This window comes from Micromys minutus (assembly GCF_963924665.1).
Source record: "Micromys minutus genome assembly, chromosome: 17".
Lineage (NCBI taxonomy): Eukaryota > Metazoa > Chordata > Mammalia > Rodentia > Muridae > Micromys > Micromys minutus.
Genome location: NC_137952.1, coordinates 15,152,605 through 15,224,693, shown reverse-complemented (window position 1 = coordinate 15,224,693; position 72,089 = coordinate 15,152,605).

Sequence of the window (72,089 nt, the reverse complement as noted above, 5' to 3'; positions counted from 1 at the left end):
AATTTTACCCCTACAAATAATCACCACTAACATTTGGTGTCTGGCTTCTCTCGGTCTGTTAGTGCATATATGTATGAAGATTTTTAAATCAAATAGGAATTATATAATCCATTTTGAATTCTGCCTTTTCACACTTAGCATCATATAAGCAACACGTTCCACTGTCTATAATATTGTAATACTAAAAGTGTTTCAATATTTCTATGAAACTTGATTATAATAATATAATAAAACTCTGCTACATTGTTAGACATTCAGTACATTTAATATTTTATTATTGTATATTCGGGATTGATATAAAAAGAACGTGGCAAAAAGTTTTTTTTTTTTTTTTTTTTTTTTTTTAAATCAAGTGCCAGATGCACACAGACTTAAAACCTTCATGTTCTCACTCATATGTGGAAGTTTTGTCAGATGACTCAGTGGCTAAGAGTGCTTATCACTAAGCAGAAGGCTTGAGTTTTATTCCCGGGGTTACATGGTAGAAGGAAAGAACAGACTATTACAAGATGCCCTTTGATTTATATACACTGGTCACAGCATGATGCACGCGTACCACATAATTCAGTGTAGTAGAACATGTTTAAAAACTCAGTGTCCGAGAAGTGGTGTTATTAGAGACTAGGAGATGTAGAAAGTGAGAGGCAGAGATAGTTGAGAGATACAGAGATAGGAGAAATAACTTCCCTGCAGAGATGTCTCGAGATGTCAGTTGGTACCCTGAAGTTATGTGCAATTACTATGTTGCTTTAAAAGAAAGTATTGTTAAAAGACGCTAAATGCAGATCACTTGGTCTTTTGTGGTCTTGAAGGTTCCTTTTTACACTATTTCTCCTGTGCATAAGCATAGGCAGTACATAATGTGGCTCCCTTTCAATAAAATGTCATAAAAACGGGTAGCAGCCCAAATTTGCTAGGTTGAGGTTTGACTCCCTCGGAACTAGTCTAGACTGATGGCCGTAGATGTAGCACAGTGGTCAAGTGCTTGCCGGGCAGGGATGGGTCTTGGGTTTGATCTCAGCAATACAAAAATTACAAAAAAAAGAAAAAAAGAAAAAAAGAAAAAAAGAAAAGAAAAAAATCAGACAAAATTTAAAAGAAAACACCAAGATAAACATCCTTCTTGTAATAAGAATTCATACAAAAAAAATGTTGTGAGCAAAAAGCTGAGTGGTTTTTAATGACTTTGATAAACACTGATAAGAGCATCTCTAGACGTTACAAGTGTGCTCTGTTGAGCGGGTGTCAAAGTCCTCATTTTGCCATGTTAACCACCACAGGAACAGGATGAAATATATATATGTACATATTCCATGTATATGGAGAAAGGCCAACAATCTGGTCATTGTCAGTCCACCAAACTGCATGTTTCAGTCCAAATATGGTGCCGGAGTCCAGAGAATTCCTAGAAAGCCTCTGGTTTTCAGTTTATGTTAGAATCCGAAAGTCGGTTCTCATACTTGTCAAGGAACACCTCCCTGACAGAGCAGATGAACTTGGCAGTCAGAATGAGCCCAAGCAGGCAAACAGCAAGAGCTTTCTTCTTGCATGTTCTTTGCTGTGGGCTGCTACCAGAAGGCATGGCCCAGATTTAGGGTTCATCTTCTTACCTCAAAATGATTCAATCAAGAAAATCCCACAAAAGTCTATCCAGTTGCTTGAGTTGATTGCAAATGTTGTCAAGTCAACAACTAAGACATCACAAAACAACAAATCAGCCATCACAATGGAGTATGTATGACATTTTAAGATGACTTGGTAGAAACAAATTAGTGTCCTCTCACTATTTTGATAAGAAATTTGAGTTACTGTGCTTCTAGTATTTATTTGTAAATAACTAATTATCATCAATATTTATTTATTATTTCTGTTTTCTTGTTAAAAATGCTTCAGGGAATTTAGAAGCTTTTTACCTGAATGCCATTTCACTTTTCTTAAAGTTAGATATCAAACATCTGTAACACTAAATTAAAAGAAGACATATCCAGATGCTGATCATAAATGGGTGCTATTAATCTGGGTAATTAACTGTTAACAACAATTGAATATCAAGAGTTAAATACAAGAAAATTTATTTCTCAAACTCCATGTGCTGGCAGATACGTATAAACCCAGCACTTGGTGAGCTGATGTAGGAGAATAGCCTGATGTTGGATTAGCTGCTTGGGTTCTGTGATGTCATTCAAGGATCAAGGCTGGCAGAAGTTCTGTCAATCTCAGTGTGTTCTGTCCCTAAACATCACAATCCCACATGTACAGGGGTCCACAGCATAGAGAAGGTGCCACTCTGAGAGAGACAGCAACCCAGCATCTCTGCTCTTGTTCTTTTCATGACATCATGTGGCCTTAGCAGGAGGGACGCTGCAGGTTCACCCAAGCAAAGGAAGGGGTTCAGTAAGCATCTAGATGGTCCTGTTATGTAATTTAATTCGAAACACCAACCATCCTGATCTGTTTACATAAGATTTAAAGATATTTAAAAAATATGCCTTTACTGTTTATTGTGAAGAGTAATACATTTTAATTAGACAGTCTTCATTATGAACATTAATAGAATCATGTTTCTGTAAGAAGAAAATAAAACAGTAGTGACAAAAATTTATAAATGTGTTGGCTTTGGGTTACTATGTAACTAGATGAAAGTGTCTATGTAGATAAGCAGCTTCACACATCTATAGAAGCACCAACCTTTGTACAAGGCTTACCAAGTTTCTCCAGAATGAGAAGACTTAGACCACTGACTGAGTTTACCTAGTAAAGACAAAAAGGAATTCTACAGCTTAAAAAGTAAAAAAAAAAAAAAAAAAAAAAAAGCTAAGCATCCTGGAAGAGAATAGTCAAATACAGGTCAAAAAACAAAATCAAATACAATTTCCTTAACTAATCTTTCAGTAATTTTTTTTAAAGAACAACAGTACACTAAATGTTTTAATACAATTTTCCTAGCAGTGAAATTTTTTCCCCCTCAGATAAGCAGTGCTGCTCTTGGGGCTGGTATTGGTTTTTATTATGCTCACCCGTAGCATTCTCCTTAAGGGGCAGAGAGGGCTGGGGAAATGGCTCCATAAAGCATTTGCCACACAAACATGATGACTTAAGTTGGAGTTCTTCAGAACCCATGTAAAGTTAGGGTGGAGGTGTTCAGTAATGCACATCTTTAACCCCAGTTCTCTGAAGAGGAGATGGGTGGTGGGCACAAAACTATTCCTGGATGCTAGGACTCTCAGGCCAGCTTGGCTGGTAAGTAAGAGACCCTGCCTCAAACAAGGTCAAATGTCAGGACCTGGTATTGTCTGTGTGCTTACCTCAGTACACACAGTATGGCCCCCAATCAAAGATACATATGTATTTTCACTTTACTGAAGAAGCTGCAAGGGTTCATGGTCTTTCCACCCTTTCTCATTTTAGGATGTCTGTGCTAATCGATGCTAATGCAGATAACTGGGCCAGAAAGCCCAGACAAGAGAGGCGGGGGGCTGTTCAACAAACCAGTTTATCTTCCATCAGAAACTCCAAAAGAATAAGCTTTACTCCACCTTCACCCTCACTCTTCCCAAAAGACCACAGTTTCTTTCTAGTTCCCCCGGTTTTCCACGTATGGAATTCCTCAGCTCCCTGCGGAGCCCCCGGGAGACACAGCATGCTGTTTGACTTGGCAGCGCTCACCACCTTGGCAGCTGATCAAATAGGGGGCACAGAGGTGCAGGAAAGCTGTAAGAACTGTCTTTACTCTTGTCCTGACTGCCTTCACGAACTGAAATGTCAATGGTGAGCGCCAAGAAGCCAGGCACCCTCCACGTGGAGCACGCACAACTCCAATTTAGTTGTTTCACACAATCGGACTTAGAGAAAGCACAGGAGCACTTTGTAGGCCTCATTGAGAGTTGTATTTATCTCAGCTTTCTGATAAATGTTCTTTTATACTATAATCAAGTGATTTTTTGCTATAGGATTCTTGAATTCACTATGTAAGTGGAGCAGAGTGGATGAGTCTCAGTTTTGAACTCAAAAGATCCAGGTTCTAATTCTGTGACTAGCAGTTCTCTTAGCTCAGCTCTCAGCTGTTAAACCTTTTAAAGATGCTTAGGATCACTGGTCCTTAATTCATGCATCTATTTAATACATAGTGCCTGGCACATTTCTCTAATTCTTCTATCAGAAGTAAATGGAGACTCCTATTTGTGACCACACAAGAATGTACAGAGGATATTTGGTAAAAGTAAAACAGGCTGTTGTTATGAGAGGTTATCAGTACGATGGGTGTGCATTTCACAGCATGTCAGACAAAGGGCAGGCATTTTAAGCAATCTTGTTTGTGAGGAAAGAATGCGACCCTGAAGAGAATCGAATACACCCCTTTTCTGGCTTCCAGCTATCAATGCCAAGAATATGTATGCTTTTAAAAAAATGAACCAAAATGCACATAGAATAGAGAAGTTCTATAAGCTCAGTTAGATGTAGAATTTCTAAACCAGGGGACTGATAAATAGATTGTGTATTTGGGGGATACTGTTGGCATGGGCTTTATCCTATCTGGAAGGTTCCTTCCACTGTCTATGCATTCTTTAACTCAGAGAATGTAAACCATCTAGGCAGTATCCCCTAAGTCATTCTCCAGGCACCCAGTAGACACTCTGTGCATGCTTGGTACATAAGCTAATTGGAAACTGGTGAGATCTACACACAGGCGAGACCTACCCACAAGTGGTGATGGTTTCTATATTGACGCTAATCCTGTCCCCAACGAAGAGTGGGTCACACACTCAGGTGATTTCATATAAGTCTGCTCCCCACTTCAGCTGGTCAATAAAGGCTGGATTGTGTAGTGGAAGGAAAAGGTGGGGCTGGGAGTTTTAGAGACGGGAGGAGAGGGAGGAGGAGGGGAGACAAGGAGATGGAGAAGAGAAAGGAGGATGGAAAAAGAAGAGGTAGAAGAAAGATGGAGCCTGTAGCCTGGAGGAACTGGAAGTAGCAAGGGATTTCATCGTTGGGGAATAGTGTCGCAGTGTAGCTGCTCAAATGAGGCATGCCATTTATAAACGTTATAACTAAGTTGTGTGCTCTTTGCTTGGGTTTATTGGTGTTGGAGATTTACTGCAACAACAGTTTAGATATTTCCGGAGATCTTTGCAAGAATGTACATACGCATGCCCATGTGCATACATTCTCAGTACTGTTTTCCAGTGAGTATTAATTAAAACAATAGCATGGATGTGCTGTTCTGGAAATGTCTCTTAACAGTATGTTTTGGAAGTCTACCTCTGGTTTTCTCAATCTAGTTCTTTCTTTTATAAATGCTGCTACAGTGATCTCAGCACGGTCAGCCTTCACACAGGACACCTTATGAGGTCGAACAGTGATCAGCCTCCCAGATGCCCTGTTTGCCGGAGCTCATCTACCGGTCTCTGAGTTGGATAAGTTGGTTGGTTCTAGTTTTCCAGTATGACCCATAGGCTTCCTCTCTCTGTACAGACTGTAATAGCCAGCACGTCCATATAAGTTTGATGAAACCATCCAATTATTTTAAATCACAAACTTGAGATCAGAACTCACATCCTGAGGTTTTACATGATCAAAGTGTGTGCATTGTGTAGAACCAAAACCCAAACAGCCTGTTGAGAAATTGGAAAAGACAAATCACCCCCATTTACTCTTTAAACCCGGATTAAAGCCCCATCTACTCTGTTACACACAAGGAAGGCATTGAAATTAAACTTTCAGCCAGTCTTTGTTCCTTAGGTCCATTTTGATTTAGTTGTAGAAATTGAAGATACATATTGTCATCTAAAGCAACTCATGTCTCTGTGAATGGCAACATTCTTTCCCACAAAAGAAAGGCTTTGACATTGTATTCTTGTAGCTGATGCACTCCACAGAGATAGCTGCTTCCCCCAGAATGCCTTTGATCTTTTTGTTGTTGCAGACAGCTTTTGAATATTGAGGGCTGTTTGTCCAGAAGCACTGCCACAGCAAACATGCTGTCACTCCAGAGGTGCTATGTCATTCCTTAGGTGACAGTGTGGCGCTCAGGTCTGTCTGACATCAAAAATTGCATTAAGGACTACAGGTCTCTTAAGGAGACACTGACTAATGAGTCCTACTTAATGAAATTGCTAAGCATTAGAAACAGCATCTCCAAGAGTGGGTCGAGGGACAAAAGTCCTCTTATCCGGTTGGCAGTGATTTGTGGTATTGATTCTGGCCTTTGGCTGGAACTTGAACTACACACAGCAGAGGTCCAAGAGCCTTGACCTCAAGAGGAATGTCTACTCCATCAAGGAAGAAGTCAGCTTCCTGGACTTGAGGGAAGGACAGTGGAGGGGCTGGAATAAGGGAAACCCCCAATGTCTACAGCAGTATAAATATGTGGAATATATTGAGTATCACAAATAGAAAATTTGTGTTAAAGAAATAGCCAGTATTGAGGCAGCCTCACAAACTGTTATAGGCTGTCTTAGACTTTGGAGGCTCTATTCCCGCTTTTCTCCCAGAGACTGAGAAGAGGAGCTAAGACTATCATCTCACGACATTATTCTAGTTGTTCTTGAGGAGCAGTCAGGGGTCCACGGCACAGCCCTGGTCAGATGCCTCTTCACTCAGCAGAAGTGACTGGAGGGAGGAGCTTGCCTTTATAACCTGTCTATTCAGTGGTATAATTTAGGATGTACTCCAAGGGGCAGTGTTATGAAAGTCTACTGAAATACTCTGCCAGGGAACCTAACCCAGGCTGAGATGTTGCCCAACAGAATCAAAGCAGGGTTTAAAGTCAGCTGCTGCCTTTATCACACATTTAAAACTTGGCAAAGGAAGTTCTTTGGGTTGGGAGCACATGAAAGAAATCAAGGCAGGGGAAGGGTGGTTAAAGAGAACAGATGAACTCAAACATCTTAAACCATCCAAGTGATACTCCAACTTCCAAAGAAACCTGCTTGGATGCCCTGAAAGTAAGCATGGGCTTTGTATTCTTTTTTTCTGTAGCTACGGGTGTTCTATGTGAAAAAAAAAATAAAAGAAGAAGAAGAAGTAAAAGGAGAAGAAAAGAGACAAGAAAAAATTTTATATATCGAGGCCACATTTGTCAAACCTTGAATCCCACATAGATTTGGGAACTGTGTATCAAGCTGAGCTCCAAACTTTCAACTCTGAAAAGCACTACTTACCCCAAAGTAAAAGGCAATTTTCCAGCTCAAAGAAAGGCAGCGCTGCAAGGTTCAGGAAAAGAGGTCAGGAGACTCCTTGTACATCAATCAGCTTCTGGAAAACAACATGTCAATGAGTTAAGTGAACACGAATCAGACACATATGGATTGAATTTCCCTTGAAATACTCCTGGGGTCCAAGTTTTAAGGGGTGGAATGGAGGAGGGGGTGAAGAATCTTGGGAAAATCCGCAGCCACGGAATGTATGAAAATACTTCTAAACTGTCGACCAACAAGGCTGCAAATCCTGCCGACCTGGATCAATGCTAGGTCCAGCTGACCTTTACTTTCTTTAGATGAGACCAGATCTGACACCGGAGCGACAGCCAAGGACTTCCCACCCTTGATCTGAACTTCATTCCATGGCACCGAGGGTAGGAAGTCTGCTAGAAAGTGGCTTTGAAGCTCCAGGGAACGGAGCTGGGATTTATTTCAGTCAGAAAGCAAACTGTGAGAAGCATTCACAGTGACCAGCTCTGACGGCCAGTGTTGTATTCAGCAAGTCCATTTGTCCTTCTCCAATGGCTTTCTCCCTGGAACCACGAGGAACTGGAGTTATAAAGAGATGTGGAAAAAAGCAAGTGAGTTTCTTGGAACTGTCCTTAGAGCAAACACGCAGCACAGTGAAAATGTCCTCCCGGCCTATAGGCTCATAAAATATGAAGGTAGTATGCAAGGCAGGTCTGTGGTAGCATGGAACAGTATGTGTGAAACAAAGGAAACAGTCATGCTTCTCGTCCCATATACATTTCATGAACATTAGCACTATTTAAATCTAATCTGAGGTTGACGCTGCAAGAATTCTGAGCGGAGGACACGTTACTTCCGTTATATCTACACAGAATCTAAAACTGGTTAATAACAAGCGCTTTACCTAGAAAGCATCATGGGAAGTTTAAGATGAGAAAGGTGTGCTTTCAACTCTCTAAAGGGAAACCTGGTTAGGAACGAGATGCATTCCATTTGTTATTGTTTTGTGGGGCACTTTACAGTCAGGCCAACACTATTTCTCTTTAGGGATCAGTACCAAACTAGAACTTCTTGCTGCCCAGAAACTATTATTGTGGTCTTTTTCTCTCTATCCATTTAGTTATGTATTTATTTATTTACTATTTGTTTACTGACTGAGGTGAGAGGCAGTCAGAAATAAATGTTAATGAGATTATTATTTTTTTTAAACAAACGATTCCCTGTCAACAGAAAAAAAAAGTCACAATTGTTGAATTGTGTAGACGATGTTCAAATGGCTCATTCATCCCCAGCAATGCCACCAAGTTGAGAATGTACTTTTTTTCTGGTGTGCAGTTGATTGATGTACATTCCCATATCAGGCTAATGGCACTTTATTTTCCAACAGTAGCAAGTAATGAGTGACCTTGGGTGCATATTGTTTTCCTGAAAGGCTTTGTTGCTCAGCTTTCTTCATAAGCACCCCAAGGAAGCAAGGCCTCTGTATTGGTGTTTTGCAGCAAACCTCATTTCTTTCATGGCTTTCTGTAAAAGAATTTGATACAGGGATAGAAGCTAACGTCAGTGAGTAAATGAAATATTGATCCGTGCTACTCTGGCCTTGCCTTCACCTTGTCCCAGGGCGGTGAGTTACTGACTTTTCCGTTTTGGCTGTAATAGGAATTATTACAACAGGTCTGTGCAAGTAATTACTTGGTATGGTAAAAAAAGGAGGGTCCGTCATATATTTCTGTAGAGACGTTAGTTTCCACCAGACCAGCAGTCCACAGTTTTTGGCTCTGTCTTTCCCAGTCTTGATTCAATTCTTTAAACTCTCATTAATCACACTCCTTGTCAGCAGAAGTTTATCAAAAGTATTAAGTGAGCAAGGTTGCCTGGCCTCCTTTAAAAAAAAATCAGCCAACACGGGGCAGTAAATTTCAAAATATGGAAGGTTGGTTCCGTGATATACGCGAGTGTCTCTTCAGCTGGGATGGGCCGTTTGTTTTAGTGATAGATATTGTAGTCTGAGCTGTGGTGGAATCCTTCTCGAGTTTATATGTCGCAGGCTATCGTTTATGAGAGACCATGTGTTTCTAGATGGTGAAGGTCATGGCTGATGGCGAAAGTAAAAGCGGTGGTGATTCATTAAAAATAGTTGATAGGGCCTGTGGCTGACAGGGATAAATGGGAACATGTGCTTTGTCCAACCCACCAGCACCTACGTTGACATTGGGTTTCTTTGGCTTTAACTCTGACAAACTCCAATAGCCAGGCAGTCAGGAATCCGTAGGAGACAGGAGCAATGGCAGGTTCCCCTCTTTCTTTTTAGTAACAGAGTCCAGAAAAAAGGGAATACAGCAGTTTGGCTTCAATAATTATATCTTTAACATGGCTATTAATTTTTAAGAAACTGTAAGTATTTTTATTGCATAAAATTCAAATGTGATAGAAATATACATAAAATTTGACATATTTAATTTCTTTTTTTAAAAAATGACTTGATAAGGCTGGCGAGGAGGCGGCTCATCAGTTAAGAAAGAGCACTGGCTGCTCTTCCAAAGAACCAGGGTTTGATTCCCAGGATCCATATGATAGCTTACAACTGTCTGCAACTCCCAGTTCCAGGATCTAACATCCTTACACAGACATACATGCAGCCAAAACACAAGTGCACATAAAGAAAACAATTGGAAAAAAATTGCGTGAAGTCAAATGTGGCATAATGCTGGCTAGCTTAGATAATGCTGAGAGATGAGTCTGTATTTACTATATGAGGCTGTTAAAAGTGTTTGCACCCGAAGTGTTTCCCCAAATAAAATGAATCTCATCTTGCAGAACAAATTTTATAATGTTGGTTTGCTTTCTTTTTCATTATTATTATTTTTTTTTGCTGTACTTGCATAGCTACACCATAAATAAACATTGGTGTTATACATTGTAATGAAAAAGAATATGATCATAATTCAGTTATGTAACATATATTTAAATACTTGTTCTTGATATAACACTAATAACTTGCCTGAGAGCATTCCAGTGTTGATATGTGAGTATTTTGTTCTACTTACGAACTCATTCGCTTAAAAAGCAAAATCTAGACATGCTTGGAGGGAGTCAAGGGCCAGGCAGCCACTTACAGCTTGCATTTAGACTGCAGCCAATAAAAGCTGTGTTCTCAAGACCTCACCTACCTTGAAACCTTACTCAATGGTATGGAGATTGCTAAGATCTTAAAGCCAGGATGGGGTTTGCTGACTGAGATCAAGAGAATTTGATGCACCATTTAGGAGGTGCTAATCAACAAAGAGTATGTGCAATGTCCAAAAGACCAACTCTGGATTTTCTACACAGTGCTGCTAATGAAGAAGGCTGCAAAAAAAAAAAAAAAAAAAAAAACCCTTCTGAAGCTTCTTCATCTTCTGTTATCTTTGTGGTCTTTCTCCCTCTCATTTTAACTTGAGGGGTCAGTAAGAAACAGCATCACATTCGAATAACCACGTTCATCATATCACGAAGGGAGATAAGCCTCTCCCCGATCCACTCTGTATTGCCTCTTCTCCTTAGAAGAATGAGTTAGGTTCGGTATTTGGGTAGAACGTGGCTGCTGCCTCTGGACAGGAAAAGATAATAACCAAGATGCATGGTGGACTCAGCTACTTTAAGCAAGTTCCACAGCATCATAGCAAGACAAAATGCAGCAAAAATGCGCAAATGCTTATGTAAGGATGCAACATAGAGGAAAACGTAAGTAAGGAGGAAGTGGAAGAAGTAAGGGAAAAGAGAAAGAACAGGAGAAAGGGGAGGAGGAAGAGGCAGAAGTGGAAGAAGACAAAAAAAAAAAAAAAAACAGGAAGAGGAGGAGGGTGAGAAAATGGGAAAGAGGAGCAAGAAGAAGAGCAGCAGCAGAACTTCCTCACTTGCAACCTGCTGTGGAATCTGAGCTGGGGACCCTGGGCAGCTTCAAATACGGTCCCATACAGATGTCACCTATCCTGGCGCTCCCCCGTCTGACAGACAGAAGATCCTTTTCTGTCACCTGGCAAAAGAAATCCCATCATCTAAAGAGGTTCCAGATTATGTCCCCACCTTAAATTTGGGATTTTTCTCCTAGACAATTTCCCTCCCCCACCACCGGGGCAACCACTATTATGGTAAAACTGCTTGTACAGCTGCAGTGCATTCAGTTGAGAAACATTCAGAGAGAAGAGGTGGGAAAAGCCTAGCAAATTAACATGGTTGCAGGGAGAAGCACTTAGCCTCAGATCACCTAGAGAGAACAGGAGAAATGTGCTGTTTAATTCAAGGCCGAGCGACTGTGCTCTTGGAGGATGCTTTGGGATGCCATCACATTAAAGGTGCTCACCGTGGTTACTAACTGACTTTTTACTTTTTATGGAGAAAATAAGACAGTTCTAAAATATCATACTGATATTCTATTTATTTAATATTTTATGAAAGAAGAGTCCTCTTATTAGAGGTGGCAAATGGCTTTATAATTGTACTGTGCACGGAGCAGGCCACCTGCTCGCTTTATAGCGGAAGCACAAACATACAGCCACCATTCCCACTTCACTTCTTTGCAGAGTCCCTGGGGTGACTCCCACTCCCGTGACTTTTTACTTCACTTCAAATATTAGTTTAATTTGAATATAAAATCACATTACACATTTGGTATGTGTTAATAAAATAGTGATGTGGGATTTTTACAGAACTAGGCCCCAAGATACATCGGGCAGCAGTGGGAAGGCCTTGTGGACTGCTTCCTTCTACTCCTGCTGTTTCCTCAAACTCCGGTGCAAGTCCACTCCACTCAGCCTATGGGAGAGCCCATTCTGTGGGAGAGCCATTTTGTTGTGGTAACAATAGTGAGTTCCTGGGCCCAACATTATCAGGCTTTTATCGGACTTCACTAAATGGGAATGAACCCTGGGCTGTTTGCATTTTTCTCTTCTGCTTTTCTGCTTTTTCTATTCTTGAAGAATTAACAGAGCTACATCCCCAGCAAGCAAGAAGCACGTTGTGTTTCCTCCCCCATTGGAGCCTTCCACCATGCTCTGAAGGACAAAGGAGAGGAGGCTTGCAAGCCTTGAAAAACTCATGGAAATTGCAAGGTCAGAGTTATATAAGAAGTACAATATTTCTAGGAGAGACGGTGATGTCACCGCCTTGCAGCCATCCAGACTTCAGGTATGGAACTTTTGTGAGTTGTCACTCATGCTTGGGTGTCTATAAGTGACTCAACACACTCAGAGCTCCCACCTGGACTCAAATGATCTCGGTCTTTGGTTTCTTCTTGCCTGTTCCATCTGTGGTTAATAGAATTAGACTCTTCTGTCCCCAGTAGCATGACACATGCTTTAGTCATGTTTGGATGTAATGGAACTGAATCATATGGTTGACACAAAATAAACATGGCCAGGATAAAGCCTTCCACCGATTATGAAGAATAAATTCTTAGTGCCCTGACACATTCTTTCCTTCTCCCCACTCTGCTGAGCAGTCATGCAGTTGACCAAGGCACCTGCTACTTACTGCGGACACTTCCCTTGGCTCCTAGACCATGTTCCATTTGCTTTGAAGCACAGCTGAGATAGTCTTTGGAATGAACAACCAAGGATCAGCTTTTCCTGACTTGCACAACACAAAGGCATTTTGTTTTCTCCAGTGGGACTGATCTACATACCCTTTGGTTGGGAACATTCCTTGTCTTCATGTCTTTCCTTTTCTTGTCCTTTCTCTTCTTGTCTGACTTCTGAACATCTGCACCAGGATTTCCAGAACTCATGTCTTGCATGAATTAAAAGTTTCTAAATCCTTACCTCAGATTCAATTTCTAGGGTCCCCAACTGAAGGCATGCTGCTATCCCAAGACTGGAGGATTATCAGGAGTTAAAACTGGTGGAGAGTCTTCTGAGTTCTATGTACTATAGGAAAATTGATATTTACATTAACACCACTCAGAAATTCTGCATAAATTATCTTGAAAGTTTAAGACACACACGTCTAGACAATTATCAGACCAGACAGCACCACATGGGATCTATAATAAAGTCTTAGGTTTATATTACATATCATTGGGAACAAGATAACAGAGCAAGATTTTATCTTTGTCCGGTAGACAAAGTCAAGAAAGGAGTTGAGCAGGTGAGGCTAATGGAGCTGCTAGTGTGAGAGATTTAAAGAGGACGGTTTACTGTGCCTGAAACAGATAATAGCTAATGTTGCTTGGAAAACTGCAATCAACTGTGATTGTGAGTGGGTGTAAGGACATTCCAGGAAGAATTACATTCTGAGGACAAGTTTCCTTGAGTGTGCACATCACCTTCCAATAGCAGGAGATCCGAGGAATAGCCATGTTTGTTGCCTTGCCCAGGGGTTTTATTCCCCACAGGTAAGCACATCTGTTTTGTTGTAGACACTTCTGCTCCAATCCTTCATGGGCACCAGAACATCTCCTTTTTTACTTTCTTATGTGAACTAAAGACTCATGACTCTGGGAATCCTCCAGGCCTTGAGTGCCACACTGGGGCTGCTGAGACATCGGGCTTTGTGGCGTGAGCAACTTCCAGGCTCTCTCAGTACCTCCAGCCTGCAGATGGCCGCAGCTCTTGTTGAGGAAGCAAATCTATTAAGTCCCATTTAATAATATATATGTTCATCTTATTGGTTCTTTTTATCCAGAAGTCTCTGACTAATCCAGCTGGTATGTCTCTGAGCACAGCGTTCTGAATGCACGGGTGGAAGCGCATCAAATTCTCTGGTAGAAAAGTGAATTGGCAAATGAGTGACTTGTGAGGGCAAGGTTCAGTGGAGAGGCCATGTCCCAGTGAATATAATAGCAAACAGTGAATGAAGACTCCTGGTTTCAGCTTCTCATTTAATGTGCCTTTAGTCCTTTAAGTCATTTAGCTTCTTGGGCAGTTATACATTTCTGAATTCACTGCCTTTGACTGTAAACAGAGGCTTCTTTGATTCCAGGTGAGAGTGGCTCTCAGAGAGACTGAGCTAGAAGAATCTCATAAAATATACAGGTATATTTCTCTAGCTGTATATAAACAGAACTATACACTGTATAAAATATACAGGTATATTTCTCTAGCTGTATATAAACAGAACTATACACTATATGCTCTTTTGTGTCTGGCTTCCTTTGCTTGGCATGTTTTTTAATCCAGTTCATATTTTTGTATGTATCTGTGATTAATTTTTTGGTACTTAATGATAGGTCTTCTTTTGCCAATCTAGCAATAATATTCTTTCTTTTTAGGGGCCTTTGGAGGTTATCATATGTTTTCATATGTAACTGAAGATGGATGAATTATACACAGATGAACTTAAATGATACCAAAGAAATTTTTGTTTCAATACTAAACAATCTGTAACTATTAGATTTTAGTTCCTTAATCCAAAACACAGACAAGAGGATGGATTAGGAAAGCATAGTCTTTCAGTATAGTGCCTTTAAGAAATGTACCTCACCATTAAAGATTGTTTTGACTTAGAATGAAACTATAGAAAATGGAATTCCAAGAACATGGGTGCAGGTAGTTTTCTAATATTTGGCAAAGCAAAATAGACTTAAAATCAAAATTAGCCACCAATAATGAAAGTTACTTCATAGTGACTAAAGGACCAACATGCCAAAAGAACACTATAGTTTTAAACATATACATAACAGACACAGGCACCCCAATTTCATAAAACAAATGCCACTGGATGTAAAGGGACAGGTAAATTCCAAGATAATATTAGCAGATGATCTCTGCTTCCAACTTCACTAATACACATGTCATCCCTGATAAAAATTGAACGGAGAAATTAAATGACATCATCAACATCTACAGACAACTACAGAACAACCTACCCAATACTACAGAATATATAGTCTCTTCAGCAACTCATGGAACTTTCTCTTAGAAAATCATCTAATATGACATGGAGGTCAGATTTCCTTTCAGATCCTACAGAACCGTATTCTGTAAGAAAATAAGTAACAACAAGTGGTGGTGAGGAAGCATACTAAATGGAGCTCTTAAATACTAGTAGTAAGAGGGTGAAGTAGTTCAGCCACAATAGCACTAAGAAAGAAGGCTCCTCAAAAAACTAAAAATTGCTCTACCACCTGAGACCAAGCTATACTATTTCTGGTACTGACTCTAAGAATACTAAGTCAACACACAAGCAAGATACTGGAACATCAATTATTACTGCAACACTACTCAAGACAGCTGAGAATCAGAGCTGACTGCTGTGGTCAGAGTTGTTGCCAGGAGGTCTCAGTCCACATCGAACCATTGCAATGTCTTCTCAACATAACTTCCTGTAGGGAGCCTACATACAAACATACATACTGCTAATTATTCAAAAAACCTGAATAGGCTAATGCCACCTGGATTGCCGGTCGCTGGCCTATTTTCCAGCCAAAGAGTAATTTGTTTATTCCAGCCCAACCTAAGTGGTCACATTTTTGTACAAAAAGAAGAGATTCAGCCCTACATCCTTAGACTGGCTGTCAATCTCGGAGAGTACATTGGGCAGTTAAGGGCCTCTTTACCTTTTCTTCTAATATAAAAACTGTTTATAATAATACCTTAGAGAATTGATCTGGTTCAAAAATGGATGGATATATTGTGGCAGGTTGCCCAGCTGGGCTGCCAATGAAAGTTCTCAGGATTATGTGTGACCACTATTCAGTATAAAAATTTTACTAAATCTGCAAATTATTCTAAACCATTATATCAGTATCTTTTACATGTGTCCATTGATACTTGTTCAAGAGTTATTTTTGCTTCTCCTTTATCAGGAGAAAGGCTTCTCATGTTATTACTCATTGTCTTGAAGCATGGAGTGCATGGGGCATACCTAAAGTGTTAAAAACGGACAATGCTCCTGCATATACCTCAGCAAAATTCAAGCAATTTTGCCATCACATGGGAGTTTCACTCCTGACAGGATTGCCTTATAATCCTCAGGGTCAAGGCATCATTGAACGTGCTCATCGAACCCTAAAGGTTTATTTAAACAAACAAAAATGGGGAATTGAGGAAGTGCCCCCTATGCCTAAAATGGCCATTTCTACTATACTTCTTACTTTAAATTTTTAAAATTTGGACGCTCATGGCCACTCAGCTGCCAAGCGCCATAGACAATGGCCTGTGCCACCTAAAGAGCTAGTGAAATGGAAAGATGGCCTCACTGGTAATTGGAAAGGCCCGGATACTATTTTAATACGATCCAGGGGAGCTATTTGTGTTTTTCCACAGGGAAAAGAAAGTCCAATTTGGATCCCAGAACGTCTAACACGTCGAGTGCTACCAGAATAAGAAGCTGTTCCACCTGCTTCAGATGAGCCTGTCCTGCATAACGATTCAAGCGGAACTGAGTTGGAAGATTCTGTCGGTGTTCCCAAAACCGATGCCCATGTGCCTTAATGCAAAACTATTTTCTTGTTTGTTTGTCACCATTGTAACCTTTGATGTACTGTACTTGCCCTTAGACACAGAGATAGCAGGGTTATGGGGATTAGAACTCTTGCCTTATTAAGTAATTTTGGCATGCTTTTGTGTGGAGGGACTGTGTTTCTGCTCTAGATGGTGTGCAAACTCCGTACTCAACAATAACGTGACAAAGTGGTCATAGCACAAGCTCTTGCTGCACTCGAAATGGGCACCTCTCCCTCTGTTTGGCTTAGTATGCTTAGGAAAAGTGTTGGGTCTGTGTATGGATAGCCCCTGCACCCTGAGCCTTCGAGGCATTGCACCAGGATCGGGTGTCCTACACTAAGGCAGCCTTTGCACCCTGCAGGGATTGTTCCCATTGCACGCAGGAAGGTGCCTTACCCAAAATTATTGCTGATCATAGTCTTGAACCCTAAAGGTTCAACAAGAGCCTGATGGTTGATCGGCCATGTTTTTATTTAAGAAAGTAGGGGGAGATGTAGAGAGCAGTTTGTGCCACACCCAAACATGGCGCCGGCTTCCTGCCGAGAACTCAGCAAACAGAGCTGTTGCCCAGCCAAGAGACTTAATGCGCATGCGCCACATACGTCATAGCCTGCTCTCGGGGCATACTATTGAGTTACAGGAGGATGCACCAATCAGGTAGCAACACAAGTCTCTTAGGCATATATAGCAGTGCATTTCTCCCCCACGTGGAGAGGAAGATAGAGGAGAGATTGCAGGAGGTCCCGCGTGGAGAGAGACTGGGCAGAGAGGTCGCACGTGGGAGACTGCACGTGAGAGGTTGCCTAGACAGTAGACCCCGGTAGGGAGTCCCCGGCTCAGAGATAAGTTTCCTGCTCAAGAAGTCCCCTGCTCAGAGTGCTGTACAATAAAGGTTATCCGCAGAAGAATCTGTTTGTTTGTTGCACGCCTGTTCCTATCGGCGGGAAGCGTGGGTGCGTGACAACTTCCTTTCTCCCTGAGCAAGTGATCTGAAAAAAGGCAAGATAGGCACATAAACTCACCAATCACATGCCAGCATCCCCCAATATTCTCTTAGCTGCATTGGTTATGCTTATATAGTGTGGGAAGAGACAATGAGCATTGAATTTACCCTTGAAAAAATTGCCTTGAAATTCTAATGCCCATATCTAAATATAACCCACCTTATTTGGAAACAGACACAATATAGATACAACCCAAATCATATTATCAGTTAAAATTGAATCATACTAAGGTTGTGCCTTTATAAATGTTAGAAACATAAAGTCTCATCAACCCAACTGCTTAAACATGAGCCAAATAAGAGTAACAGTAGACATACTAACATGAATGTTAAAAGCCCATTAGACTTCAAGCAACTCCAGGCAACTAAGGCTGAGAGGAGGAGAAATAGTCTTTCTCTGGGACAAGCATAACAATTAGTTAACCAATATAAAACATTCAGCCCCCAAACATATATACAGACCAGGTTTAACTTATATAGCTAATAATTATTGTAGGTAACAATGACTAATGAAAAAAGTTATGAATTAAAAAGAGAACAAGAAGGAATGTAAGAGAAAGTTTGGAGGGAGGAAAGGGAAAGGGAAATTAATATAATTATAGTATACTCTCAAAAATAAAAAAATACTTTAAGAAAAGAGAGAGAGAGAGAGAATAGATTATTTGGAGACAGACAAATACTCCCAGATGAAAAAACTGCGTGAAAGAGCTGCAAAGATGCAGTGGTGAGGAGATGCAGTGGTGAGGAGATGCAGTGGTGAGGAGATGCAGTGGTGAGGAGATGCAGTGCTGAGGAGATGCAGTGCTGAGGAGATGCAGTGCTGAGGAGATGCAGTGGAGATGCAGTGGTGAGGAGATGCAGTGGTGCGGAGATGCAGTGGTGAGGAGATGCAGTGGTGAGGAGATGCACTGGTGAGGAGATGCAGTGGTGTGAAGATGCAGTGGTGTGAAGATGCAGTGGTGAGGAGATGCAGTGGTGAGGAGATGCAGTGGTGAGGAGATGCAGTGGTGAGGAGATGCAGTGGTGAGGAGATGCAGTGGCGAGGAGATGCAGTGGTGAGGAGATGCAGTGGTGCAGAGATGCAGTGGAGATGCAGTGGTGAGGAGATGCAGTGGTGAGGAGATGCAGTGGTGCGGAGATGCAGTGGTGCGGAGATGCACTGGTGAGGAGATGCAGTGGTGTGGAGATGCAGTGGTGTGCAGATGCAGTGGTGAAGTGGTACAGAGACAAAGAGATGTAGAGACACAGTGACAGAGACAGAGTGATGTGGACATGCCGTCATGCAGAGATACAGTGATGCATCTGTAACTCAGATGGTGTCCCAAATTGTGGACACCCCACAGAAGCTCGAGAAATAAAGGTGAGATCTTCCTTAGAGCTACAGTGAACTGCTTTCCACAAAACGATGGAGAAAGGGAAGGAGATTGCAAGTGGGAGGAATGTGAAGATCAGGAGCCCTGTGTCTTGCCTGGGTTTACAGAAGGATTTAGGATTATATCAGAAGGTAATGGAAGAATGCCTAAACCAAACAATTGGCATACTCTTTTTATGATTCTAGAAGATGAATCTAGATATTTATATGGTGATAGATTGAAGAAGAAATAAAACCTAATTGAAACATCAGCTAGAATTCTAACCAGAATGGTTTTTGCTTGGGATGAGGGTGAAGAGCAAGGGAGTGGAGATATCAGAGCAGGTAAGTGTTGGGTTTCCCATTTCAGAACAGTGTGTGTGGAATTCAAGCTACTCTTTTTCAAGCAACTGGAGCTTCAACTCGTTTTATATGAACTTAATACATTTTAGGATCTTTATACTTACAATTCCTTGCTAGTTTCTATTGTCAGTTGAAAGGCAATGTTACCAAATAGGACACAAAGCCAGTCCCCAAACTGCTTCTTACCTAAAGAGCTTTCTTCATTTCTTCCCTAACATCTAGTCTCACAGAGAACTTTCTGGGATCATGATTTATCTGTGAAACATACTCCCTTTCCCTCTGCCAGGCATGGCTTTCCAGCTTGTGTCCACACATCCTCTGTATCTTGATCTCTCTTAATTTTGCCCTATAGTTTCTTCCCTTCCTTTCTTCTTTTGTTCCATCCATCCATCCATCCATCCTTTCTTCCTTCCTTCCTTCCTTCCTTCCTTCTTTCCTACCTTCCTTCCTTCCTTCCTTTCTTCCTTCTCCTTATCCTATTGGGTGTTAAAGATGAATCCTCTCTTATACCATATGCTTGCTTATATCAACCCTCCTGCCTGAATCTTAAGCTTAAAGTCATCTTATAGAAAGGCAAACTAGGTTTATTCCTATTTATGATTGATCTCTGTTGCTCAAGGATTGGGCTATGCCCACCATGTAACCCTTATCTACAAATGGTACTGTCTGTTCCAGGAAATGGCAACCATGTCTTTGTCTCAAAAGTTGTTACAGCCATCTTGAAATCCTACCTTTGTTTCAAATAGTTATTATGATCTTGTTATGATTTGCTATGTTCAGTTTCTATAACCCTACCTATTTGGCAACCTACTAACCCCAAGCTCTAAAAACCTTATCTTCTCCATTTCCAGTGCTGACCTCTTGAATGCCACTTTAGGGGGAATCAACACATGTTCACAAATAAAACGGTTTTTTTTTTGTTGTTGCTTTTATTAGTTGCTTACTTTAATTAATTTGGCCATGATGAGTTGGGTAGGTGGCCTTTCTCCTCTTTGGGATAAACATCTTTGGAATACTCATCTTTAGGATAAACAGCTTCTAGAAAATAAACACCAAATCTAATTTTTAAAATACAACCATCTGGCACAGTCTATGACATGTTGTAGAAGTTTGATTAATGATTGCCAAGTGGACAAAGACAGTAGTAGATGGGGAGAACATTTGTTAACAGTTAATAATAGAATTATTTCTGATAAATATAGAGATACTCATATTATCTTCCCAGATCAGACTTAAAGAACTCCAAAGCCTCACCAGAAAAGACAGGAGTGATTCAGATGCGTGTTTACCACACAGTCCATTTACAGCACTGAGATGCTGAGGATTGTCGGGAGTGGCGGGCCTGTCTAAGCATCCCCTCCTCCAGTGTTGGCCTTAAAGTAAGCTGCTTTCTCTGTGCTCTGGTGCTGGGAATGCAAGCACAGATTTTGTTTTGTGTGTTAGTGTGGTAATCACTTTACTAACGGAGGCATTTCCTGGTCCCTATTTCTTTTTTTTTTTTTTTTTTTTTTGGCTTGATACCTTTCATTGTCATTGAGTTTGCTTAATGCAAAGTCATATTTCCATATGAATATAATATGGTTTATTTAACTAAACCTCTTTTTAAAATTAATTTACATTACTTTTAGTTTCTAATAAGAATATGAATGCCTACATTTTAATGCTAAAATATTTTTCAGAAGCCCCAGCCTGATAATAATATTATTTTTCAGTTTTCTGCATGAGATGATGTTTCAAAGTAAGTGTGTATGAATTCAGAAATGTTTGTAGTCCTTTTTTCCAGAGCTATCTCTCAATGTTTCTTCCATGGCCGCTCATATACAAATACATATACATGTTGTCTTTCCATCGCTGTGAATGGATGTCTCTTTTAAAATATTTATTTATTTAATATACATGAATGAATAGCACTGTTGCTGTCTTCAGACACACCAGAAGAAGTCATCAGATCTCATTACAGATGGTTGTGAGCCACCATGTGGTTGCTGAGAATTGTACTTAGGACTTCTGGAAGAGCAGACGGTGCTCTTAACCGCTGAGCCATCTCTCCAGACCTGTGAATGGAGTTATTACAATGAACTTTAAGCCAAATTCTTGCCCTGTCACCTTCTCTAGCAGTTGATAGAAATTAGAAATTACTAAACTTATAATTTCACTCGTAAGAAAACTAAAGTCTAACGCCAAGAGTTAGAAAGAAGCCACAACCGAAACTAATGTATCTGAGTTTTCCACTACAGCTCTGTGCTCTGTTGAGACATGGTCACACTGTCTCTTTCTGGGTGCAAGGGGACCTTGGACAAGGCTCTTTCCTAGCTCCAGTATCTTTATCCAGGAAGCGAGTAAATGTTCATGCTGATGCTTCCATAAAGGAGCAGAGCCAGACCCAGAGCAAGTGGCTGTCTGTCCTTTATTGTGTCATTCTTCCCACTCCCACATCTCCATTGCAGACCCTGTGACAGGCGAACAAGCCCTAAACCTTCTTTGCAAAGTCCCTGTCAGGACTCTGCTTAACAGTTCTAATCACCTGACAATAGGTTGCTGAGGTTGGGTGAGGGTGGGGCACTCACCTTGTCTCCTATTTGCATAAGAACTGGGATTTGTTTGTCAAAACCTGTGGGAATAAATTGCCTTTAACTTTTCCTACAATTCTATCCCGCAAGTTGGCATCATTTGTATTTATGTCTGCTGGGTGTTTCTGTTTTTCAAAAGTGGAACCTTGTGCATCTTGACTAATGGGATCGTGAACTCTGCAGGAAAAAAAATGCTATTATTTCTGTCACGAAACATGTCGTATTTGTTGGATTATTTCCATTTAAATGCATTGTTAAAGTAAAACAAATGAAACAAAACAGGACAAAAAGAGCAACTGCCATTTCTTTTCCAGCATGATGGGGATGTGGGGAGAAATCCCTGGGCTTCTCGCATGAAGCAGTGGAGATGTTACCAAGAGAAACCACAGAGAGAGCCCAAGTTTATCCTCTTCTGCAAAGGACTATCCTGTGTTGACTTCACGACACTTTTCAATGTGCAAAAAAAAAAAAAAAAAAAAAAAAAAAAAAAAAAAAAAGACAGTACATCTTACTGGATCAGTATACGTACCACAAATTAGCAGATACATTGGTTAAGTGCTCGCTCTAGACAAGAACAGGCCTGGGAGAGAAGTTCTTACCATCCCCTTAATGTAAAACTTAAACCAACCTGAGAGCCATCACAGTGGTTTAAAGCTCTGTGAATCCTTTGCAGTGAAGACCTTGTGGGGGATATTGTTGGGATTCTGTAAACCCCACCCCTCAATTACCTGGCAGTAACCATGTATGCTCCGCCCCAGTAACCTGACACTATAAAAGGGGCTGCTAGCCCCCTCCTCTCTCTCTTGCCTCCTGGCTCTCTTGCTCTCCCACCTCTACCCCTCCTCTTCCCTTTCCCCTCCCCCCTCTCTCCCCATGTGCTCATGGCTGGCCGGCCTCTCTCTCTCTCTCTCTCTCTCTCTCTCTCTCTCTCTCTCTCTCTCTCTCTCTCTCTCTCTCTCTGCCTCTACTGCCCTCTTAACTCTCCCATGACCTGAATAAACTTTATTCTGTACTGTACCGTTGTGTGGCTGGTCCCTCAGGGGGAAGGGATTCCCAACATGGGCCCCTCAGAGACATCTCCTTTGCCCCCAGGCCTCGCCGCACCTCCATGGGCCACGTGCCCCCCCCCCACTCTATTCATCCTTCCCCTAACAGATATAGAGCTTGAAGAGAGTCTTGGGGGTTGAGTCAAAAGCCTAGAAAAAGAAAGGAAAGGCTGTGAGGTTGTGGACCAAATGTCCTGGCTATGTGTGTCAAAGACAAAGTCAGCATCTTGGTTTAAAGAGGGATAATTTAATTTCGAACAACTCACTTCCGCTCTTGAAGCATGTTTTCCCAGCAGCTTATAAAGAGGGAACAATAGCCATCTTTCCCAATCCCACCAGGGACGAGATGAGGGCAACAGACCCAGGTGACGGACGTAAAAAGGATTTTGTGCATGATGCGTGTTCACAAAATGGTAGAAGTAAAATTGAGTTAAGGCCCTTTAAGTTTGTGTTTCCATCCCATGTACGAAGAGTCAGCATGTTGGCGTACAGGCGGTTCCACGGAACTCCTCCCGGCGTCGCTATGGCGTGTGTCCTCCGGCTCAGTCATCAACTGCTACCAGGTGCGGCGCTTCACAAGCTGCCTTATAAAAAGGATTCTTTGCCACCTCGGCTCTTTCTCACTCTTTCTCTCCCTCTGTGTTTCCATGTATTCCCAGCTGGCCTCTGTCCTTCTTTGACTCGACCCTGCTTGTCTCCCCACATGGCTCTGCTTCTGTCCGTCTGCCTCTACCCCTTCGACAAGGGCCTCATTATCCTTCCGTTCTCCAAATAGCCCGCCCCATCCCCGGTCAGTCTCATGGTGTGATTTCTCAGGGGGTACCTTGGCATGGCCCTCCAGGTCCCTCTACCTGTTTTTGTGCCCCATTATATGTCATATCCCAGTGTGACGTTATTTTCTGATTCTCATGCTTAACCAATTGCTTATTAAGAGGGGAACCAAACAATACTCTCAGTCTTACGTCATAGTTCAGGCTCACTTTCTCTGCTCACCTTAGCACACTGTCAGGTTGGCAGTATCCACCCACAGATAGCTTCCTGCTATTCACTGGATAATCCAGCTGAGACAGAGGTTGTGTCTGAAACACAATGGAGCAGCTAGTTTCCTCTTAGTAATAGTCACACAACGAATGTTTGCTTTGTTGCACACATCGTCAAGGGCTTTTAAAAGCTTAATTTCATGTACCTTTTTCATACAAACCTCCTAAATACTGTTATGAAATGCATATTATTTCTGAATTATTGAGCTAAAGGTATTTTTTTTTAACATCCCATAACTTTGGTCTCGCTGGGGGTGATCTGTGCTTCTTTCTAAAATGAAAGTGGTGGCAGAAGCAATTACGAATATTTTTTCCTGCAAATCTGAATTTCTTCATGTTTATACTCCTATCAGTTACGCTTATGCCAATTTCTGCCAGTGTCAAGTTACATTCTGAGCATCCTATATTCTGATCATCCTGTGAGAAGGCTCTCAGAGTCTGTAGATTCACCAGTAAGCACATAAAGAATTGCATAGTGAAATCCTGCAGACATGCTTCATAAGCCACAGGTGCATGCTGCTGACACAGTGGTCCACCCGTGACAGTTTTGCCGGCAGACACGACAGATAGTGTGTACCGGGCGGCAGCAACCCCATGCCACCATGCAGCGTGCATAGCTGAAATTGTCACCAGGTGACTTCACAGGAAGTCACGGTCCATTTGCTTCTTTTATGGACCGGTATGTCATAGTAGAGAAGCAAGGCTGGTGGTCAAGTTTAGCATCTTCTTCAGCCTTCTTCCATTTGGTGCTCAGGAGATACAGAAGAACACAAAGAGCTATTGTTCACATTCCCGGGACCTGACAGAGGCACATTTAAAGGACAGTGTCTGTACCAGGGAGGCAAAGATTTGATCCTTCTCTGTTCCTAAAGTAAATATTTGTCCTTAATTCAGTCTAAATGAATATTGGACTCTCCTATTATTTTTTTTTCTCCTGCTATTTTCTCATTAAAATCTCCGACGCTACTTCTTCACAGTTTCCACAGACAACAGGTTTCCTGCTCATTATACACCAGCTCCGAGATTTGGGACAAAGGTCACTTAAACAAGAGAAAATCATGTTAAAGAAAAACGTAGGGAGAAATTTGAATATAGCAACAAGTACGAATGTGTTAGAAATATAATGAGTTTTGAAGACTTTTTCTTTAGAAAAGAATTCAAGACAGGAAATGATTTGACTATCCAACTTTTATATCATACAACATTGTTAACATACCAATTTATCTTCTTTTGGAAATATGAATACTTAATAACATATTGGCTCCTGCTGAAGCCATAAGCCAATTATATATCTCTACAAATAGGTTCATTTTATGGAGAGATGGGAATGGGACTGCGTAGAGGAGATGCAAATTAAATCTAAATTCCTTTCGTAAGGCAGAGTAAGAGCTATTTAAACATGAAATCAATTATAAATGACAAGGTTAAGAAAAAAACCTAGGTTTTCTCTTTTTTTAGAATCAAATATAAAACTTGACTGGAATAATGAGAAAGACATGGTAAGGGATTGTAAAACTCTGCTCACTGAGTATTCCATGTGCCAGGCATGTGCTATGTAAGTCTGCCTAGCATATGTGAACCCACTGCATTGGTAATAACTTTGGAGGCTGTTTCATTTCATTGCCTTCCCCATGCATGTTACTTATCGTGACTGGCAGAGACTTTTGTAGGCCGCAGAGTACTAGGATTCAGGAGTGGGGCTCCAGAGACATCTTTACTATTCTAAAGGTGGACTTTGTCAAGATCTTTACAAGACAGAGTTTTGATTTAGAAACATCAAAACAGCATCTGGTAATGCTGTTCACTGGTCTCCACTAACTTTGTTGTCCCATGATTGTTTGTATACAGCTGTGTTTCATTCTATTACTTTAGCATTAAATTTATACAAATATGAAAGTTACAGAAGAGTTTAACTAGAAGCAAAATAGTGAAAATATAAAACACGTGATAAAGGTATTGCATTGCTACCTTGCATAGTCCTAATTGATATTAACTATAGGGAAAAAAAAGTCATTGTATATGAAATATAATGTCTTGACATAAATGGTTGGTAGGGTTGGAGTTTGGAAACCCATAAAAGTTCATTTAAAAATATTAGTAAGACTTTAAACCATTTTAGTCCCAAGAATCTGCGAGATAAATGTAACTGCCCTCATTTTACCATAAAATAACTATAAAAATAAGACAAATTTATAAATAAGACAAATTATATTCATAGCTAGTGATGGAGTTGTGATATAAACCTAATTCTGTCATAGTCCAAAGTGGATGCTTTGTGGGCTTGATCACTGAGGCTATCCTGTCAAATAAATATATTTCTTAGCAGGGAAGAGCTTATAAACATCCTCCGGTAACGGCGGCACTGTTCAGAAAAGCTTTATAATTTGCCATCTACTCCATGATATTTCTGAAGCTCACAAAATAATGCTCCAATCGGTAGATCCTTTGTCCCCACGCAGCTAACAAGAGTCTTCGGGTCTATTAGCTGTATCACATCTTGATAAAGACCAAGACTAGCCCCATTGCTATTTCTTTTCTTAATGATGTAGAACTATGGTGTTCTGTCGCCTCCCAACTAAAAGGCCATCCACCTGCGCTGGAGATGTTTGAGTTCAGTACATTGGGTACAAGTACATCAACTGTAGGCTTAGAGAGACTTCCGGACATGGTGATTTGAGAGCAATAGCACAGGATGGTAAAAGTTATGGTTTGCCTGGAGCTTTTTCATTAGGGTATATTCTACAAGAGACCAAAAAATATTATGAATATATTCAAGGGGCTAAGGGGAAACAGCTGCCACCTAGAATGCTGTCCCTAGTTCACTTATGGTTTCCTTAGATCCAGGGCCTCAATTGTTTTTGGGAGGCTCTGGGAGGTAGATACAGGGATAAAAGTTGGGAATAGCAAGGTGCAAATGAGAAATGACTGAGTGCTGCATCCATCAGAGGAACCGAGCACAGCTTGGACACAGATTTGTGAGGGAGCCCCTGACATCGTGGCAGTCACAAATCCTTCCTGTCGCTGTGATGACTTCTTTGGGGACACTTCTCAGCACAGGACTCACAGTATTATTCAAAAAGCCTCACACCAACAACTCCTTAAATAAAAAAAAAAAAAATCTCACATAATCAGCAATAACTTCCTGTACTAAAATGCCCGTTCTCGAGATCGTTTTAATAATAGTGCTGACTAATAGCACTGAGCCTTGCATGCAAAAAAATGTTTATTAACAAGTTTCTCATAATTTTATGGAATGTCAAATATTCTAGAACTAGAGCAGAGGGCTGCTCCCAGTTTCCCTCCAGTCCCTGGTTCCTCTTCCCAAGGTGCTATTTGTTTATTTCTTAATGTTCTTTTCAAGTAAAGTGTTGTGTTTTATGTTTTTAATATTTTTCCTATCATTTAAAAATATGAGTGTACAAATCTTAATAAATTTCCCATCTATCAAAATAAAATATTTAAGGTATAAAAAAGATGGATTTACAATAAAACTTTTTAATAACATGAATAAAGTACAGGCGGCATATGTAACAAGCAAAATAACCAATATTTCTAAGGAAAAATAATGTCATACATAAAACCTGTCAACACGGGCTGGAGGCTAGATGTCAGTAAAGTGATTGCAAGCAACGAGAAGGACCTGAGTTCAATTCCCCAAAACCTACTTTTTAAAAGTATACTTGTGCTTGAGAGTCCAGTGTTGCAGAAACAGAGCCAGACAAATTCCAAGGCTCACTGGCCAACCAGTTAAACTTTCTCTGCAAATATGTAGCTAGTGAGAAATCCTATGTTTAAAAGAAAAGATAGACGACTTCAAAGAAACTTTACCCAAGGTGTCTTCTGGCTCACCTCTCTCTCTCTCTCTCTCTCTCTCTCTCTCTCTCTCTCTCTCTCACACACACACACACACACACACACAAGCGTATACACCAACAAACAAATTTTTAATCCCAGTCTGTAGTTTCTACCACACCTTGATCATCCAGTTCCCAAATAAAAGAGACACAAAATTCTTATATATACATTAAGCCTTAAACAGTCCCAAAAGGAAATTGGGAAAATGGTTAAGTTAAAAAAATGTGGAAGGCAGGGGACAACATTGAATGTTTGTCCTTGCATTCCATCCAGTTCTTACTGCTTCCTACATCTGGCAAACTGGCCTATGAGTGTCCAGAGATTCTCCTGTCTTTACCTCCCATTTTCCCCATATTGGCCCTGAGATTACAGGCAACTATTGGTACCACTGATTCATACCATAATTATGAAGAAAGCTCAGATCATCAGGCTTGGGTTTATCTATATTCCCAGCCCTATGTTCATTCTATTTATCAGTAGAGATCTATTCACCTTGATCCTGAGTGCCTCCAAATACACTTTCAAAGTATGTAAAGAAAACAAGGCAGATTATATACTAGCTTTGTAACTTTAATTTATTTTAAATTCTATTTTTTAATGATGGTTCTTAAACATTTTAAGCCCCCTTTTAGCCCACCGCCTACCAGAGGTAGTGGAAAAGAAAGAACATGGGGGATTAGGGGTATAGTGGACCTGCTTAGTAATGGTTCTATGGAGCAATTCCAGTCAATGTAGTCTGGAAATGTATAGGTCAGCAAGAGCAGTTCCATCTACTTGCAAACACTTAATGGATATACCAGCTGTCTAGTTCAGTAGAGTTAGTATAGCTAACATGAATCCGCAGTGGTGGCATTACCAAGCGGAGACAGCCAGGCCTCAGCCTCAGCACAACTCAGCAGGAAGTACCAGGGCTAACAGAAACTCCCTCCTGGAGAAGTTCTCAGCTGTACCTCTTTCAGCAAAGTGAAGATCAGTGAAGATGTGAGGCCAACAAGCATTGCATAGCTTACTTTATAAGCAAGCCAAGCTCAGTCACTGTCTATTGAGTGGACTTTATACTTTCTCCAAATATCATGTTTCCTCCATGGGTCTTGCCTGAGATATGTCTTCCCTCATCACATGAATCTGTCTTAGCTGACATCATTCTGTCAATCAGCCTGAGTGTGAGGAGGCAACAAGAAACTTCAGCACACCAGCAGAAGTGTTTGGGTGTGTTTCTCTCTATGAAGTCCTGACAAATGAAACTCAACTATGCAATGTAAGGTGGACCTATGCATTCATGTCATTATCAAAGAATCCTTAATCACATGTCCTTTCACATGCTTGCTTTAGCTGAACATTCTTTCTCCCGTGTCTGCTTCAACAAATCATTCCTTCATGAGTCTGTCTTACCAAAACACCATCCAACACAACTAAGTTTCCAAAGACTTCTTAAGTTTCTACTTCATAGCATTGTGAATGTTCTTGAATTATGCTCCCTAAAAATTGGTAAGAAAAACAAAAACCAGTTGAGCATATAGGAAAATTAAACTTGGCCAAAAGCTTTGATCTGATTGACAAGTTATGTGTCTTCTCAAAGGCATTTGCATATGCAAAATTGTTTAGTCTTTGGCCAAGAAATTTCTTCAGCCCCTGAAGGAACAGCTATGGTCCGCAGGATGTATTACAAAATTAGAAATAAATTGAAAAGACAAGGAAAAGAAATCTCAGTGTAAAAAGCAAAAGAGGTATTTCAAAGTAACTTGTGGTTAATGCAAAACCTAGAAGAGATTTTGATGAATATTTGGAACCGGATGAGGGTGAAACCACGATTTAGCTGAAATGTCAGCATGAAGAGAAAGCTATAACAACAAGATTGTATGTTTAGATGTATAAATAGATAAAGTTTAACATGAGAAGAGTTATCAGTTTGAGACAAAAATAGCAGCATGTACTTGAAGTGAGTGGAACAAAATAGTAAGGGCAAAAAATACTATGGGCAAAGGGGAATGTTTCAAAGATCAATATAGCATATAGGCTGACAAGGCAGATGGGGAAAACCACACAAAATGTTAAGAGTGTAACAAGGGACAACTTCAGACACACTGAAGATAGGAAGACCCTAAGAAAATGTGACACAAAACTATTCCAGGATTGTTGAAACCCTTTAAATTTTATTATTATTATTATTATTATTATTATTATTATTATTATTATTAATGTTATATACTGTATGTATTTTAAATGTATATACATGGAAACACATGTGTGCACACAAAATTGTTTAAAAAAACTAAACTAACAATGAGGATTTATTCACCCAAAATGTCTTTGATATTGACTTGTAGGAATCCATTTCTATAAACTGTTCTGAAGATTAGACGGAGAGAGGGGATGTTACTCTTATGCAGGCCCTACCAAACACAACAAAAAAAAAATTCATTTAATGAGAAGACTATAGCTCTCTCACTAATGAATATAGGTACAAAATCCTTAAATCATTTATCAGCTGAGTACACAGAATACTGTATTTTCAATGCATGGTGATGGAGTAAGGCCCACTCAAGAACACATAGATTTATCATTGAAACTTCATTAGGCATGTGTTCATGCTTAAGCAACAGAAAAGTCGTTCACAATGGCTTAAGTCGTTGTTTATTTTGCTCAGACAAGAAACCCGGAGGCCGGATTGCTGTCATTGCCTACTGATTTGTCATCAGTAGTGATTTTCTTGTTCCTTTGAGATGGGATGTTCCAGTACAACTGATTTCAAACTCACAATGCTCTCATCTTATCCTTCTAAAGGCTGGGCTTACAGGTATGCACCACTGTGTGTAGTAAGGAATAATTTTTTTTTTACAAGCCTCTTTCTCATGTAAGTTTGCTTCCCAATTCAATATGGAGCCCAAGCTCAAGGAAGCAATTAGAAGTGAAGGGTTTTACCTGTTATGTAATTGTCTGGGTTCCCCCTCCATCTTCACAACTGACTTCATTGATTCAACAGGCCAGGATGCCACTCCTAGCTGTAGGGAAAGATGAAAAAATAATGTAATCATCTACCTCTCTTCAATGCTGCCACAGATGAAATCAGGATTTCATCTGCAAGAGCAATGAGTTACTATTATTTAACATGTAACTTCTGCCTCAAAACCCTAAGAAATTCACTACGGCACCAAACTGAGAGAACATTGAAACTGATCACCTCTTTAGATAGGAAAAAGTAATTAGTAAACAATAGAAGTTGCTACTAATCTAGAAATTTCAAATAGCCTTTCTTAGTACAATAAAGAGCACATGAAAAATTCTTCTAGAAAACATGGGACTTAATATCTTTTGAGTCTTTAAAGTGAGAAGAAAAAAACCCCAAGGTTTCGGGCTATCTCTGACAAATATAATAATCAACAACTGCACACTGTGTATTCATATAGAAATGAAAATGATTGTATGTCTGTTTGTTCACTCAGTGAGGTGCTACTTACCAATTAAAACGAATAGGTCATTATTAACATAGATGCATCTAAAGCATGTTGGAGAATACTAAGTGTGATGGACCCTTAATAAAAGCCTCACCTTTATACTGTCATGCATCCTTCATAGACATCTGCCTTGCACATCAATAGTGGATATCAAACCATCCTTTGATATCCATTTCTCCATCTCTGGAGAAAGGAAAAAGGAGAAAAAACTAATGAGATCATTTGGACTGATTAGATTTAAACTGATTAGAAATATTTTCTTTTTTACAAAGATGTACAGGTGATACATCAGAATGCACTGTGTCTGTCTGGGCACACACGTGGTTGTTTGCATTCTGGTCTGGATAGTTCCAAATATTTTCCCTTCTCATAAGGATTAAGGATTCTGAAGTTTCTCCTATGTCAAGCTTTACGATGCTGAATATCCAGCGGCTTTCCAAAAATTCCATGTTTATCAGTCAGAACTGGAAGCTGTGAATGGATTCTTCCATCTGCTTGTTGGCCCTTCTTTCCCATCTGACACCTCGAAGAGGCCCCTGAATTGGAAACTTGAAGTAGGTTCTGATCTACTCTGCTTTTACAAACCCTTGTCATCATTTTTCTCCATCACAGAAAGACACTCATCCCATGGATACATTCCCGGATGCACAACTTAGAGCAATCAAACCAAACCAAACCAAACCAAACCAAACCAAACCAAACCAAACCAAACCAAGCCAAGCCAAGCCAAGCCAAGCCAAGCCAAGCCAAGCCAAGCCAAACCAAACCAAATCAAAACACTGATTTGCTTCAGGCCCCGAGTGTTAGCACTTCGTACAAGGTAGCACACACCTTTGTCTACCTCCTTACCTGCCAACAGTCACAATGCAATTTTCTTCAAGATGGAATTACATATCCAAGGTGGTCAAAGCTAAGAAAGCTTAGTTACTTATGGTCTATGTCTGAAGCCAGCCATACCCTCCTACCTGCAATAACGCCAAAGCTCCTACTGTTGGTCTCAGTGAGGACTTACTATTCTACACATTGCCGGTTCCTTGAGGGTGGAGCTCCAATTATGCATTAACTATGCACTAGAACCAAAGCTTAAAATTTTGGTCATGCTAACTCATTTAACCTTTTAAAGAATATTATAGTTTATTCTTATGAAATGTAAAGTAATTGATATTATTCAGTTAACAAGTGTGTTTTCATAGTGTTCTTCTTTGTTTCCATTCTTGCATTCACCTTTCTTAATAAGAAATGAACCCCAAATAATCCATTTCCGCCAAACTCACAAGTCAGTGCTGTATAATTTTGGATAAAGATGAGGACTAGATACAGTGAAAGAGCCACAAGAACTAAGTACATTACAAAGCCTGTGGAGGACATGGAACTTCATCGTATTGGTATCAACAAACAATAGTATGGTGGTTAGGAATGTCCACAGAGTTTTCTTTCGTCTCCCACATTGCCTATGTACTGACTTTCCTCACTGTAGAATGCTGAAGAAGTTGTTTCACCCAATGGAATGTTAAGGAGTGATATGTGTCACTTGAGGAAAGGAGTGTTAAGAATCTACAACATTTATTCCTGTAAGCAAGCAACACTAATAGAATTCATTGGGTCTTCGAAAAAAAGATTGAGGGGGGGGGTTGGGCACTAGAGAGAAGAGAAACGAGACAGCTGGAGCAGGAAAGAGCAAGAGAGGGTAATGGCATGTGTAAATATGGCTGAACTTATTATGTATACGTAGGGAAATTTCAGAATGAAATCAACTATTATTTATAATTGATGTAAGAAAAGACTCTAGAGCTCTCCACTGGCTCATCTTGCACTCTGCCACAAAAAGCAACACTGCCCCAGATTCTGACTTTTCTGACATTTAGTATTTCAAAGTGAAAATAACCGCGTAGCTTAGACTCCCTAGGTGACCTTCCGTGGCCATATGGTGTTAATTAGATATGATAGTTTACTGGATGAGCATGCCAGGGTGTGGGGGTTGCTTGTTTATTGCAGTCGATCCTAAACCATCCTGATTAATATGAAAAGGACTTATGCTAAGTGTCATTTTGTCACTCACTGCTCTTAGTGTAGAAACAGAAAAACGTATTTGCAGCTCTGTTCATATTTTGCTTGTTTTTAATTGTTAACGTAATCATAGAAAATAACAATAATACATACCACACCATATGTAAGCTTACCATAAGTCACTGTTTGAAACCCTTTAAGTATCTTTACTACCTTTGTGTTCACAACAGCCCTGTAAAGTGGTGTTTTTATCTGCTTTGCAAAGTATGAATGCTAAACAGGGAGATCAAGGAGCTTGCTTAAGATCACATGCTAACAAGAGACATGAGCTGAGGTTTCATTCCTGAGGGTCTGATTCCAAAAACATACTTTAGACGATGAAGTTCTGTGTAATTCTATATTTAAGCCTATTCAGAGAGTCCGCAATCTGCTTCTGAATTATAGAGAATATAGCTCAGCTGACACCAGGTATTCATCTCTGCCTGCTTTGATTTAAACAATGGTTCCCTGGGTCTTCTGGGTAACCCATCTCTTCACATCCAGCCATCAAGGTTTGCATGAAAGTGAGCCAGTCCTCTAATGGTAGACCTGAATTGCATTGTTTTAGCTTTGGCTTGGTCAGTGTAAGAAGTTGGCTCAAGTTTCTGGGGAAAAAAAAAAACAGGTGTACTAGCTGGTTTTGTACATCAACTTGACACAAGCTAGAGTCATTAGGGAGAAAGGAGCCTCAGTCGAGGAAATGCCTCCGTGAGATGCAGCTGTAAAGCATTTTCTCAATTAGTTATCAATGGAGGAAGGCCCAGCCACTGAAGGTGGTATATCATCTCTGGGCTGATAGTTCTGGGTTCTATAAAAAGGCAAGCTGAGCAAACCAGTAAGCAGCAGGCTTCCATGGTCTCCACAATCAGCTCCAGATTCCTGCCCTCTGTGAGTTCCTGTCCTGACTTCCTTTGGTGTTGACCAGCAATCTGGAAGTACAAGATGAATAAACCTTTTCCTCCCCACCTTGCTTTTTGCACGTTTTCGTTGCTTTACTGCCTTTTGTGAGTTTCACCTCAGCTATAGAAACCCTAACTAATCCGGAAGGCGTCTTTCTCTTCTGCTGTCACTGAACGAGTTTCGGTTATGAGATAAGGTCTATGGTCACATCAAAGCTCTGAGAGACAAGAACAAATATCACACACCCTGAGATGGGCCCAACCATAGGTAGCAGGGCAAAGGGCCACAGGTTGCTTTATACATGTTGAATTCAGCCACTCTTGAAGGCAGCTGTGCAGACATATTCCTGAGTTCCAGGAGCCTACTAATTTCTCTTCCCTTTAACCACTGCCAAATGAAGAATGCATGAAGTAACAATTTTATGATAAAATGTGCCTGGTACTATGCTGTTTATATATATATATATATAGTTACTGAGGGCCTCACACTCTTGGAAAGACAAACACTTAGAGATGAAAATGGCTGGAGGGAAAGAGAAAATGTATATTTAGGTAGGTATGTGGCAGTGAGTAGAAAGACCCCAGTTTGTGGTTAGATTGACTTGATTTTGTCTTCTATGCTACCTTGACCAGACTTTGTCCCTTCTTAATATTTCCTCATTGAAAACAACAGAACACAAAATTATATGACAAGAATTATTATAATCACAACCAATATTAGTGATGGCTCTGAAATGTGAAAGTTTATTGGTAGGATCAGACAAAACCCGTCTCTCTAAAACATGGTACAAATTCATTAACTTTGAGTATCCCTTCTAATGAAGTAGATTGCTGAAGGTCATACACAGCACGGGGAAGAAAGTAGGATTTGCAATCCCACCTGACAAAATTCAAAGCTTTCCCACATGCATCAACTCCTACCTACAAATGCATGACAGCATATTCGGCTCATGCGTGGAAATTGCTTACCCATTAAAACATGAAGCTTGCAAAGCCAGTCTTGCTAGATGAGTCATCTCTGTTGGGACCTGGAGCCCTGGCACATATTTCTGGCAGTCAACATGATGTATCCAGCACAACCCATGGCTCACAGTGCGACAGGATACTCTGTCTTTCCTCTGCACACAGACTCAATGGGAAATACTCTTGACCCCTTAAGTCTAGGGCAGACTCTCTTGCTGCCAAATTCCAAAACAGCCATAAAATGTGACCTGTACTCTTAGCCTCTCAAAAACCTCCTTGTTGGAAACTGGCGTAGCCCCTTCACCAGCACTTTCTTGAGAGTCTGCTCAGATCAACAGTTCCTAACTTTGGCTCACAAAGTATCTTTGGTTATGTCAAGGACATTCACAAACAAGACACATTTAATTTATGGATGTGTGATCTGGATATGAGTGGAAAGGAAACTTGCTCCCATATGATCATATTGCAAAGGAGAAAACAGACCAGGAAAATAACCCACAAGCTCCAGTAACAAAGCCAGTCTTATTCAGCTCCATTCCTTGATCCAGTCCTCAGACCACCTATAATTTGAGGTGAGGAGTAGCAGAAGGAACCCTATATTTAAAAATAAGGGTTTATAGATTTAAGAAATGAAAACAGAATCACCAGTTAAAATTAAATCTTGAGTAAGTAATAATAAAAAAATTGCCATGTAACCTGTTTATATGAGCTAATTATTCTTTATCTGACTTTCAAATTGTACTCAATGAGCTAAATCTTGCAAACTTATCCTAAACCAAATAAATAATGCTGTTTTCTACTTTAAGGAAAAGAAAAGAAAAGAAAAAAAAAACATTTGAAAGTTAGATTCCGGCTTAATTGGCAAAAAACTTAAATAGACAGGGAGAACATAAAATCCTATTAATTAAAGCTGAAAGTAAGCAATGACTAGAAATGAAGTTATGCAGCGTGCCAAGGACTAAGGAAAAACAAAACCAGGAGGAAAATGGAAGAAAACAGTCCTCTGGAATGTGAAGTCTCTCTGCTATCAGCACAAACACCACAACACAGCACTCAGCTTTTCCTCCAGTGCTGACTTATATTTTTATAAGTCATTATAAAAATATAATCAAATGATTATATTTTTAGCCACTTCATGGTGCTCAGTTCTCCTCCCACCACACACTATTAAGCTACTAAGATAAAAATAGTAAGAATTAAAAAATTTTAAATTAAAGTTCTACACTTCAATAATTTCAAGCCCAGGGTATGCAAAAGCTTAGAAAGACGAACTCTAACCCCTTCCGCTCCTCTAGACTCACACCCTAAACTTGAGGGGTCACCATATTAATAAGGTGACAACTGTACCCTCCTCATTTGCCCAGAATAAGAAATTTGGGGGAATAAGGGACTTTGGGTTTTAGAACTGGGCACTGTAGACAAGCTAGGTTCATTCATTGGTAACCTTACATCTCCTATGTAAGGAAAGGGACTTCCTACGTCAGCGGTATTTTCTTCTCTATTAAACAATGACTTCCATTTGTCATTAAGTTATCGATTTGACTCCTGTGTTGATTTATATGAGAAGTGAGCAGCCTTTATGGCTATTTTCAAGCAGTTAGTTTGAAACTGCTTCCTTTTGTCACAAGCGAGGAGAACCTACAGGGTGAATGTGTTTTCCCCAATCAGAGAAAATAAGCATCTCATTATGTGGCAAGGTGCTATTTTATTTTCCCACTGAAATAATTTCCTGCACCTAGGAGTCCTTTTAAATATTCTTAACTTTAATTGCCTTTCCCCCTACAAAGAAGTCAATTTAAATTAAGCAGAATTCATCACTGATAATTTTTTAATGTGTTAAGATAATGTACTGTACAGAAATTGAAATGAGGAGCTCCTAGGATCATTTACACAGCCTCAAAAGGTCTTCGTACGAGTCAGCTGATATTAATGCACCACAGAGCTTGAAGATCACCAGCACCCTGTGACGGAGGACTGTGTTGGGTGAAAAAGAAAGGCACAATCGCAGTAGTACAATCTCCAATTTGAGCACTGAGCCCCTCTCATTCTGAAATCCTGAGGAGTTTCATAAGCATCAGTTAACCTTGCAGGTGTGACATTGTTAGAGCAAATTTAGGCATGGAGGACCCAGGACGTGTGCAAAACTCTATAACAGAACTGGATGGGAAAGGGGACTAAGGAACATCCCGGGGAGACTGCCACTCTGGGCTGGAGCACCTGTTTGGTGAAGGTCAGAGGAGATGTGTTCTCTAAAAAATAAACCCACAGAAACAGTGAAGGTGAATGTGCCTTTGGATATGAAGAGCCCTGAGCATAGATTCTATCCAGAGCTCCACTCATGATCATTGAACTCCAATCAGATTGTCATCACACTACACACCTCCTGCTGCTGGGCAGCTTGAATCACTAGAAGGACCTTCAGTGTCCTGGACCACTAACTTGTTTTCCTGTGACCACTGGCAAGCTAATCTTTGCTGTTCTATGAGGATTCATATACATATATCTGGACTATGTTTATCTTCCAGGCTAGGCTGGATTTTCTGTGCTGGGTGCCCTCCTTCTATACAGAAAAGGATCTATTATGGTCCTCTCAAGGACCTGTGATGCCAAAACCCATGGTGGCAGCAATTGGTCTTTTACCAGCTAATTTTTATTTAGGGTGTGGTCAACAAGAAGGACCAAGAGGAGCCTGGGGGTCATGAGGAAGAGGCTAGGGGGTTGGAATTTGCTCCTTCACAGTATCTGGAAGTATTGTTGTTATATCTTCTTGGGACTACCAGCCAGATAATTCCTTGACTCTGTTTATACTTCTGTGAGCAGACACTTTATTAAGGCCTTGTGAACCTGTGAAGAAGAATCTCTTTTCTGATGGTTCTTGTTGGTTAACAAGCAAAAGAAGCTCCTGTTTCCTTGAGTTCCCCTCAGTTGGCAAAGCCTGCTGTGCTTTTTGTATTTGGACAGATTTTATTAGGTCAAATACTTTGTGAAGTTTTACCTACAGCGGGGTCTAAGTTTTATAAATGACTGTCCTCTGTGCTGTTTCTTTTCATTTGTGTGTAGATATGTGATGCATGGTGTGTGTGTGTGTGTGTGTGTGTGTGTGTGTGTGTGTAAGATGTATAGGCAATACTTATGCAAAGATCAGAGGAGGATGCCAGAGAAGATATCAGTCCCTCTTGTCCAAGACTCCATGTGATCTCAGAGACAGCCTTGTCTGCCCTGCCTGTAACTGCCGTGCCTTGATTCTCCTGGCCATCCTTAGCTACTTTCCCTTTTCCTTTTTGTTAGCTCTACTGGAAGACCTTGGATGACCTCTCTGCCTACACTGTAATGTATTAATGAGATGAATCTGTGAGAGGCCTGATGTATGTGTGCGGATGACACACAGGCTTCCCAAGAGGACACAAAGCCATCTTCATCATTAGTACGGAGTGGCACTCTCTTGCATTTGTCTAAGTGCCTAAGTAAGTTATTAGGTACCAATTCTGTTTCTTATATTCTCTTAACTATTCTTCTAGATTTGTTAAGTATTGTAACTCTAAAAAAATTCTTACTGCTTTTTATTACACTAATATTTTGTTAAAGGAAGAATGTTACAGCAAAATTTGTAAGACTTATTGAAATATGCATTACTGGGGAGCATTAATCTTTAAAAGGGTTAATGTGTTAATTACTAAGAATATTAAGGCCCAGGAGCAAAGAATCCTGAGGCCCAGTACCACATTAGTAGGAACTAAAAGCAAATTAATTTTTATAGTAAATGCTTATGAGTGAGTAGAGTAATCTTATGTTTCAGTTGTCAATAACTGTCACTCATTGATTGGTTGAGTAGATCTTTATATAACAAGATAGAAATATAGTATTATATATTGCCCAATGTATAATACAAAAACTTCAAAATTTCAGCATTTCTTGAAGAGTAAATTTTTGCACAGGAATATAGCAAATGTGCACATGCATGTGTGAGCCTGAGTGCACATGCACACACATGAGCAGGTGCATGCCTGCACACAGGCACACACAATAAAACATGTTATGAAACCCCACACTGTAATTTATCAACTGGGAAGGAAATTGGCATGTCTTTTCCAGCTGATTTATTGGTTAATTCCAACAATTCACTGTAGAAAAGGCCAACAATGAATTACAATGTGGGGGGAAAATTAAGCAGAGCTTTTAGAAGGGTGTCTCGGTATACAGCCTGCAGAAACAACCTCCACTGGTATTTTATAGGTGGTCTCTAAGTGCGGTGCATGTGAAAAAGGCAATGCATGCTATTGAAAATGCCATCCATTTCTCTTCTCCCTTTTAGAATATGTCACACCACAGGAAGGTTAGGCTTGTCCTTGATCGTTAAGCGAGAGTCAGGTAACGGTGCCTACTTACCAATTGCTTTAGGAATCATGTTGAAAGGACGGTAAGAGCTACCGCAGAGGAGTCATGGTGGACGCTGTCCTTTAGTGGTGGAAACATTTGTATGTGATCCAAAGGCAAGGCATAACTGTAACGGGAGGTAGTGTGCTGGAAGCTGGTTTAATCAGACACTTGCATTGTTTTAAAAGGTGAGTCCTTTGGAGATGATTTTAGAAGGTTAATTTTACTTGTCCAATTGGCTGGGTCACTGTTCTCAGCTACATGTGTCCAAACACTATTCTGGATCTTCCTGGGATGGTTTGGCTGGTTTGAAGACCTTTGCTTTTACATTGGCATGTCTGAGTCAAACGGCAGCGTTGAATCAGGACTTATTTTGCCCTCCTGTGATGCTCTGCAAGTAGCGTGATAGATTGGTATTCTGAAGTTTTTAGTGAATGGATGTGACCACCCTTTCTAGGCTAATGTGCACAGACCGTCCTCTAACATAAGTGTGCCTCCCATTGGCCATTGAAAGCCCTAATAGAGCAACACATAGATTTGCATGAATAAGAGGAGCTCTGTGTTGGATGGTCTTTAGATTTGGGCTGCAACCTCAGACCTTCCTGGTGTCCACTATCACAGACTTTGGACTTGAACTGAAATATCAGGTCTCTCTGTGTCTCCAACTGGCTGCCTCCACTTTTTGGTTTTAGACTTGTCAGCTGCTGTCTCTAACCACAGAATAGCCCATATCCTAAAATGAACCTCCCTATACAGAAACATGTATTCCATACAATCCCATTCTCTGGAGAATCTGAGAAATCTTTTCTCACGTTCAGAGACACTAGTCAGTCTTCACAATGTGTCTGTGAAGACATATCTTTTATCTTCTGGTTCAGGTGGTTGAGCACTTTCTAGAAATTATATAACTAATGTGATCCTTCTGTGAAGCTGCTTGTCTCCAGAACCGAAACACATTATACTTACTTAAAGCATGATTTTTCTGCCCGTCTCTGGTGCTTTCTCAGTGGACACAATAGATTTTACTAGAAGTACATTTGTAGTCTGAAGTGCTCCTTCGTGAATGAAAGCTATGAGTTTTTGAAGCTTCCTATGCGGTGGGCACTCTGCATGAGGGTGAAGATGTTCTTCCTTTGCACATCCCACCTTCATTTTAACTATCTTGGATAGTGTAATGGTATGAATGAAAATATGGGAGTGGTATTATTAGGAGGTGTGGCCTTGTTAGATTAGGCGTAACCTTGTTGGAGGAAGCATGTCTCTTTAGGCTAGTTTCAAGGTCTCAGATGCTCATGTTCAATGTGGCTCTCTTCTTGCTTCCCTGGATCCAGATGTACAGCTCACAGCTCCTTCTCCAGCACTGTATCTACCTGCATGCCGCCATGCTTCCCACCATGACAATGGTGGACTAAAACCCCTGAAACCATAAGCCAGCTCCAATTAAATAGTTTCTTTTATAAGAGATTCTGTGGTCATCGTATCTCTTTGCAACAATAGAAGCCCTAACTCAGACAGGTAGGCACTAGTATTTTCATTTGACACTCAGGGAAACAGACTTACAGGATGAAAAATGGCTTTCTACACTGAGGCTGGCACCTACGCCCCCAATGATCTGAGTCTCTTTGATTTCCTCAATATACATTTCTTAGGAAATGAATGTCACGGTGTTGCCACAGATGGTCACTCGTAGTTTTCAGACACGAGGGCTTCCCTGCACCAGGTTTCCTTCTCACTAGCTCAGAAGGATGCAGAAGGATGTCAGCTCTTCTAGGGAGCACAAGGATGAAGAAAACGTATAGAATCACTGCTATGAACCCTGACAGGAGTCTGGAGTCACTTCCTCCCCGGTCTGCTTTATGTCATAGCTGCAGACATTCCATGGCCAAACTCCTTCTGTGGCCCTGTTTCCTTTCCACCACGTGATCTATCACCACCCACCCTCTCTCTCTTCCTCCCCTCTAGCTTGTGTTTGCCTGCTCTGAGGAACAAAGAAAGGAGGTATTCACCTGATGTGGGTTTTCCAACCTCTGCTATTCCTAACTATTTCAGGCCCCGCTCTTAAACGCCGTTTCCATGTACAAGAGGGAAAAAGAAACAATAAAATTCAAGAGAAAAAACTCAGAAAGGACACGGAGAGGAAGGTGAATCCTTGTGGGCGGGTGCCGTGTGGATCGGCGTCTCTCTTCCGAGGGCTTGTGAATGCGCATGCTTCTGAAGCCTGGGTACAGCAATGGACTTCTTGATGTATGTGTCTCTGTGGACTTCAGGAAGGTGAGCCCATTTGTTACTGAGGGAGAGTGACAGGAATCTATCAACCTGGCTTATCATCCCACAATTTCAGCAATTTATTGTGCGCTTCTTACAAGGTCACCCACACCCGCAACCAAACAAAACACCCTCCCGCCTTTGTTCTGAAGCTCCTTCTGCCTCTCACTGCCATGCAGGTTATCTGAGATATTTTTCAATTAATTTGTAGCCACTTAGGCCGAGCATCCCACGAGCGTCGCATATATCATGTTTTTCATTGGCTGGAAACACTGGAGTGTTAAAAACCCTCATGTTTCAGAAGAACTGACTTTCATTTTGCTATTAAACTCGCTTCATCCAGCTTTTTCTTTTCTCTTGAGATAAACTTGCAGCAAAAGGGGGGAAAGTCGCTCTCTGTTATTCCAACAGAGAGATTTCTATCCTGACAAAACCTCCAGTATTTTCTCTAACAGACTACAATAATCTAAGGCAATTAGAAAAGCTGCCTAATTCTTCAGGAGGGATGTGGATACCTCTGCATTCAGAAGGGAACCCCCAAATTCACTCGCGAGCACACACACACACACACACACACACATCGGACTTCACCGGATACCATGTTTGGCTCTTTACCATTCACAGGGGCTGTTTGTGGTGGGAATGCTCAGGGGCGAGTGCTGAGACTTTAACTAAAGCGTCAACTATTGACATCGATATTAAGGGGTTAGAATGTTCCACAGCCTGGCCTTTCTCTGTACTTCACAAATGTCTCTCCTATGAGGAGATGCAGCATCTTTCTGTTCTACCTGCCCAGGGTTCTGCAGCAGCTTCCATGTCTCTAGAGCCCCAAACTGGTTCTTCATTGTTTCACCTCATACTCAGACTCTTGGAGACTCTCAAACCCAACATTCTGGGGCCTTTCAGATTTTGGAGAAAGTCTTCAGATTTTATTTTTTAAAGATTTAGTTTTTTTTTTTTTTTTTTTTTTTTTTTTTTTTGGTATGTGAGCACACTGTAGCTGTCTTCAGACACACCAGAAGAGGGCATCAGATCCCATTACAGATGGTCGTGAGCTATCATCTAGTTGCTGGGATTTGAAGTCAGGACCTCTGGTAGGGCAGTCAGTGCTCTTAACCACTGAGCCATCTCTCCAGCCCAAAATTCTTCAGATTTAAGAAGAAATGCATTGTTCAAACTCTTCACTGAATGTTTCCCCCTAACTATTCCACCAGCTCTCTCTTCCAGGCTCCCTTACTGAATACGGCCCTCCACGCCTCTGATGCCCCCTTACCCCACATTTGTTTTCTCACTTGTTCACATGCCAAGTTCCCCGACATAGTCTCCGTGGACCTGAGAGAGTCACTATAGTTGAGCTGTTCCAATGTTGTCCCTGGTTTGAGGTCAGACCCACATGGATTTCACCTCTGCTCCTGCAGTAGTTAGTTGTCACCACTTCCTAGGATAGCAAATTCAGAAATTGATAGGTACAAGGCTTATTTGTGTGTGTGCGCGCGCACGTGTGTGTGTGTGTGTGTGTGTGCGTGTGTGTGTGAAGGTCTGCACACGAATGTGAATGCCAAAGCACAACCTTAGGAACACGTTTACCTTGAGACAGGAATTCTGATTGGCTCAGTGCTCACTTATGCTAGGCTGACTGGCCAGGAAGTTCCACAGACCTATTTAAATCACTGCCTTGTTTTTGTCAACTTAACCTTTTGCTTGCAGGAGGAGCACATTACTAACTGGGCCATCTCCGCATTCCCTCCACGTGTATGTTAGACACATATAACAGCAAAACCTTGTTTACCCAGAATATTTTTCTCTTCAAGCATCCTTTTCCCCCCCTCCTCTTCCTTCTTTTTTGATGAAATTACAGATTGTGTACCCTATGACTTGGACTAAAATCATTACATTGAGAGGAATAAGTATTAAAAACGTGAGAAATCATATACTGGTGTGATGAACAAATTTTATAACGCAGAAAACCGATGTCTACAGACAAAAGCCTGATGTCAAGACTAGATGGCTTCTCTTGAGACTCACAATCACTGCAGATGAAAGCAAAGGTCTTGGAAGGTCGGGGACAGTTAGGACAAATATCCCTGTGAAGTGTAGGTGGCCCTGCAAACGAGGGTGCGGTGAGTCAATCAGGTCTGGAGGCAGGACTGTGGAGTGCGCAGGGCACCAGGGAATACATGGGCGTAAGTAGGGCTGGGGATGCTGACTCTTGGCACAAAGCAGCTCTGTGTCTTCCCCATTTAGCTCCATATGTGATGACAACCACCAAAAATTTTACCTTCTACAGACACCCACAGAGTTACAATCTGAAAAGCTGAGTGCATGCCCTCATTGACTCTTCACTGTCTTTGTCACTAGGATCTAAAAAAAAAAAAAAAATCCATTTCATTCTTCTGTTAGTCTGTTATCAGTTTTAAAAAAAACTAATCAAATGATAGAAAACCGAGTAACATGCTTCCCAGGAAGAACTGCCTCTTTATTTTCATGAATATTTTCCACAGACAAAGGTCCCACAACACAGAAGTTCTTGTCTCTACTTATTCATGCAGTGGAACTATGGCTTTCACCTAGAGCTAGAAGATCTGCCTCCTGACTGATTGTCACCTTCACCATTGTCACCCCGGGCTCCCCTTCTGCCTCCACGTAAGCACACAAACAATAGGGCTACAGCCCTAGATCTGCCTACTTTTAACCCAGTAACTACATCCCTCACACTCTAATTACAAGCCCCCAAATCTTATAAATCATCTCTAATCTGCAAACTCTGCTTCCTACTATAAAAATATATAATTTTTTCCTTTAATTCTGGCTGAAACCAGTCCTTGAGTTTAGCCAGCAGAGATTCTTATTGTAGTATCAGGCATGACTTTCTCTCCTTCTTGATTGATTGATTAATTAGTTATGTGCACTTGGGTCCAGCAGGGAGCCTAGTGACAGCTGTGACATAAAAATTACTGGAAAGTTACAAAATTATGTCGCAGTGTTGACTTGCCGAAATGCAGCAGTGGGGACTGATTAGATACAGATGTGAGGAACGATTTCAACTTGAAATTACCTGTCACTGCCAGGGCCTTGAGAAGAATCCTTTTGATTAGCAGGAATTAATTCAGTTCCAGTCTAATCACCTGCAAGACAACTAGTGAATATTTTCTATCTGTACTTCAGTCAGGGGGTGGGGAGTGGTTGGAGGTAGGGACATCTGGAATCCTGGAGCCTAGAACAGCTCCTACAGAGATCAAATGAGTTTTTCAAAAGTCAAACCCAATCAAGTTATTATCTACTTGAAATTCTCAGACCATTTTCTCCACCCCCCCCTCCAGCTTCCTTCCAGCCCCATTCCCCTTGTCCTTCTGCGTTTTTCAAGTGTGGCTGATCCATAACTATCTCTAGTGTCCCTGCTCCTCCACTTAACAAATGGTCCCGGCACACAGTTCTGTCTCTTCTGAAATTTTTCTTCTCCATTTTTATTCATCTGGTCCTTTCAAAATCTTAGAGTTTTCCCTATCACAGACTTTTGGTACCATGTACCTTCTTTCAAAGTACACATTACAGTCACTATTTTACATTCTCTCTCTCTCTCTCTCTCTCTCTCTCTCTCTCTCTCTCTCTCTCTGTGTGTGTGTGTGTGTGTGTGTGAGGGGGGGGGGGAGATTGGTTCTCTCTCTGCATGTGTAATAAGAAAATCAAATTTAATTTCCCCCAAGTTAAGTTTTCTGAGAGTGGTGATGGATTTACCTCTTGCTAATAGTGTTCTTTTCTTCAAAAATATTTTCCTAATTTGGGGCAGAACTTCAGCTTCTCGTACATATCCAAATAAAGGAGTAGACAACTGACTGGTAAGTATAACTCTGTAGAAATTTAGTAACCTCAAGACAGGCATTTCTCATACATGCTTTGGACAGAGAAAATGTTCAAACAAACAAATGACCCACAGCAATGCACAGACTAGTATGGTTTCCAAGCAGCAGACACCTTCTTACACACATAAAACAGTAGCCAGACATCCCATCATTTCCATCCCACTACCATGATCCTTTGATGGCTTAGCAAACCTGGGGTATTCATAATTCAGAAGAACCTGAAAGCTGTCTGGTGCCTTGCATGCTCAATAAAATGATCACCTTTATGCTTGACAACCTCCTCTGACTGCAGTACTCTTATGAGCAGAAGGACACATATATTAATAATGTTCAGCTGTGTCAGCCAGGGTCCTGGCAGGAAGCACTTGGCTCACTCAAAAAGGATGAACTAAAACGCATTTAGTGAAGGAGCAATTTATAGAGGTGGGAGGCGAGAATCCTGGAACCAGGAAAGCGGAAAGCATAGTGTAGAGCCAGTGGTTATTAATGCTTGGAAGGTGGTACTATCTTCAGACCATATGGACCGTGAGGATCTGTTGCAGAATGATCTGCCTCTCAAGTGTTGTAGCTGTTCACTGTCACACTGGCTGCATGAGGAAAAACTCAGTCACAGCTGAATCTCTTGCAGGAGATAGATTCCAGGAGGAACAAAGCCTAATCGTATCCTAGGTCTCCTGGCAACCTGCCCGGGGCCAGTGGCTCAAACTTGTGGAAACATCCTTTAAGGGTATGTATGCCTCAGCGGACCCAGAACAAGGGGAAGAAGAATTGAGAACTGACGTCGGAGGGGTAGAGAATGCCTGTCAGCTTATTCTTTACAGAGCACATACGTTATGTGTCTAGTTCAAGGTCACCGGGTCTTAACTTCTGCCACCCTAGCAGCCCCATTATGTAAGTGCTAACACTTTCCCCACCACAGAAGAAAACAAAACATAGACAATCAGGTTAACATAGGTTAACTATTTTGCCCAAAGCCACTCAGCTTTGTATACTGGTCATGGAACTGAAATTCAAACCCAGGCATTGTGACCCTAGAGGCATTCGATTGCAGAGTCTTAGACGTAAGTAAACTTTTCAGTCTATGTTCTTGCTCAAAATGAACTCCCTGTACAAAAATAATACGAGGGGAGACAGACCAAAATATTCTGTAGACCCAGAAAAGTGCCACTTTGAGAATTACTGTCTTGACGAGTAGATATGTGGGCCTTGTTGAAGTAGGTTGATTAAAGACGGATATGAAGCTTAACTAAAGAAGGGAAACATTTGCCAGTTCCTTAGCACTATCTAGACAAATATTAACCTGTACATGCCATTAAGGATTCTCAAGGATGGGGTAAAAACGCATGCAGCATTTAAAAGATTCATATTTTATTCCCTTCCTGGGGACTTTTCATTTTCCCTAGAAACAACCGCTAATGTCTAATGGAAGCTGGAGATGAAGCCAAGTGTGAGTATAAAAGCAGCGTCCATCAGACGTGGTTTCTTTGTTAAGTAATTTACTGGTCTTAATGCTTCTTGTCATGATCCTTAGAAAACAGAGGCTTGCAAAGTCGCTTTCCTGGTCTTGTTTCTGTTTGTATCTGTGAATGATTTACAAAGCTGAGGATATATTGAATATTGTTTTAAACTATTTTTCTTAAAGTATATTACATGCAAGGTTTCATGGAATTTAGATCCCCCCACCTGCTCATTTTATTGGCTATTATAAGGTTGTGTTTTTAATTACTAAAGTTGGAAGAGAGCACACTTCATTTATGAATCTCCTGGTGCTGGGTGTTTAGATTGCGTTCAGTCTTTATTTTAAACAACTTACTCATAACTGAACTGTTGTACGAACATTTGTAGATAAAATGTGCATTGCATAATCCTTTCCCCCTATTTGAACACTCCAAATGTCACTAGCCAAGTTAGAGATTTGAAATAAAAAATTTCTTCAATTCTTTGCCATAGTTACGTTTGAAGAGTGATAGGTCTTTAAAAATTACTAAAATTGCCCCAGCTTACTAACATACATCTTAAAACATTAACATGTGTCTTAACACTCATTGAAGATGTGAAACCATTCATTTCATTATTGTTTAACTGAAGTTAGTACTAGAGAGCGTTTCAAAAGTCCCTATTTTAAGCACACACATAACCCAGTCTATTTATCTGTGTGTAAGTGTATTGGGGTCGGGTGTGCAGTCCAGGCTGCGCATGTGAAGGCTCAGAGGACAACTTTCAGGAATCTGTGTTTTCCTTCCACTAGCTGGGTCCCAGGGATTGGACTCAGCACCTTTGCTCACCGAATCATCCTGCCTGCGCAGAAGGGGCTAGACCCATGAAGTCTCACCAAACGGCTGTACAACCATGAACTGAACAAGTTAACTATGGACAAACCAAAGTGGATGGGGAAATGCCTCGAGGTTTTAACACCAGACAAGGAGCTATAGGTAGCCAAGAAAGATGGGAATGAGAGATGGTCTTCCCCAGAGTGTAGCACACTGACTGGTTGCCCAGGGCCAAGCAGTCAGCCCAGAAAACACACATACAAGTAATATTACAGGGACTGAAGAGGTTATATTCAGGGATATATGTATATTCATATATCCATGCAATAATAATCAGTGAGTAAAAGATACCATCAGTTTAAAGGAGAGCTGTGGGGGTGGGTGTGTATGAAAGGGTTTGGAGGGAGGAAAGAGAAGCAATATGATCATACTATAATCTCAAAAATAAATATATAATAAAATATATTCATAAATAAAATAATGATGAATACAGAAAAAAGGTGCCTAGATGTATAAATTTCTACTAGGATAAACAAAACAAAATAAAGGAAAAAACCTGTGCACTGTGGATGGAGTGAGCGTTTTAATTTAGGAAGGTAGTACGGCTTGATGAAAACATCATCTCTCTTTGTCCCATTTGCTTACCGTGCAGTAGCAAGCTGTATAATGTTGTCTTTCAAGACTTGCAGAACTGGAAAGCGATAGTGTCTTGTGGTGGCTTCTATTTAAAGTCCTTAAAGCGCTTCTAGCTGCCAGAGCAGTACAGTCTGAAGAAAAGGGGACTTTGGTCTTGTCTGCTAACTCAGCATGCAAAGAAGTTATAACATTAGTCCTTTATCATAAGACCATTCATTCTAAGCAAACACTACTTGTTTCAGAGTAAAAAAATTCAGAGGTACCCCATCATCCTAAAAGGAAGCAAAACGGGTAGGGTAGGAGTTTTTAGTGAGAGGAAAGCCATCTTGTCAGAATGATCTAAGATTCTCCCTTCCTCTACATACCTACTGAATAATCATCTCTCAATAACCTCTGGGGATTCCTGTATCTCACTGACCTCTGGGGCTTCCTGTTTGAGGAACGTGGTTCAAGCTCCAGGCTACTAATCGCTCCTTTTCATGCCCTTTGTTTATTTCAGACTCATTGTCAGAAGCTTCCAGAAAAGTCTAGCTGGGGTACAAACTGAGACACAGAGTGAGGGGCAATTCTGTTTCTCAAGAGAAGTAAACACATAAAACCCATTTTCAAGCCAGGTTTCACACGCATAGACCTGTCCTTAATCCCATATTAACAGGAGGACCTACCAGGCCCCACAGCCAGGAAGTGCCAAGGCCAGTTTGATCAGACTTTGAAGCTCCTGTATTTCAATGGACCACACACTAGCACTCCTGGATATGCCCCCTCCCCCAGATATGTTGTGATTCAATCCTCCTCTGCAGTTTCCTTTTGGGCGGAGTTCTCTTTGAATGTAGTTGATGGGGGGGTGGGGGGTAGTTCTCATTGTCTCCCACTGTGGAAGTCTAAGAGACCACAAAATCTCCTCTATAGAGCTGGAGACTGAACTCAGCAGGGAATTCTGGGATGCTTGGTCTCAGAAATGACACAGGCAGAGTTGATGTCAAGTGGGCGTGTCATCACCCTTGTAGGTGTGGCTTGAAGGTCAGATGTTTCCTGCAGTAGACATGGAGATTCCTTTTCAAGAGCCTGGAGTTTCCTTCAGGACTCCCTTCATTTTGGTCCTGTTTTCTAAGCTTGGTCATCCTGATTCCTTATTCTCAATGGGTCTGTGAACTTGCCCTTCTCACTTATAATTTCTTTTTGGGTGAAGTAGACAGCATTGATTTCTATGGTTTGCAACCAAAAATCTCAAGGGATATGAGATTTTTATGGTTATGGGCCAGAAAATAACCATGAGTCTTAACACGGTAGTAAAATCTATCACTGAGTTTCAAGGGACCCCTGGAATTATTTCTGGGATATTAACAGTAATATATCTCTTTAGATCAATAAGCAGTAGATAAATGATAAGGACCACTATGGTGTTACTGATTACCTTCACCTTTTACCCCATCACACTGGGCTGGTCTCCACTGACCACTTAAGAGTTTTACAACGGTAAGGGACCCCGGCAACCATCCAGGCCAAAACCATCAGTTGGTTCTCTTTTATGAGGCAGTGCCCGCATCATCTGCCAATAGGATGTCACATTCTCTTTACCCTTTGGACTTCAGTATGCACATTGTGACTCCGGGGCCTTCCATAGTCCCCTTGTGCATTAGCACAAAGTTATTAAGCTTAATACCCAGATGCTAAATGCACAAGCAGGTCACAGAGGGAAGTCTAGGCATTCCGTCTACTCTGTTTTGTGGGCTCTCACGTTTCAAGTGACCTTTCTTGCTAAGTCTGAGGAATTTTATTTAAAAATAATAAAAATAAGAGGGAAGGGCTTTCTCATCAAGGAAATCATCTGAAGGAAAAAAATTGCAAAGCATTTAAACGATTTGAAATATATATATATATATATATATATATATATATATATATATATATATATGTAAAACTAGCAAAACGTCCTAGGGAAGAACAGCGTTTCCTAATCAGTCAGCCTCACACGTGGGCTGGATAAGCTGCCCCAGGGTGAACATTCTTAGAGGTGCCTATTGGGAGTACACTGTGAAGTAATTATGTGCTCCAGGTAGACTGCCTTCATGTGTGTGCATACAGCCACAATGGGCACACACTCAGGAGTGAAGTATGCTGGGAGAATGACAATAGGGCCATGTTCTTCTAATAGACAGGACAGGATGGCCAGCATGACATTGTGTGTCACTTTCCAGTCTGAAGCACAGGAAGCAGAGGAGTTGTCATCTTACACATGAGAGGCAGCCAGAGTTGAGCATGTCACACATAAACTTGTAACTGCTGGTGAAGACAGAAGCCTTCCTTGGTTCTTGAGATTTCGGGGACTGTAGAAAGATGCCATTCCCAGCTGGCTGATGAAGGAAGGAATAAGTCAGTGGGGTGCCAGGAGCCCAGAAAGTCAGACAAAACCTAAGCTAGGAAGAGCAGTGCTGTGGCCTAGGTAACACCTCTGTGTCTAGCATTGGTTCAGATACTGGCCCCTGTACATCTTAACCCTTTCAGTGTCCCCATCTGTAAAGTGATAAAAACAATAATGCCTACATTATAGGACTGTGGCAACAATCAAATGAGGTGTCCTACCAGCCATAAGGGTGTTGATATGTTCAGTACATAGTGTTTAGGGAGAGGCAGTGGACGGGGAAGATCCCATAAAAGGCTGTAATTGTAGATGTCTAAGTCTGCACATTCGAGGCTTTGCGGATGTCTTGAGTTATCCCGGCTGTGACCTGGCTGATTACGCGATCTAATTCTAAAGCCTCCGGATGTGTATCCTTCCTGCCCTACTTCTAAATCACTCAGAGCTCAAACCCTCTGCCACTGCTCACGTTTGTCAGGGAAGCCTGACACGGGCAGTGTGACTGCAGGGACAGTGACGCAGAAGTATTCTGGGCCATGATCCTTTAGGCTATGGAGTTGATGTAGCTTTGCTCTCGTAGATAGCCCTTTCAATCCCACCTTTCCACGATTAGTTTAAATCTGTGGTTCTCAACCTGTGAGTAGCAACCCTTTGGGGGTATCAGATAACCTGTGTATCAGATACTTATGTTATGATTTGTAACAGTAGCAAAACTTACAGTTATGAAAAACTTTATGGTTGGGGGGTGACACAACAGGAGGAACTATATGAAAAGGTGCAGCATTAGGAAGGTTGGGCACCACTGGTGTAAATGTTTCTCCTTGTAGCTGGCATTGTTATCCTGTAATAGCAATAAATCTCTCCTGCCCACCCTTGGAATTTGATAGTCTCGGACTTAAAATTTCCTAACAGGTTTGTTGACCGAAGCAGGTGGATTTGACCAGGCTCTTTGTTAGGAGGTTAGAGATATAATCCAGAAGACTTAGGGGTTGCATATATCTTCTTTTTGTCTTTTCCCCATTCATAAATCTTTGATTATGAAGGGGATGAATGGATCTTTGAAAAGGAGACCCAGAAAGGGACTTCTGAGGCCCTGTGTCTCCATGCTTGGAGCTGGGCAGGAGGCAGAGATGTCAGATCGTGGGTCCTGATGTCTCTGTCAGTGAGAAGAGAGAAAAGCACTTAGAAGGATTTGCTCTGCCCTGGCACAGCTTCCCAAGAAGGCTTACTCTGAGCAGGAGAACCTTCAGAATTGGGAGTCAGTGAGAAACTAAGGGAGGGAGTGTTTCCACTTATAATGTTCATCAGAACTAGAGAATTTCCAGCAAAGCCCTTAGCCTTCAGGACCTGTCTCCCCGCTGAGCTTTGACATTAAGGACGGTGACATAAGATACGTTCTGGACTGTGGCATCTCATCCCTTTCAGACTGTTTTGTGACCAGATCTGCTTGATGTTTGGCCTGGATTCAAGGGCCAGCAGTGTCTACTCTAGCTGGGTTTTATTAAGTTTGGTCATTTTAAATTTTGAATTGGCATGCTTAAAGAGCATATAACTCTTGGGTGTATAATTCTTGTTTTCTGCTGATCTCGACTGAATAATTTTTTCCTTGACCTCTTTTGGATAAATTCAATAGTTAGAGTCTGTGCCACATTTTTCAACAGTTCTTTTAATAGCACACAATCTTGATTTATTACAATTTAAAATAAGTGAACATTTTTCAAACTTCACAGAAAACACCAGAACATTGGAATACTTTAACTACCTTTACTCACTTTTGGCTCTTCTGTTTATATCATCATCATCATCATCATCATCATCATCATCATCATCATCATCATCATCATTAGTGTCTAAGTTTTAGATCATGAGCCTGCCCCTTTAAGATACTATTGCTTTAAGAGACCAGATGTTTCAGCCTGGGAGAAAGCAGGCTACGCCCCTTTGCCGGCAATCTCTTGGAACAAAGAACTGAAGGGCTCTTGCTATAACTGGTTAGAACTCTCAGGCTTTGGATTAAAACAAGTCTAGCCCCTACTTAACAAGTGCCAAATAGTTTGCAGTCCTACCCTGTGCCAGATTCCAAGCCTCTTGGCAAGGAGGTTGGGCCAGATTAGGTCCAGTGGCATAGATCTCTCACCTGGAAAGCTGTGAGAGACACTCCCTTTATTCTGGATAACCTAGTGTATCTACCCCACCCATATACTATGCACAGCCTCCTCTTCTGATTTCTAATGCTATGCATTCTATTTTTATATATTTTGCTCTCTTTTCCCCAAATCACGCTTACAATCCTGTATTTCATCTTTTCATAGTTTGCTTTCTTGTTGATTTTTTTTTTTTTTTTTTTTTTTTTTTTTTTTTTTTTTGATCCTTCAAGACAGGGTCTTATCAGAGCCTGAAACTGCAATCCTCCTGCCTCAACTTGATAAATTGGGAGATGACACTCATGAGGCATCACTAGCTATTGTCCTCTGGCTCAGTACTCACATTCCTCTGCCTGTGCAGTTTTACTACTCTCTTCCCCTTCTCCCCTGTCCCCATCTGTTTTTTATTGTTTTAGAGTAGGTCGGTTACTGATAAACCTGCTTGGTTTGTTATTCAGGAATATTCTGGGTTTCAGTTCTTCTTCTATTTTTTTACATTGGATATATTTTATTTACATTTCAAATGTTATTCCCTTTCCCTATTTGCCCTCCATAAGCTCCCTTTCTCATCCCTCACCACCTGCTTCTATGAGGGTCCCTTACCCACTCAAACCCTCCCTCCTCCCCACCCTGACATTCCCCTACACTGAGGCATCAAGCCTTGGCAGGACCAATGGCATCTCTTCCCATTGATGCCCAACAAGGCCACCCTCTGCTACATGTGCAGCTGGAGCCACGGGTTCGTCCATTTCTACTGTCTGGATAGTGGTTTAATCCCTGGGAACTCTGGTTGGTTGGTATTGTTGTTCTTATGGGGTCACAAACCCCTTTAACTCCTTCAATTCTTTCTCCAAGTCCTCCATTGGGAACCCATTCTCAATTCAGTGGTTGGCTGTGAGCATTTGCCTGTGTATTTGTCAGGATCTGGCAGAGACTCTCAGGGGACAGCTATATCAGGTTCCTATCAGCATGTACTTCTTGAGATCAGCAATGTTGTCTAAGTTTGGTGGCTGAATACGGGATAGATCACCAGGTTGGTCAGTCTCTGGATGGCCTTTGCTTCAGTCTTTGCTTCAACCTTTGTCTCCATATATCCTCAAGTGGATATTTTTTGCTCCACTCTCTAAGAAGGACTGAAACAACTGTACTTTGGTTTTCTTTCCTCTTGAGCTTGATGTGGTCTGTGAATTGTATCTTCGTTAATCCAAGCTTTTGGGCTAATATCTACTTATCAGCGAATGCATATCATGTTTTTTTTCTTTCTTTTTGTTTGTGATTGGGTTACCTAACTCAGAATCATATTTGCTAGTTCTATCAATTTGCCTAAGAATTTAATGAAGTCATTGTTTTAAATAGCTGAGTAGTACTCCATTGTATAAATGTACAACATTTTCTATATTCATTCCTCTGTTGAAGAACATCTGGTTTGTTTCCAGCTTCTGGCTATTATAAATAAGGCTGCTATGAACATAGTGGAGCATGTATCTTTGTTATATGTTTGAGCATATTTGAGGTATATGCTCAGGAGTGGAATAGCTGGGTCCCCAGATCATACTATGTCCAATTTTCTGAGGAATCACCAGAGTAATTTCTAGAGTAGTTGTACCAGCTTGTAATCCCACCAACAATGGAGGAGTGTTCCTTTTTCTCCACATCCTCAACAATATCTGCAATCACTTGAGTTTTTGCTCTTAGCTATTTTGACTGGTATGAGGTAGAATCTCAGGGTTGTTTTGGTTTGCATTTTTCTGATGACTAAGGATGTTGAAAATTTGTTTAGGTGCTTCTCAGCCATTCAGTATTCCTCAGTTGAGAATTCCTTGTTTAGGTCTGTACCCCCTTTTTTAACAGATTTATTTTATTCTCTGGAACCTAACTTCTTGAGTTCTTTGAATATATTGAATATTAGCCCTCTATTTGATGTAGGATTAGCAAAGATCTTTTTCCACTCTGTTGGCTGTCATTTTGTCCTAATGACAGTATCTTTTGCCTTTCAGAAGCATTACAATTTTATGAGGTCCCATTTGTTTATTCCTGATCTTAGAGCACAAGCCATTGGTGTTCTGTTCAGGAAAATCTCCCCAGTGCCCATGTGTTTGAGTCTCTTCCTGCAAGTTCTATTCAATTAGTTTAAGTGTATATGGTTTTATGTGAAGGTCCTTGATCCACTTGGACTTTGTACAGGGTGATAAGAATAGAAAAATTTGCATTCTTCTGCATGCTGACCTTCAGTTGTACCAGCTCCATTTGTTGAAAATGCTGTCTTTTTTCCACGGATGGTTTTAGCTCCTTTGTCAAAGATCCAGTGACCGTAGGTGTGTGGGTTCATTTCTGACTCTTCAATTTCTATTCTATTGATCTACCTGCCTGTCTCTGTACCAATACCATACAGTTTTTATCACTATTGCTCTGTAATGCAGCTTGAGGTCAGAAATGATGGTTCCCCCAGAAATTATTTTATTTTTGAGGATGGTTTTTTCTATCCTGGGCTTTTTGTTATTCCAAATGAATTTTCAAATTGATCTTTCCAACTCTATGAAGAATTGAGTTGTAATTTTGATGGGCATTGCACTGAACCTGTAGATTGATTTTGGCATGATGGCCATTTTTACTATATTAATCTTGCCAATCTATGAGCATAAGAGATCTTTCCATTTTCTGAGATCTTTGATTTGTTTCTTCAGAGACTTTAAGTTTTTTATACAGATCTTTCACTTGCTTGGTTGAAGTCACACCAAGGTATGTTATATTATTTGGGACTAGTGTGAAGGGTGTTGCTTTTCTAAATTCTTTTCAGCCTGTTTATCCTTTGAGTAGAGGAATGTACTGATTTGTTTTGTTAATTTTATATCCAACCACTTTACTGAAGCTGTTCATCGGCTGTAAGAGTTCTCTGGTAGCATTTTTGTGGTCACATAAGTATACTATCATATTATCTGCAAATAGTGATATTTGGACTTCTTCCTTTCCAATTTGTATCCCTTTGACCTCTGCTTGTTGTTTAATTTCTCTGGCTAGGACTTCAATTACTGTATTGTCTAATCCCTGGTTTTAGTGGGATTGCTTCAAGTTTTTCTCCATTTAGCTTGATGTTGGCTACTGGTTTACTGTATATTGCTTTTACTATGTTTATGTATGGGCCTTGAATTCCTGACCTTTCAAAGACTTTTAACTTGAAGGGGTGTTGAATTCTGTCAAATGCTTTCTCAGCATCTAATGAGATGGTCATGTGGTTCTTTTCTTTGAGTTTGTTTATATAGTAGATTATGTTGATGGGTTTTCATATATGAAAACATCCTTGCATCCCTGGGATAAAGCCTACTTGATCATGGTGAATGATAGTTTTGATATGTTCTTGGATTTGGTTTGTGAGAATATTATTTGCATCAATATTCATAAGAAAAATTTGTCTGAACTTTTTTTGTTGGTTCTTGTGTGATTTAGGTATAAGCGTACTTGTGGCTTCATAGAAGGAATTGGGTAGTGTTCCTTCTGTTTCTATTTTGTGGAATAGTTAGGAGAGTATTGGTATTAAGGGGTTATGGGAGTGTTGAGATGGTTTATATGAGTCTGATTTAACTTTGGTATCTGATATCTGTCTAGAATCTTATCCATTTCCTCCAGATTTTTTAGTTTTTTTGAGTATAGGCTTTTGTAGTAGAATCTGGTAATTTTTTGATTTTCTTCAGATTCTGTTTTTATGCCTCTTTTTTTTTTATTTCTGATTTTGTTAATTTAAAAACTGTCTCTGTTTTCTCTTGTTAGTCTGGTCTGGTTAAGGGTTTATCTATTTTGTTGATTTTCTCAAAGAACCAGCTCCTGGTTTTGTTGATTCTTTATATAGTTCTTTTTGTTTCTACTTGGTTGATTTCAACCCTGATTTTGATTATTTCCTGCCATCTACTCCTCTTGCGTGTATTTGCTTCTTTTTGTTCTAAAGCTTTTAGGTGAGCTGTCAAGCTGCTAGTGTATGCTCTCTCCGGTTTCTTTTTGGAGGCACTCAGAGCTATGAGTTTTCCTCTTAGCACCACTTTCATTGTGTCCCATAAGTTTGGATATGTTGTACCATTATTTTCATTAAATTCTAAAAATTCTTTAATTTCTTTCTTTCTTTATTTCTTGACCAAGTTATCTTTGAGTATAGCATTGTTCAGCTTCCACGTTTATGTGGGCTTTCTGTTGTTTTTGTTGTTATTGAAGACCAATGTTAGTCTATGGTGATCTGATAGGATAGGATGCATGGGATTATTTCAGTCTTCTTGTATCTGTTGAGGCCTGTTTTGTGACCAGTTATATGGTCAATTTTGGATAAGGTACTATTAAGTGGTGAGAAGTTATATTCTTTTGTTTTAGGATGAAATGTTCCATAGGTATTTGTTAAATTCATTTGTTTCATAACTTCTGTTAGTTTCACCATGTCTTTGTTTAGTTTCTGTTTCCACGATCTGTCCATTGATGAGAGATGCATGTTGATGTTCCCCACAATTATTGTGTAAGTTGCAATGTGTACTTTGAGCTTTAGTAAGGTTTTTTTTTTTTTTTTTTTAAATGAATGTAGGTACCCTTGCATTTGGAGCAGAGATATTCAGAATTGAGAGTTCATCTTGGTAAATTTTTTTTTCTTGATGAATATGAAGTGTCCTTCTTTATCTTTTTTGATGACTTTTGGTTGTAAGTTGATTTTATTTGATAGTAGAATGGCTGCTCCCACTTGTTTCTTGGGACCATTTGCTTGGAAAATTGTTTTGCAGCCTTTTATTCTGAGGCAATGTCTGTCTTTATCACTGGGGTGTGCTTCCTGTATGCATAAAAATGTTGGGTCCTCTTTACATATCCTGTCTGTTAGTCTATGTCTTTTTATTGGAGAATTGAGTTTATTGATTTTGAAAGATATTAGGGACCACTGATTGCTTTTTCCTGTTATTTTTGTTGTTAGAGGTAGAATTATATTTGTGTGGCTGTCTTCTTTTGAGTTAGTTGGAAGATTATTATTATTATTATTATTGTTATTTTTATTATTGTTGTTGTTGTTATTATATATTTTGCTTTTTCTAGGGTCTAGTTTCCCTCCTTGTGTTGGACTTTTCCATCTATTATTCTTTTTAGGGCTGGATTTTTGGAAAAACACTGTGTAAATTTGGTTTTGTCATGGAATATCTTGCTTTTTCCATATATGTTGAGAATTTTGCTGGATATAGTAGCATGGGCTGGCATTTGTGTTCTTTTAGGGTGTGTATGACATCTTCTCAGGATCTTTTAGCTTTCATAGTCTCTGTTGAAAAATCTGGGATGATTTTGATAGGTCTGCCTTTATATGTTATTTGGCATTTTTCTCTTACTGTTTTTAATAAATTTTGTTTTGAATATTTTAAACATTTTGTTTTAAATATTACATGACTGGAGGAATTTCTTTTCTGGCCCAATCTATTTGGAGTTCTGTAGGCTTCTTGTATGTTTATGGGCATCTCTTTCTTTAGGTTAGAAAAGTTTTCTTCTATTATTTTTGTTGAAGATATTTACTGGACATTTGAGTTTTGAATCTTTGTTCTCTTTTTTACCTATTATCCTCAGGTTTAATCTTCTCATTGTGTCTTGGATTTCCTGGATATTTTAGGCTAGGAGCTTTGTGCATTTTGCATTTTCTTTGACTATTGTATCAATGTTTTCTATGGTATCTTCTGCTCTTGAGATTTTCTCTTCCATCACTTGTATTCTGTGGGTAATGCTTGAGTCTATGACTCCTAATTTCTTTCCTAGTTTTTTTTAATCTCCAGAGTGTTCTCTCTTTGTCATTTCTTCATTGTTTCTATTTCCATTTTTAGATCCTGGTTTGTTTTGCTCAATTTCTTCATCTGCTTGGTCATGTTTCCTGTAATTCTCTAAGGTGTGTGTGTGTGTGTGTGTGTGTGTGTGTGTGTGTCTGTGTGTGTGTGTGTGTGTGTGTGTGTGTGTTTCCTCTTTAAGGGCTTCTACCTGTTTACCTGTGTTTCTTTAAGGTAGTTATTTATGATCTTCTTAATGTTCTCTAACATTGAGGGACATCATAAGTTGTGACTTTAAATCAGAATCTTGCTTTTCCAGTGTTTTGGGGTATATAGGAATTTCTGTGATGGATGAACTTGGTTCTGATGATGGCAAGTGGCCTTGGTTTCTTGGTTGCTTAGGTTCTTGGATTTGAGTCTTGCCATCTGCTTATCTCTGGTGTTGCTGGTCTTTCGGATTCTGGCAGTGACTTGACCCTTTTCTGAGCCTGTGTATCAGCACTACTGGGAGATCAGCTCTCTCCCAGCAGGGTCTAGGTACAGAGAACTCTGGCGCTGGGTCAGCTCCAGGTGTAGGCAGAAACTGGAAATGGGTTTTGGTTCTTAAGAGTGATTTTATTACTACAGATTAGTAATATACTGTTGTTTCTTTCAGAACTTTAAAACATCTTTCCATTAATACTGTGGAGAAGTCTACCATAGGCTTTAACAAAACTTTAAATTTACAACGCACACATACATGGTGGGGGGGAGAGAGAGAGAGAGAGAGAGAGAGAGAGAGAGAGAGAGAGAGAGAGAGAGAGAGAGAGAGAGAGAGAGAGAGCGCTTTAGGTGTTCCCCGTATGTTTTCAGAAACCTTATAATTCTGAGGTTAAACATGTAATTTTTTTGTTTTGAATTAGAAAATTTTTAGAAAGTAAACCAGTCAAGCAAACGATGTCAGAAGAATGATAATGTTTAGCAAGAGCCAAATACCAGGAAATGAAGAACAAGATATAGTCATTCACTTCAAGAACATCATACCTTGTCAAGGATAAACATATAGCTAACTAGCCTGTATTCTGGGAGATGAAAATGTATTTTTAAAAAGAGCTATACACCAATGAAAAGGAATTTTAGCTGGATATGTAGTTGGGGTGGAAAAGGAGGATGTCTGGAAAATCTCACAGACAAAGTAATGTCTAGGTAGTTTGTTTCCTTTAGTTGAGGTTTTAAAATTCTTTCTACATTCTGACTTTAATCCCTCATCTGGACACTGTCCAGGTTTTTTGTCTCCTGTGAAACATAATTCTTTCAGTATTATTTAAATAGTCTACAGATGAAGAGACAGCCACATCCTCTGCGTAGAACAAGAGATTTGTATTTATGGGAACCAAAATTTCACCAGCATCTTCATCAGCCAGTAGACAGTGCTGGATGCGTCCACTCTGGAATTCCTGCAAAGCAGTGTCTTTCTTGTTGGTTGCATAACAGAATCACCTGTACAGTATCCTCTGCCTTTGGATAGTATATAAAAATATCTATACTTTTAAAGTGTTTTAAAATATCCGGGGTCATTTTTCTACATTGATTATTTGAAATCAGGCTCTTGTGCCTTTAAACAGTGAATCTACATTTGAGACATTTCACCACTTCTTTAATGTTTCTGCATCTTAAGGCTCTAGAGATGACAGTGGGGGAAAGATTGATCTGAGGTGCTAACAAATGAGCTATCTATTCCAGGTCTTCAGAGCAAGTTTTTCAGACAAGGAACCTCTTTCCCTGAGTGGAGGTTGCAAATGTTAATCAGGGCAGAATTTAATCTGGATAAGGACAGTGATATGGTGACATATTTGTCCTTGTAAGTAATTAGTTATAATTTATCAGTCTCTTCTGGAAAATTGGTCCCTATACTTAAAGATACAATACCTGCTACTGGGTATCTCAGGCACTGTTTGAAAGATGCTTCTTTTGTGAGGTTATTAGACATGGGGTCCTTTCTGTGATCTTTCAATGAGACTTTGGTCAGTCTATTTTAAAATCTTCCTCATTCTCAAACTTTCCTGCACTGTGGAAATACCTTAAAAACTTTAAGGTGTGTAGATCCTTAATGTTCTTTAAAGTCACATGGGATGGATTTGGGGAGATTGGGAGCTAGCCAGGTGATTCAAATGTGCAGCCAACAAGGAAGCCACTCCTTTACACAAACTCTAGGAAAAACAGAGGACTAAATGTTGAACTAAAATAGATTCTACTGATGCCCTGAGATAGTTTTGTGAGTTGGGCAAATGACTGAATCTGTGAGTGTCATCCATTTTATTTATAACCAGAGCTCATTGTCACCCAGAAACTGGGGTTTGGGAATGAATAAAAAAATCCATATAAAAAAGGAGCACCCAGTTTGGAACAAGTGGTAAAAGTTATTTTGCTCCCATTTCTTGCCAGAAGTCCCTTCAGAGGATCTATAGATCAGGGTCAGTCATGGCTGCAGGGCACAGGTGACAGTGAGCGTTTTCCCTGCTGTTCCTCCAAGGATCAGACAGACTCACCTTTGCTGACCTGTGGTTGAACTCTCCTGCACCGCAGAATGATTTATACATCATTTAAATGCACAAATGCAGCCTAGTAGGGAAATAAAACAGATAATTGCCTTTAAATTGCCAAGTAGAAAAGAAATGTTTCATTTCCCAATGGTGACCATAGAAGACTATCTATTCCAGTGTCAGCCTGAGCCTGTCTCATGTGCTACCTTTGTCTCTGAAAGAATGCCATCTTTCCTTCCTTCCTTCCTTCCTTCCTTCCTTTTTTCCTTTTCTCCTTTTTTTTTTTTTTTTTTTTTTTTTTGCTATTTCAGAAAAATCGTAACAACACACTAACTAGACAGAATAAACATTCTTTCTTAAAGGTTCATTTGATGTGTCTGGGTGTTCTACCTGCATGAAATGTATTATGCATGTGAATTCACAGAGACCTAAATTCAGTGTCAGTTTTATCAGAACTGGAGTTACAGACATTTCTAAACTGCCATGTGGGTGTTAGGAATTAAACCCTTATCTTCTGGAAGAGTAGCTAGTGCTCTTAACCATGAGACTATTTCTAAAGTCTCCAAATAAACAATCTTACTAGCTTAACCATTAGATTCTTGCTCCAAGGAAATTCTTAATCAGGATGATATACAGAATATGTAATAAAAATTCATGTAAAATATTTCATATAGAAAGAATATGTACTACAAAATCAGAGTATAGAATTGAAATTCTGATAAAATTATTGTAATGTTATCTTCATATATATCCTGCCTTCTACCTAAGGTATAATAAAAATTCTATAAATAATATGAATAAATAAGCTTGAATTTATCTCATTTCATCCTTATTCTCTCTCTACATTTATTCTAAAAATATTTATTAAAATCCTAGAGTCTGTTACATATTCTGAAGATAAATATAAAGTAAGTATGTAATCCTAAACACCAAAAGACTCACAATCTAGTGCAAAATATAATTAAAGGTTGATATGGTTGGTGAAGTAAATATAAACTAGTTAGATCAATGGTAATACTGTAGGCTTTCTAGTTTTGATATTGTACTATAGTCACGCAAGATGTTAGCATTGTCAAAGGGCAGGAGAAAAATGTTCAGCACTACTTCTTGCAACTTTCTGTACAATTATAATAGTTTGAAAATAATAAGGTTTCAGTGTCTGTGAGATGGCCCAGTGAGTAGAGCATTTGTTGTGCATACCTGGGTCAGGTTTGTTCCCTTAATTCCATGTAAAGTTGGAAGGAAAGAACCGAGTCCACAAAGTTACTGTCTGAAACATTAAAGTCCTGGCATTCACACACACACACACACACACACACACACACACACACACACACACACACCCCAAAACAAAAAACCCAAACATATAAGAGTTTAAGAAAAATAACAATAATAGCAAACTTAAAAGAATCCAGTAAGGTAGAAGAAGAATAGAGCTGCTATTTTTCAGAAAATGAAATGAGGAGTTGCAATGCTCTCCGAGGAAACAGAAGGGAATCTGGCTCCTAAGAAGAAGCCAGGAAAATAGTTTCCTGTGGCCTATGTAACACATCCCTGTCTTCTTGACTGTGGCTTCAAATTATAAAAATCTATTCCCTGACAGTTACTTCTGGCTGAAAATTCAAAACTATTGGGCTGAGGTGTCACAGACTGATAAAAATCAGACATGACTAAGGGAGACGCCCTGAAGACCTTGACTATGGGCAGGAAGAAGGAGATCAAAGAGACCAACACGACAGGCGATGTATATGTGGTGAAGTACATGTCCCTGGATACAGAGACAGCTCTGGAACCAGCTGGGACATAATGTTTATATACAGCCAATAACACTTATTGGGTACAAAGTTCTCATGATTTACTGTTTTAGACTCTCCTTTAAGATGGCATGGGTAGAAATTTCCATTGTAGTTTGATTATGTGATCAAACTAACCTCTAAAGAAAGACAGTTGTCTTTATTAATCTTCCTTAACTGGTTTGTGCAACCTGCATATTCCATATCAATGTCGTCCTAGAGTTATGTGTTGCTTTTAAAGTGTGTACATGACAGAATGAAAGAGGAAAGAGACAGCCTCGACAAGATTTACACTGCAGGATGCTGAGATTATGGAACCTTCCATCCCAGTTCCTTGACTGATTTTTGCCTCAATTACATTGAAGCTGTTGCCTCTACAGACTTGATTCCAGGACATTTACAGAATGGCTAGCTCACCCACTCAGCCTTTACAGTCAGTATGTCAGCTGAATCATAAACTTTCTCAGCACATAGAGACTGGAAGGCAAAGGATGCCAGCTAACTCTCCTTTGACAAAACCAATTTATCTATTTCCCTTTAGATCCTCAGAAGGAAATTCTTTGCCCCTATTCAGCTAGAAGCTAGCAAAAGAAGATCATCATCACAGTCCCTTAGGTTAAGGTGGATGATTTTGGTTATGTTATGAATCATGGATATGTTGTCATTTTAAAGGACAATTTGTAAATGTTGTAGCTCAGGACAGGGAGAAAACTAGAGAGCTCAGACTCAAGGATTTCTACCCTTCCCTTCTTTATTCTTCTTCCTTAGGTAAAGGAAAAGGGGATGGAAGGGAAAGGGGGAGATATATAATATTATAAAAATTAGAGAAATAGAAAAATAAGGATAGGTTATCAAATTTACTCTTAAACAAAATATTGCATAGCCATAATCTTACATTGGTAGAAATCATTATAATTGATGTAAATTGAAGTTATAATGATCACATTGGCACGAAACTTATAAATTCATGCAGATTTAAAGTTTTCATCAATATAAATGTCTTATATTGATACAAAATTTGGAATTAATATTGTTACTCTTTGATAGGCACTGTGTCTATGCAACTCATTTAAGAAGACAAGGCTTAGACCCAGTCCTTCTAATAACTGCCATCACTAAGGGTCAGATTGTAAACTCATGGTTATATTAGATTCTAATCTAATTATATAAAGGTGCTTATACAATATTCAAATAGAAGTAGTTAAGAATGTCAAGGCTAAACAATTCAAATATACTTTATATAGATAGGTAGCTTTCAAAGACATCCCAAATCCACAGAATCTAACATTTAATCATGTCATCATTATTAGAAATTTTGACTAGAGACATGTCTGCCCCCTCACGGTTCAATGAAGAAATTGATCCAAACCTTCAGATAGAGTTGCTCTAGTAATGGCAAGGCAGCCATTGGACAAAAATTGCCATCTATAGACAAAAAATATTGTCCAGAAAAGGACACATAATGCGGGATAGTTGACAGCTTGTCTTTGCCAAGACAGAGTAAGCTAGTCCTTTGTAGTTCCTGCTTCATTTGAGGTCTGTCAGATGATCCTGGGCCAGAAGGCTGAAACTGGTGCTCCAACAGTTTGAGGAATGAGAGACTGTCCAAGTAGTCAGCTATCTCTACAAATCGGTAAGTTTGGAAGCTATATTTTGTGCTTTCTATATGTTCAAGTAATATTTAATTTGTTCTTGGATTTCTGACAATATTGAAGGCTAATTATAGTCTCATAGTCAAACTGAAGTGATTTAGCATTGAGAGAGATGATATAGATTTGAAAGGGTGGGTTTTCAGATGGTAATACAAGCTAAAATCAGAACATGATTCAGGTATGGAATTGTAAGGCTTTAAGTTAGGATAGATGATAGAGTGCTTTATCCAAATTGACAAATATTATAGACTCAGTGTTAAGGGTCTATTATATTTTATAATTTGCATAATTGTGTGGGTTGTGATCAATTTATATCTGAGAGAAAAAAAACCTTTTAACTGAACAAAAAGCGGGAAATGTTGATGGTTGCCTTGGTACTGTTTGTATTTTGATGCTAATTCTGCTTCCTCAAGAGGTGCTGCCCCTGGAGAGTAGTAGATCACGTATTCAGGTGATCTCACTGAACCTTCTCTCCATTCTAACTGGTCTAATAAAGGCTGGAGACTATGATTGGGTAGTAAAAGGGGAAGGTGGGACTGGAGTTCTCAGAGGGGGGACGAAGGAGGAGGAGGAAGTGAGAGGACAGAGGAGGCAGAAGTGAAAGCAAATATGGAACAGAACCACCCAGCCAGAAAAAACTACAAGTAGCAAAGGGTCTCATAGCTGGGGAATAAGTGAGGGTAGTGATAGAGCTTCCCCACCTAATATAATAATAATATAGGCTTATTTAGGTTGGAAGTTACTGCAATACCTCCAGGAGAGAAATGGGGCTCTTGTCTTCGCAAGCTCTCCAAGGATCTCTACATTCTTTGACTTGTGACCTCTTCCTACATCACTCTAATGAGCCACATTCTCCCATGACCATATTTTCTCATTCCACCTTGGTGGTCAATGACACCCCCCCCCCCCCACATCTTCTCATAATTACATTTAGGGACCACTTGAATTATCTGTGACCATTTCTCTGCTCTCACAGCTTTTACTTACCTGTGGCTTCAACACACAGGTTCCTACTGTTACTGTGGGAACCCATATTCAGCCGTCCACATGTGGTGAGTACTACAATAGTCCTTGAGATTTCCCCTTGCGAAGGGTAATTTGTACAATTAAAGGCCATGAGGAACGTGTCTTGCCTGGGACACAGGAAAGGGATATATGACAGATGAGACAGGAGGAATGCTAATGTACCGGGGCTGCCATAACAAACTCTCATGGATTGTTATCTTAAACAGCAGACATGCATTTTCCCTCCTTCTGGAGGCCAGAGCTTTGAGACAAAAATGTTAATGACTTTGCTTCTCCTAGGCCTCTGTCTTTTGACTACCTTCTCTCCATGTCCCCAGAAAATCATGTCTCTGTGTCTATCCATCACCAGTGTCTGTCCCAGACATGCTGACTTAATGCTATCTCTGTAATATTGTTTGACTGAAATCATTTTTAAAGGCCCTGTCTTTGAGCCCATATTCTTAGCCATCAGAGGTTAGAACTCCCGTGGAATTTTGTGTGGAGCTGTGGGTATGCAGAGCATGCCTTGATAACTGAGAACAGGTTTTGAAGGGCTTTGGGTGGGATAATGAGCTAGATTTTGAAAAACATGGTGGACTAATGGCTTTTTAAGGACTGCAATGGCAAAATCAGAGAGTTTGGCCAACAACCTTGACCCAGTAAGAAGGAAGTGATGAAATTTAACATGAACAACAGGTAGAATGTTAATATACTGTGTATGTAGGAAACACCATGAGAGGAAAGGTTGTTGGCCTTATGCTAGAACAAATGTAGTATGTATATATATAGTTGCCCAGGATGTTGTCCATTCCACATTACTGGAGTGCACATATGGTGCAGTACTCACGTGGTAGTCATATGGCGTGTTGCTGGAGTCAGTTCTCCTCTAACCATGTACATACCGCACAGACCCAACTCAGGTCATGACATTTGGTAGTAAGTACCTTTAGCACCCACTTACTGTCTTTCTCCCCTGTTATATTTACCATCATCCCTGGGAACTTCAATATTCATGCTCTGCCTCATTACCTCCTACAACTTTTGTAAATTTCATAAGATTTATTTATCAATTGTGCTTGTGTGGAAGTGCATATGTTCCATGACACAAGTGTAGCAATCAAAGGACAACCTGTGAGAGTTGGATCTATTACCTTAAGTGCCAGGGATTGAGCTCTATTCACCAGACTTGGCATTGGGTGCCTTTAACTACTGCGCCATCTTGCTGGCAGTAAACTTTAAATCTATCGCCTTCCTTCATGCTGGGGTCTGACTCTAGGCCTGGAAGTTGTGAATCTTATCTCTTCCAAAGCTCTACTGTCAAGTGCCTCTCAAAACATCAGCATCTCAATCCAAGTACTATGATTATTCAGTTTATCAAACCCACAGCATTCCAGCTGCTTTTAATGCTGCTCATCACTCTTTAGCCTCATATTTTTCTTTATATTCAATCTAGGTCAACAGTTGAGAACTATGAAAACTCTTGTCTATCAATATGCCTATGTGTGTGTATGTATATATGTACATATGTATGCATATATCTATGTATGCATGTATGTACGTATGCATCCATTCATCTACTCATGCAACCATCCTCTCACCTACCATCTATCCCATCTATCCATCCATCCATCCATCCATCCATCCATCCATCCATCCATCCATCCATCTATCTATCCCCATACCTACCATATCCATCTGTCTGTCCTCAAGCCCTCTTTGTCCTCTTTTTCTTCTCTTCTCTTGAAACTCAGAACCAGTTTGAAATCTGAGCACACAAGTAGAGCTGTAGGCAAAACAAAAGTCAATAAATGAGACAGGAGAGTATGACAATAGTTTTCCTTTAACTTAATAACCCCAATGACAAGAAAGCCTACAGCACAACTTGGAAATCCTGTTGCATTTCTTTACTCACTTGGCTTGTCTTTTCGCTAAGGTCATGATTCCAACTTTTCCCTCCACTTTCACTTTTAGCAAATCAGAAACAACAAGCATAAGGGAAAATTTTGGTTCAATTCCCAGTCTTGCTGGCCACTACCTCAGTGAAACATTGACTAAGTTGTTTATTTTTCTCTGAAGCTCAGTTTCCTTCTATGCACCAGGGGCAAGATAAAAACAAGCCTCTGGTTAGGGCCAGTAAAGATCTATGTCCTATTAATAGAATGTTAGCACAACAGAGAAAAACAAATATCTTTTATTCCATCAAGTGTTCACTCTACCTTCAGGTACACCTAAAGAAAGGCGCCACTTCTCCTCCTGGTGGATGCATCTGATCAACCTGCCCCTTACGTTTATCTATAGCAATGACTCATACTTGCACAATAATAAATCTCTTATCCAAGGATAGCCCCTCTTCTCTATTCAGTGACGTTGTTTTTGCAATTATCTCTTCTCTATAAAATCTCCTTTGTATGTACTGCTCACTAGATCATTACAACAAATATTCTAGAATATCCACTACCTTAGAAGTCTTGCTCTGGGTTCCTGATTTTCTTTCTCCTCTGGTTGCTTATGTAGATACATTCTTGGGGGAAAGAAACAAACATGTTTGCTTTTCTTTGCCTCACTCATTTGAACCCCACCCCCACCCCTGCAGCATCTCTTGCAAAGGTTCATTCTTCCCAACACTCAGATGATGTCTCCATCTTCCTTCATGAACCTTCTGAGAAGCATTGTCCTCCTAGGGTCCAAGACTTCATTTGATGTTTTTGTTTACTCAAGTTGTATAGGCAAATATAACAAACTGAGCAGCCACCAGTGCAGCAGAAATGTATTCTCTCACAGTAGTGGGAGCTTGGAAGTCAAGATGAGGTGGTGGCCAGTTCTTTTCCCGACGAGGACTTACTTTCTAATGCTAGATGGCCACCTTCCACTGTGCCCCTACATGCCCTGCATTTGAAGAGAAGGCAAACTCTCTTTTCCTCTTATTTGAAAGCTACAACCTCTGTGGAAGTAGACACTGCTCTTCAAGCCTTGCTTAGTCTTAATCATATTCCCAAAGTCTTCCACTCGTAAGTTCTTACTCTAGTCACACAGAGGGTAAGCTTCCATATGCAATGCCTCTAGAAAGACGTCTTAGTTCATTTCTTCTTTCTAGAACACCACACGTTCCCACATACTGTCAGGGTGGGCCTTTCTACTCTCATGCCATCTCTTCTAAGGGGGTTTTTCTGGATACCTCATCTCAAATAGCATTTTTTTCTTTCGTTCTCTCTTCTTTAAAAAATTCCCTCTGTCCTTTGTAAATGAAGCTGACTCTTAATGCCTGAGTCCTGGTGCCAACTGCTCTGGTTTAAATGGTTTCTTTCACTTAAAACCGTCATGACCTTGGCAAGGAAAGTTAACACATAGAGCCTTGATGGAGATATTGAGGCCCCTCTCACATGTTTGGCATGTGCCAAAGCACTGATGTTTGAAACAACTTAAATATTCAGTAGAAGACAGGCAAGGACTGAGAGACAAACAAGAACTAAAGATGCAAGCTCTGCTTGTTTGAATAGATTAGTCTTTCTTATTTTCCTTTCCTTTTCTGAAAAAACAAATTAAAACTCCATGCATACAAACACGTTCAACCTTTCTGAACTGCATGGTATCCCTCATGCCTAGAACTCTGCATGATGAAGCAAGCATCTCCCGCACACGTTTGTTGACAGACTAAAGGAGCAAACCAGTGGTTTCTCTGTAGAGTCTGAGGAAATGTGTTGTGTAGTAGGAAGCAATGCCAATAACTCAAAAGAGGAAGACTTAAGTCATGTGTCGATCATAGGATCTTTGGCAGTTTGAGTGACAATAATAACCATCATTTATTGAGGCATCTTGCTAAGTGAGCTAATCTACATGATGGCCCTGTAAGGAAGCCATTACTACCACTTTATAGATAAAATTTCAGCAGCTCTGTGGGATAGAAGCAAGGTTGCAAAGGATTGAGGAATGAGCAGGAATTAAAGGTGTAAATTAAATTCTATCCTGATGGCAGCTTGTTTAAGTAAACCAGCCTGTGTGAGAGAATCCAACTGGCAGAGCATAACCTGTCAAGGAAAACAAAATTTAAAAAAAATCCAAATTTCTCAGCTTTCTACCTATTTTCTCCAGTATTTTAAATGTTAAATTCGTGGACTCCATCAACTGTTTCGTTTAAGCCTCTCTACTTAGAGCTCCGAGATGATATAAAAATCTCTCTAGATGAGATTTCTGGATGCTTTTAATTGAAGTACCTGTCACAACCCAACTAGATTTTTGATTCCAGATGGACAGTCTCCATCAGAAGTAAACCCCTGGAACATGTAAGAACATCAGATTTTCCCACCACTGATGAGGGCTAGGATAGTGGAAATCTTTGGGGGCAGACCAAGGAAAAGAGACAGTTTCCCATGATGTCAGTCTTTACTTCTGGAAGCTGGTACTTGAGCTTGTGGGCAGCCCTTTCTTGGAGCATTTAAGACACAGATGCCTGAATCAGAGAACCTCTAGCTCTCTCGAATTTTTGGTGATGTGAGCTAGATTCTGCTGCATATTCGCCCTGCCTGTCACTTGTCAGTACCGATAAATATTGGGGAGCAAGCCGGTCTATTAGACACCTTCAGGTACACAGCGCTTAAAGTCGTGCCTTTTGTTCTCAACAAAAGGCAGGCATATCATTAGTTTTTCTAGAGACTGAAAACCACTAGCTATGGCTCTGTTCCACTGGTGAGCCCAAGTCCCTGGTCTATGGAGGGGAAAAGATACAAGTGAACAGCCACCCACATCTATTTCTGTATGTCTGCTCGGTTCCACAGTCTGTCTCCTGCAGCCCTGTCTCCTGTTTTCTATTTCTCATCAGCTCCTTTCAGCTCTTAATTGTTTTATCCTTTAGTCCTGGCTGTTTGGTTGTTGACGACAATGCCTGCTAGGTATTGGCAGGGGCCAAGGAGTAGCCAGGAAGCCTGGTTCTCGCATTTCTCACTCGGAATATTGGAGACTAAAGCAATCAACTGGTCTACTTTATTCCACTTACGGTTCTAAACGTACAGCTTCCATATTGCTACCATGACCTTTCCTGTTCTGTCCTAAGCTAACCCTGCCCCCACACTGGATTTTTAAGTACCCCGTGTCCCATGGCCACCTGCAGGTCGGTTTGTTCTGAAACACTGTGCTGTGTATCTCTGCCCCAGGTGGCGAAGGGTTAACAGTCCCCAGCGCCTACTGAGTTGTAAAAGGAACTGCTGAAGCTGATCAATGACCACTGTTAAGACCTGGAAACCAATTATAAACCTGAAATTTGTGATGAACAAAGCCCCGAAACACTAGGATGAAAACTACTGAATTAGTCCAGTTCATTAAAATCATTAATAGTCATGAAATGAAAACCACCAGAGTCCAAAAAGGCTTAATGCTCTATCCATATTAATTAGATGGGAGCAAACCTGAACTGAAAAGCAGCACATGCTTTGTAGAATTAGCAATTGGTCTCTACAGACTACACAGATCTCTATTAAAATTCAGTTTAATTAAAATTGATCACGTTAAGAAACTGATGTGGTTAATTAACTGGATTCCTGGGCTTCTTTTCATTCGTTTCACAGGCGCCTTATACGTCCCGTTTGTGGGTGACACTGTGCCGCCACGGTGAAAATCCCGTTGCAAAGGTTAACTCTCTGTGTTCCTGGGGCTGATAACAAGTAAAGAGGACGGTGGTGGGAGAGCGGGAGGAAGCCAAGCCTTACCAGAAGCCAAGTGGGGCTAACCGTGGTCCCATTCCTGTTGGGGATGAGACGGTTCTCTCTTCCAAGATGCTACCTGAGGAGGCGAGGCTGTTTCTTCCTGCTGTCCCCTCACAGGAGCTGAGATATACCACCTAAACCCTAGGGCCACTCTAATGGCAACACGGGCAGTGCAGAGCTGATGTGTGGCTGACTCTAGGCCACACCAGTCCTGCTTCAGGCATCTTTGACTCATATTCTACTTGGCTCTGAGGTTATTTTGTGTGTTATCCATTTGCAACATGGAAAAAATGATGTCTAGCTTGGGGGAGGGCGGCGAGGGGAAGGAGAGAATCTTGAAATAAGGACAGTAGCTTCTCTTGCCTTGTACTTGTGTGGCCGCTCCTTGCCAAGTACACACCTCCTCGCCCGCAAATCCACAGTGCTTGCCGCTCTTAAATGATCCTTCTGAAGGACACTGTTTGCCACATCCGCATCTATTCGAAGCTCTTCCCAGACTTTTCCCAGACCGTAAGGCAAGAGCTGCGTTCTGTGACGTGAAACTGAGACTGTTCTTTATCATCTGGCTG